The sequence below is a fragment of the Martes martes genome (assembly GCF_963455335.1).
Source record: "Martes martes genome assembly, chromosome: 4".
In the NCBI taxonomy this organism is placed as follows: domain Eukaryota; kingdom Metazoa; phylum Chordata; class Mammalia; order Carnivora; family Mustelidae; genus Martes; species Martes martes.
This window is the reverse complement of record NC_137891.1, coordinates 40863022-40934929: the sequence shown is the minus strand read 5'-3', so window position 1 is coordinate 40934929 and position 71908 is coordinate 40863022. Positions and strand designations below refer to the sequence as shown.

The 71908-nt window shown below is 44.2% G+C and overlaps 1 protein-coding gene across 2 annotated transcripts; it reads right to left on the bottom strand.

Moving 5' to 3' along the window:
* Positions 1-31368: 31368 nt before the first annotated feature.
* Positions 31369-64801, bottom strand: CFAP418 (cilia and flagella associated protein 418). Of its 2 annotated transcripts, XM_080801861.1 has the most exons (7): positions 64624-64801; positions 59501-59588; positions 56460-56524; positions 55847-55912; positions 47563-47658; positions 44169-44311; positions 31369-31707 (listed from the first exon to the last, which is right to left on the bottom strand). In XM_080801861.1, the coding sequence occupies exons 1-7, from the start codon at positions 64776-64778 to the stop codon at positions 31676-31678; spliced, it is 645 nt and encodes a 214-aa protein (XP_080657987.1). In that variant the 5' UTR covers positions 64779-64801; the 3' UTR covers positions 31369-31675. The 2 variants fall into 2 exon arrangements, with proteins under 2 accessions (XP_080657987.1, XP_080657988.1); XM_080801862.1 differs by lacking the exon at positions 31369-31707 and having other exon boundaries at positions 42062-44311.
* Positions 64802-71908: the final 7107 nt, after the last annotated feature.

Below are 71908 nucleotides of genomic sequence, written 5' to 3'. Positions count from 1 at the left end.
TGGCTTGTGGCTACGTTATTTCAGTTTCTGCCTCTGTGGTCACCTTGCCTTCTCTTCTGCGAGTGTCAAATGTCCCTCTGCCTCCTTCTTACAAGTATCCATGTGACGGTATTTGGGGTCTGCCAGGAAATCCAGGATAATCTGCCCATCGCAAGATCCTACCTCAGGCTGGCCAGCTAAATGGGGCGAGTTTTGCTTTATGTGCTCTTTGGGACTTATAGATGCTGCTGCCGGCTACCCTCTCTCCCCACACAGATTGCAAGAAAGACAGACTGGAAGAAACTAGAAAGGGGCTGGTTGCTGGAATTTAACAGGTTTGTCTATGCACCACCCCTCCACATCACCCTCCTACTGGATATCCCCGCCCCCCAGTGGTTCTGAATAAATCTCCAACCTATTGTTCTAGGGACCCTCATCACTGAGGTCTATTCTCCATTCTCCAGAGTTTCTCTAAAATTACCATTGTTTTGCCAGACCTCCCAGAGTGAATCTCCAAGTAAAGGTGGGAATGAGGCAGAGCATTACTCCAGGATCTCTCTGCTCGGGGCCCTTCCAACACCCAGCCAGAGGGAGCTGGAGGGAGGGATAAGGTGGGCAGAGATTCCCATTTTCCTTCCTGCAGGGCTCGGCTCTCCTCTGCTGAATGGGCCACCCTCTCTGGGAGTGTGGGAGCGTTGCCTCCCATGAGCCCCTGGCAAAGTCTCCACCCATCGTTACATGGCTGCCTTTCCTGATTTACCCCCTGTGGGCACCAAGAGCCACTGTGGGCTGCAGGCAGAGTGCTGAGTGGAGAATCAGGCGGACTCAAGGGGAATTCTGCTTTGGATGCTTGAGTTTTTCCAGACAGGCTCTTGGCCTCTTTCTGCTCTTCTAAACTGGGACAGAGTGACACAGGCTGATCACTGGGAGCTTCCCAGTGGTGCCACCCAGACTCTGTGGGGTTAGGATTGGCTCCAGGACTCAGCCTGAATCTTGGAGTCTAGGTTTTGCTCCATCTGTATCTGTAGCCTTCTTTGGAGAGGAGAGGGGGACACGCTTCATGGCCCAGGGCTCTGTGTCTGTCTGATTTTGTAGTCATGGTGTTTAATTCGTTCCAGGACAGGTGTACGTCTAGGCCTTGCAGGGGGACCAGGCTCTCTGGGTGCCCTCAGCAGGGATGGCCGGGCAGCGGAGATGAGGGAGAAGGGCTGGTGAGAAGCCGCCTGTGTCCTCCCTTTCTGCACAGCCTTGCTGTGTGGATCTGCCCGGGAGAAAAACCTGAAGGGGTAAGCCAAGAGGTAACAAGATCCCACAGAATGGGGGAGCTTAAACGAAAGAAATTGACTTCTCAGGGTTCTTGAGGCCTGCAGGTCTGAGACCACAGTGCCAGCACATGGTCAGGTCATGGTAAGGGCTGTCCTCCCAGCTCGCAGACCATCTCCTTTCCTCCGTGTCCTCGCATGGTGGAGAGAGAACATCTCTTTTGTCTCTTCCTAGAAGGGCGCTGATCCCATTAATGGGGGCTCCACCCTCATGACCTTATCTAAACGTAAGCACCTCCCACAGGCCCCACCTCCAAGCGGGGGCAGAGGATAGGAGGGCACATAGCAGTGTTCTTGAGGGATAGTGATGTTAGCATCACTCCTGTTGCCCACAGAGCCAGGTAGCTGCTGGCAAGTCTGAGTGTCCACGTGAGGGTGGGTATAAAGGGGGCTTCCACCCCCCAAGCCCTTCCCTGGGATTAGGCTTGCCTGGACAGAGAGTCTTCCATTTTACATATGACACACTCATTACATCCATTCTCTCTCCATGGGCCTGAAAACCCCTGAATGCTGTCTGTGTGTTGTGTCCTGCAGAAGTAAGAGGTGAAGGCCAGTCAGATGCGGAGCCTGCCCTCTCTGTGCTCCCCTCGGTAGGGAAGACCAGCCAGTGAGCCTGGTGTAGGGGGTCCAGCAAGAGAAGCCTCTACAAGACTTATACTTGACATCTCATATTCCTTCTTACCTCCAGGCCTTGACATGTTTCTTCTGCCTGAATTAACTCTTTCTCCTTCCCCTGTTGAGCTCCTATGACCCTTCAGGTGCCCACAAAAATCTTTCCTGAGGCCCTTTCCCTCATCTTTCCAATTCCTTTTGACATCTCAGAGCTTTGGCTCCTTTTCCTCTCTCTTCCTGCAGGGCTGTGACTGTGTCAGTTGTGTTCCTTGCTGTACCTCAGGGCCTGGTCCCTAGTTAAGTTCTCAGTAAATATTTATTGGACCATTGAAGAAAGGTGTTGCCTAGAAGAGGCACTGGTTAATTTTATTAGAAAGGAATCAGGGACAGCTTTCTGGAGACGGGGATGAGTAAGCAGGGGTTTAAGGAAGGAGTTTGCTGGGTTGCAGTGGGAACAGCATGTGCAAAGGTCCAGTAATATTGTATGGAAGGTCAATATTGTTGGGATGTAGAGTGAAGGGGGAACAGGTTAGATGATGGTGCAGCAGAGGCCTGGGTGTGGAAGGCCCAGAAGGTCTATTCAGGAGCTGGGGGACGTGGATAAGAAGGAGGATAATGGGATTGCTGGGTGAGGTAGATTGAAGGCTCTCAGACTGGAGCTAGGAAGTCGTATGGTGGTACAGAAGGAGAGACGCAATGAGGCCTGAACCCAAGCTGTAGTTGCGAGGACGGGGAAGATGAATGCATTTGAGATTTTAGGCCGGAGTGCCAGGGCTTGATGACTAATTTGATGTGATAGAAGTAGTGGAAAGTAGTTAGGTGAGCCCACTCACCCAAACCACAAACATGAGAAGAAGAACAACTTTGAAGAAGTTGAGGAGGGAAGATCTAGGTCAGTTCTCCTTTAAATACGTTCAGTTTGAGGATCCCTTGGGACTTCAGGGAGCAAAGAGTTTTCTATTTGGGTCTAGAGCTCAAAGGACAATTCAGAGCAGGAGGTACAGGTCTGGGTTCCTGGACATATGTGTGGCAGTTGAAATCATAAGGATGAGCAAGACTTCTGGAGAGAGGGTGTGGAGTAGAACCAGAAGAAGTCTGGGCATACAATACTCAGGGAAGTAAAAATTCAAGGGGCCTTCAGAAAAGGGGACCTGGGAGTGGACACCAAGAAAGAGCGGCAGAAGAGTGAGAGAAACAGCAAAGAGAGTGTCATGGAAACTGCTGCAGGGACTCTGGGTTGTCTAAGCAACACAAGTCCCTCCATCTCCCTTGATAAGCACGTGGGCCTTCCTGCTCCAGAGACTGGATCATGATGGTGGAAGCCAGCAGTGGTAAACCCATTCCCTTCATCAGTGATTAGCTTAGGAATAAACATGTTATCCATTCTGACCAATGAAACATGAGTGGAAGAGTTCTAAAGGGTTTTGGGAAAGACTTTTCTATACTTAAGACAGAAGCCAGGATGAGATTGTTCTCTTTAAACTTTGAACTTGGTCAAGTTGGCAGGTTCTAGAACAGTTGCAGTTCTCTTGTGACCACGTGGAAAAGCAGCCTAGCGATCAAGTCAACACACCAAAGCCGACAGAGAAGAGAAGTGAAAAGAATAGGGGTCTTTGATGACATTGGTCTACTGTAGCAACCATCCCCGGATTCTACTCCTTCACTGAGCCCTTTCCTATGTGATTATAATGAAATGTATTTTTGTTTTAGCCAGTTTGGACCAGGTTTTCTGTTACCTTCCATTAGAGTAACCAAGGAAATATTTCAGCAGAGTCACACTCCTCAGAAATTCAATTATGAAGATAATAGTGTTGATTGGATTTGGCAACATGGCGGTCATAGTGCATGTTCAGTAGAGAGATGGATGGGCTAGAAGACTGGCCGAAGAGACTGAGGGTGACTGTGATGTGCAGAAGTAAAGACCAGAAGTGCAGACAACTCTTGCAAGAAGCTTGGTTGAGGAAGGGTAATGGAAAAGCATCTTGTCAGAAGACCTCAATGTTTAGTCAGTTATGGTTAGGCTTTGCTGTGCTAACAAACAGACACCAAATCTCTGTAGTACAACATATACAAGTTTTATATTTGGTTTTTGTTTCTCACTTGGAGGCAGTCCTCTGAGGATCACACAGCTCCTTTCTAGCAATGACTCAGGGATCTAGGTTGTTTTGTGTTGTGGTTACGCCTTCTCAGTGTGAGAACTTCACAGTCACCATGGCAAGTGAAAGGGGAGCTAAGGAAACTTGCTGAGGTTCTTTTCTGCCTTATCCTCCTCATGACATTTGGCATTTTGGCTCTGAGTCCATTGACCAGACTGGTCACAGACGGGACCCTCAAATATGCCTACTTCTTGGGGGCACCTGGGTGGCTCAGTGGGTTAAAGCCTCTGCCTTCGGCTCAGGTCATGATCTCAGGGTCCTGAGATCGAGCCCCACATCGGGCTCTCTGCTCAGCAGGAAGCCTGCTTCCTCCTCTCTCTCTGCCTGCCTCTCTGCCTACTTGTGATCTCTGTCTGTCAAATAAATAAATAATTAAAAAAAAAATTTATTTTAAAAAATATGCCTACTTCTTAAATCCCTGGAACCTCTGATGGTCCCCTTGTATGGCAAAAAAAAAAAAAAAAAAGTTGCTATCATCCAGATGAGATTAAGTTAGATTTAATCCAGATGTGGGTAAGGCTCTCAAGATGGGAAGGTTATCCTGGATTATCCAAGTGGGTCCTGAATGCAATCACACGGTATTCTTGGAGAGGCAGAGGAAGATTGAATACAGGGAAAAGAAGAGATGCCTGACTGGTTTAGCTGGTAGAGCATGTAATGCTTGATCTCAGGGTCATGAGTTCAAGTCCCACTTTAGGTGTGGAGCCTACTTTAAAAAAATGAATTCAAAACAAAACAAAACAAAAGAGGAGAAAGCAATATGACCACGGGTACAGAGATGGAAGTGATGTGGCCACAAGTCAAAGAATGCCCATGGCCACCAGAAATTGGAAGAGGCAAGGAATGGATTTTTCCCTTCCCGAGAGCCTCTGGAGGGTGTGTGGTCTTCCCAATTCCTTAATTTCAGCCCGGAGATACTTATTTCAGACTTCTGGCTTCCAGAACTATGAGAGAATAAATTGTTGTCCTTTGTCGTGAGTTAATTTATGGTAATTTGTTATGGCAGCCACAGGATATGCCAGGTTTTGGGGGATGGCCCAGGAAGACCTCAGTCTTTGGTCCTCTGACTTTTCCCATCTGGGAGGTCAAGAAGGGTTCCTATGGGCCCTTGTGCCCGTGGCAGATGGGAGGAAGAGGCTGAGCTGCACTGTTGTTGGACTGAAGGAAGAGCTTCAGAAAATGGCCTTGAGACACACAGGAATCCTTTATGCACCTGCTATGTGGCAGACTCTTGGAATACAGATATGGTAACACTTGGAGGTGGGTGTGGATGGATTCCTGTTGTCCAGGCTGAGGCTGGTCTGTCCCCAGGCCCAGCTGTGGGCTGGAGTTGTTGGAGCACAGGACTTCCCAGGCCCATCCTGCTGGCCTTGCTAAGCAAGTCAGGTGCTGGGGCGGGAAGGGACTGGAATCTGGGATGTCCTCCACCCCGAAGTGGATGTTAGGAGGGTGCTGGTCCCAAGGGCACATGCTGGGTGAAGGTTTCTCCGGGAGGCAGGACCAGGGCAGTAGAGTCCTGCCAGACCTGTGAGGAAGTTCATGGGGTGAAGTGTGGAGCTGCCAGACCACGGGGGGGCCTGGGAGGTGTATAGCCCAGGAGTGGAGCTCCGGGGCTGGAAACAGCCATCCCGAGGGCTGCCAGCCACGAGAGCTTCCAGAGGCTCTCTCCAGGGCCAGAGGTAGGCCTCGACGGGAGCTGTGGTTTGTGTCACTTTTGTGCCTGCTTGGCCCGAAGGAAGGGATGGATGTCCCCGGAGGACGGAGGGGCCTTTGGCCTTTCTACCACTGGTGGGACTCTGGGCAACCCTGACCTTGGGCCCGAGGGTTTCTGGACCTCAGCTTCCTTCCGTGTGACACTCCACTGTGGCGAAGGGGATGTATGTGAAGCCATCCCTGGGCACACTGAACCAGGGAGCGGTACCTGCCTGACTTGCTGAGCTAGCTGATAGGGGTCATGGCATCTCATCTTCAACTTTATGGATGAAACAGAGTGCAGGGAAGAGGGAGTGGTCCTGTCAAATCAAGGACAGAAAGACTGAGGGAAGTTAGCCAGGAATGGGAGCTGGGGATGCCAGTCAGCCCTCAGCAACCAGAACATTCTGGCACTTCCTGAAAAGAGGATGTCCCCCTCAGAGGAGAGAACTAAGTACTCCATTCATGTTTTGAGGGGGCAGGGCACTTTGAGAATCTGACGTGATGAAGACAGTGGCAGCTTCTGTGGTGTTCTGTGGCTCCCTCTTCTCTCTCCATTTCTTGGTCTTCCCTTCCCATCTCCTCTTCTGGCTGCTCTTTTCTCTCTCCATCCCTCATTTTGTCTCTGTATGTCTCCTGACTCGTCCTGGATCTCTTTCTGTCTACTGCTGCTGTGACACACATCTGCACACACTCCCACCCACCCTGGCTTTATTCGGGTCACTTGGGCTCAGGGGCCAGAATGTGACAGGAAGCACCTGTGCCCTGACTCGGCCCAAGCACATTTTATTTTCCTCATTTATACTTCCTCATTCATCCTTTCCTTTACAAATACTTGGTCACAATGTCATTTGTGACTTTCTGGGTCCCATCACATATCTTCATCTGTTTTTATCACCAAACAGCCAAACTTCCTGGTGTCTTCCTGGTATCCCCCAACCCTCAACCCTTTGGCCTGGACCAGCCCAGCAGAGATGCCTCAGCTCCTTGGGGCCCAGGTTAGGTAAGGAGCCTGCTGCGGGGTGGGCCACAGGCAGGCATGTCCAGAGAGGTCTAACTCCTCACCTTGACTCCTGAGAAGCCGCTCAAATAAGAGGAGGGAAATACAGCCTCCCCTCAGCTCTTAGCCTCCTGGGGCTGCTCCCCCAGGAGAGCAGAAGAGCACCTAGGTGAAGGCTGCAGAGATTCCCATTAGCACATGACTTAGATATGGGACACCAGACCTTGGTGACCTCTGGCAAGTTCCATAATCCTTTGGAGCTTCAGTATTTTTTTTTTTTTTAAGATTTTATTTGACAGAGAGAGATCCCAAGTAGGCAGAGAGGCAAGCAGAGAGAGAGGGGAAAACAGGCTTCCTGCTGAGCAGAGAGCCTGACGCAGGGCTCGATCCCAGGACCCTGAGATCACGACTTGAGCCAAAGGCAGAGGCTTAACCCACTAAGCCACCCAGGTGCCCTGAGCCTTAGTATTTTTAATCTGGAAAATGGGTATTTTGTCATCACAGGTACCTTCATGTATAAAGTCACTTAATTCTACCACAATCTCATGAGAAGCTACTATCATTATCTTTGCTTCACAGGTGAGAAAATAGAAGTGCAGAGAGGTTAATTAAGTAACTTGTCTAAGGTTGCACAGCTGCTGAGCAGCTGAGCTGGGATTCAGACCCAGCAGTCTGGTCCCAACCTTGCACCCTGATGAGTACACATTTTTCTTTTGGCCGGGGAAATACTGTTCCTTTCCTATACTTCAGTAGCCTGGGGGAACACTGGTGGTGCCCCTCTCCCAGGGGCCCTGAGAAACTCTATATACAGGCCTGGCTCTGGGGACAAATGCCTGGGAAGGAGTGACCCAGTCTGCATAAGTGATGGTCCAGCACCTGAGGGCATGTGGCCATCTCCACTTTGGCCTTGTGAGGCATGTGCGGGGGGGAGGGGGGGTGTCACTGGGAGGAGGGGATTGCTCCCAGACTTCAGGAACCAGCTGTGTTTTTCAGCGAGGTTGCTTCAGGCTTTGTCACCACAATACGTTTATTTTTGGAGAATTACTATTCCCAGCTTGGCCCACCAGGCCTCTTATTCATCAGCCCCATTCCTTCTGGTTTCTGTGTAAGTGCATTGTGAATCAGCTTTGCTGCTGCTAACTTTGCTTCTCTTCTAAAAACGGTATTCGTGTGGGAAGCTCTGTGTATTTGCTCGCTTCAACAAACATGACTTCCGCCTACAGGACACCAGGATGGCTGCTCTGGGGACATCAAAGATGAGATCAGTGTGGCCTTTGCCCTCAAGAGTCTTACAGTCCACTCATAGCACTATAACACGCACAGAGGTCCCTGTCATGGAACGTGAGTAGCCTCCAAAGTCCCTCCAGGACATCAGACAGGGCTCTCAGGGAAGCTTCCACAGGGAAGACTGTACAAAAGTAATTCATGGTGCAGAGATTCCAAGACACTGTCACTCATACAAGGACAATCTTAAGATATAATTTTATTCCTCTCTCCTACAACAGTGCAGATGTTGTGGTGGGACAACCTCAGCTCCACGAGGTCATTCAGGGACCCAGTTCTGCTCTATCCCATTGCTTTGCTCCATTGCCCTGTTGGGTATCCTCTTCAACAATATGGTTAATGCTTGGTTGTTGCCACATGAATGTTCCAGCTTGTAGGAAGGGCAAAGAGAGGACGGAGGACAGACCCAGGAGGGGCTCACTTATCCTGGTGGCCATAACTTGGTCATTTGGTCACATCTAGTTACAAAGGATGCTGGGAAATACAGTCTCTAGTCAGGTAGACAGCTCAAAGTGTAATGTGGAAGAAAGGGACGGTAGGGGGATAAAGGTGTGGGCCTTGGCATATGGATAGGATACGTTGGGTGGAAATTAGAGGGGGAGGATATTCTAGACAGAGAAGATGGCAGAAGCGTGGGAAGGTGCAGGGTGGATTTGGGGCAAGTAAGTAGCAAGCATAACTGAGTGTGGGGTTTAGGTAGAAAAAAACTGGGGTTTAGGTAGAAGAGATTGTGGCCCACCTATGGGTGGAGCTGGGGCAGACTTCAACCCTTTAACAGGCTAATCAGTCTTCCCATAGAAGGTGACCCTTGTCACCTGCTAGCCAAAAACAAATCTTCTTTGATCAACCACACAGGATGTGCGCACTTTGGGCTCGACTCAGGAAATTTAATCTTTAACTGATAGTGATCTAGATCCTATTGATGGGGCACCTGGGTGGCTCTGTCAGTTAAGCGTCTGACTCTTGATTGCAGCTCAGGTCATGATCTAGGGGTCATGAAATGGAGCCCCACATGGGGCTCGGCACTTAGTGGAGTCTGCTTAAGACTGTCTCACCCTCTGCCCCTCCCCCCACCCATGTGAGCTTGTGCGCGTGCTCATGCTACGCCTCCCTCTAAATAAATAAATAAAGGCACCTGGTTAGCTCAGTCGGTTAAGTGTCTGCCTGCAGCTCAAGTCATGACCCTGGGGTCATGACCTTGGTTTTGGCATCATTGGAATACATGCATTTTAACCATGATGTTATTGTTTTAGCTCAAACCTTGTTTTTGTCTTGCTTTCCCAAAATGGCCATGCTGTCTTTCAGAGTTTTCATAATATCTGGATTTTTTGAGTGACTTACTAAACAAAGGAATTTTTTTCATGCATAGTTATCCCTCCTTCCGATATGAAATGCCAAAAGCAAACAAACAGAAATCATGAAGAAAAAAATCACCAACTAGTTATCTCTCTCAGTATCACGCTGTTCTGTCTTTGGCATTCGACACTTCAACAAATGCTTATCAAGGCGCTATTGGCAGGTACAGTGCCAGGTGCTGGAAATACAGAGAAGAGACACAGTCCCAAATATCAGGGAGCTCACAGTCTGGGACAGGGTGCAGGGCTGTGTGGCGTGTGGCATAGAAAGATAAATAATTATTTATGATTTAATCTGCATTTATGTATTTATTATTTATGATTCAATAAGTATTTATGATATAATCTACAAATGTTGCAAGAGACATAGGACAAGACAGTATGGGAACCCGAGAGAGAAGGCTGAAGGGGCCTCAGAAGGGGCCGATCTCGAAGATTGAATATGGGTTAATAATGTGAGGAATGAATAAAAGAATGTTCCCAGTGGAGGGAACAGCTTATGCAAAGGCTTGGAGAAATGAGAACGGGTGGGGCAGGGGTGGTTGGGGAACTTCTGGTAGCTCCACGGGGCTCTGGCTCAGGGGACCAGGGGCATTGGGCTGGGGAAGCAGCTGGGGCCGTCCACATGGGCTTTGCAGCCATGCCAAGCAGGTGGGTTTCAGGCCCAAAGGCTCTGTGCAGTCCTGCACATGATCGGATCTGTGTCCGAGAAACAGCAGCCTTGTCAGCACAAATTGGGAAAGGAAGAGACTGAGAAGGGAAGCTGTTGCATTATTTCAGGTGGGACATGCTGTGGCTTTCAGTGTGAGCAGACGAGGAGGCCAAGAGAGATCTGGAGGATATTAAGAAGCACCTCTTGCATTTGGTGACTGATTTGGAGAAAAGGAGTGGTACCTGTAGATGTTTGGACGGGTGGGTGGGGGCACTCCCACAGATGACATTACAGGAGGAGGAGCAGGTAGGAAGTGGACAGTGTGGAGTGTGACCTTGGCCACTTTGAGATAAGGGTAGGCAGTCTGAGACGCAGGAGGAAGTTGGAGGTAGAGGACGTAGCAGTGTGGTGATGCTGGTTGAAGACAGGACTGTGTTTAAACCTGGTGAACCCTGAAGGACGCACCTGCTGTGTTGTCAGCTACTTTCACTCAATTAAAAAAAAGCTTATGACATGTCCGCTGTGGTCTCAGAACCTCTGCATTGACTCTGTTAGCCCTCTGCAGAAGCCTGCAAGGAAGGATTTGTTTCCCGCTCCCGGGCCAAGCTGAAGAAAGGATGTAGGTACGGGGAGCAGTCCGATTTTACGGGGAGGTGCCGGGAAGAGCAACGAGCTTGCTCAAGGTCAGACAGCACAGAAGGTAGCAGAGGGGAGATTTGGAGCAGGGCTTTTGCAGCCTGGTCTTTATCACAACTGCTTTTCATGCTGTGGGTGAACTTGGAGCAGAAGGTGCTCATATTGGGGTAGGATGTGGTGCCCACAGGGGGTTGCACGAGTAGGTGGGATGAGGGCAACCTGACCACGGCCTTGACTCACGTTCAGGTATTGAATTCTGTGTTGGGCACGTCCTGGAGCAGACTCACTCAACCCAGTGATCTGGTAACCTTCGCAAAGGGTTTGGCTCTCCTTTTATTATCCTTGCTGGAGCAGGAGGTTTTCTGCCTCTCAGGCCTCCACATCTCCTGCCATCCAAGTGGCCGGAGGTGAGGTCTGCAATGAGCCAAAACGGACCCCAGGGCAGGCCTGTCTCTGGTGAGAGGAGACATTCCCTAACATGAGGTTTGAAAAGGTTTGCACAAAGGGGGTGAGGGGTGGGGGGCAAAGTGGGAGGAGGTACTTAGTCACCCACATTTATTTAGCACGAGGCTGAGGTAGTGGGTTGAATTGCATCCCCCATCCCCCATAAATATGGCCAAGTCCTAACCCCTGGTACCTGTAAATGTGTCCTTCTTTGGAAAAGGGGTCTTTGCAGATGTAATGACCTTACTGAGTGTGAGATGAGATCATCCTGGATTCGGGGTGAGTGCTAAATCCATGAATTGGTATCCTCATAAAAGAAAGGGGAGGGGGATCTAACACACGAGAAGAGGTCCCTGGGAAGCTAGAGGCAGAGAGTGGAGGTCTGCTGCAAGCTTGCGGCCAAGAGCATTTGGAAGGAGCGTGGCCCTAAGGACATCTCGATTCTGACCCAGGAAGACTAATTCAGATTTCTGGCTTCCAGAACTGTGAGAGAATAAATTCCTGTTGTTGTAAGCCACCCAGTTTGTGGTAATTTGTTGTCATAGCCCCAGGAAAGCAATTCAGCCTCAAACACGGGGCAGGCCAGAGCCTCCTATGCCCGAGGCAGGCATCAGTAATCACTCTCAGCATTCTTTCCCATGGAAGCCGGTGAAGCGGACCCTGCCCCATCCCGTCCAGCTGCAACCCCGTGAAACCCATCGGCATCCTTGGTTTGGTGCCTACTCCTGGGTGACGCCCTGGCAGTTCGGGAAAGGGTCTGGCGGGACCACTGTTCTCAAGGGGCTGGGTGTCTTTGCCTGTGTGGGTTGTGAGGGGCATGGAGATGTGGGGGTCTCGCCTCTGCAGCATTAACAGCTCTCGTCAGTGTTTGAACATCTGCTCAGGCCCACCTGGACTCTATTCAACAGCTGGGCCTCCTCCAGCTCGCTGGCTGCCCAGCTGTGGCCCTGCACACGGCAGCCCAGCAGTCATGGCTTACCCCCACGAGGTGAATAAGTCACCCACCGAGCATTCAGCAGTGAAAACCACCACCCGAGCCACGGTGATAAATAAAATGCACCAGTGCCTAGATTTAAGGGCTATGAAATTCCCAAGGAGGCCTCCTTAACTTGGAAAGGAGCCACGGAGAGAGCACAGAGGAGGTGTGACCTGGGAGCTGGGTCTTGAAGGAGGAGGAGAAATTTATCCAGGTATGGAGAAAGAGACAAGACCTCGTTAAGGATAGAGGCTTCCTTACCCATCATGGCGGGCATCTCTTACCCTTCTGTCAAGGGCGGATTGCTCACTCAGGGTACTTTCCTCCCTTCCTCCCTTCCTTCTCTCCCTCCTTCTTTCCTTTCTCTTCTTCCTCCTCCCTTTTTTCAGCATACTGATGAAGCATTACTTTCATCAGAGTCACTGACTATAGTTACAAAAATGCAGGTACCTGAGCTGTATCCCAGACATTAAGGGTTAGAATCTCTTAGAATAGGACTTAAAGATCTTCGGTATCTGCATTTTTAAAACATTTTATTTATTTATTTGAGAGAGAGAGAGAAAGCATGAGCCGGGGCGGGGGGAGAGGCAGAGGGAGAAGCAGGATCCCCCCTGAGCAGGGAGCCCAACACAGGATAGGGATCACGACCTGAGCCAAAGGCAGACGCTCAACCAACTGAGACACCCACATGCCCCTTAGGTATCTGCCTTTTTAACCCTCTTCCCAGATTACTCTGCTGCACCATCAGTGGAAATTATTGACCTAAAGGTACTTCCAATACAGCCCACAGTCGATGGACTGATACAAAGCAGGCGTGTGGGCCTTTGTCTGGAGTTCCATTCTCTCCTCCAGAAACTGGTTGTGGGATATGGAGGTTCCTTGGTTCAGAACAGCCCTGAACTGTGGGCCAATCTAGGCAGCCCCTGCACAGGCGCGTAGCACTTAGCGGCTAGCCTGGGATCCAGGGAGAAAGGCTTTTTGCTACTTATTACCTGGGTGGTCTTAAGCAAGTGGGTTCATTTCTATCTCAGTTTGCACATCTGTAAAGTGGGGCTATCAATAGAACAAACCTCAAAGGGCTGTTGAGAGGACTAATGAGGGCGTGTATGTAAAGTGTCTCACCCTGGTAACACTGTAGAGTTTAATAAAGCAGAGTTTTTGTTTGCGTTTGTTTTTAAATAGTGGTGATGAAGAAAAGTAACTCATATCTTATCTAGGAGAGAAAACTTGATTGAAATCGTCATTAAAGAGCCCAGTCGAAGCTTAGCTGTTTAGGAGCTACTGATCAAATTGCTGAAAATAATGTCAGTGATGCCTGAGAGTAAGCAATGATTCTCAATAGACCTCACATCAGATCCGCTGTGTTCAAGAACAGTCTAACCTTGACCCTGCCATGCCCACTCTGTTGAACTGTAATCTCTAGTAAGGAGGCATCTGCATTTGAAAAAAAAAGAAAAAGGGTGGCTCAGCTGGTTGGTTAACGGTCTGACTCTTGATCTCAGCTCAGGTCTTGATCTCAGGGTTGTGAGTTAGAGTTAGCCTTGAGTTGGGCTCCTCGCTGGGCATGGAGCCCAACTTAAAAAATAGATAGATAGATAGATAGATAGATAGATGATAGATAGATAAATAGAGCAAGCAAGCTTTCCTACAGTAAGTGTCAAGTGAAGGCACTTGTTGAAATTAATCTTTCCTGACTGCTTGACTGCTCCAGGAGATCTTGCTTCAAGGCATTGGGGATGGGTTCTGGAATTTGCATTTTTAAAGAGGGGCTTCTTTAGAGAAGTTAGGGAAGCTCTGGTCGAAAGCAAGTTTGACCTTCTGTATCAGAGAGAACTTTTGGTGTCATCTGACTAGTCAGAAGCCTCCTCCTTGACTAACCACACTTCTTTGTGATTGTCTTTCCCCCCCAACCAGGACTCCAGAAAGTGCTCATGGCAGGGAGAGGGAAGAGTTGTCTGGAGGTTACAAAGCAGAAAACCTTAGTGCATGTATGTGTTTGTGCAAACCCGTGCACACTCAAACACACTTGGGGAAACTAAGACGACGGTAGAAAAAAGAATTGGTTAAATCATTGAATTTGGGCACAGAGACTGTGCTCAGAGAAATATTACCTCTAATTTTCAAAACAAAAGGTTGAAGAAGGGATATTCTCATGGATAGTTGGGGAGAATTTGGGTCTCAGCCCTGAATGGAGCATCCCGTCCTGAAACCCAACAGTCTCCGCCTCTGTCACTTTCCAGGATGGTTATGGCTTCACTGACCGTTTCCTCCTGGGAATTCCGGGAGGGCTAACACCTGTGTGCTTTATGCCTAGAAAATGTTAGATCCTATTAATGACCTATTAATGGTGCAAGAGGGAAAGGGGCTCTTAGCCAACCTCAATGAGCCAGGAGTCAGGATAGGCAAAGGCTCTGGCTCCCTGCCTCCCCATTATAGAAGGCACTTTCAGGCAACAGGCTTGAGCATTAGAAACCAGAGCAGGACAAAAGGGACCACAGTGACCACTGAGCTGAATGCAAACAGTCTCACTGAGCAACGGACTTCAAAATAGCCATAGGCCCTAACTAACCGATGGGCCACTTATAACTGGTAATCCTAAGATTACCAAAAAAGGGAAAATTCCATAGGTCCCCATACTCCCTCAGTATGGACCCTCAGCACTGCTTCATGGCCAACAATCTCTCCTCTGCTGTCCTGCCCGCTGCTCCCTGGCCATGTATTCAGAAAACTTCTGGCTCTTTTGTTCTGCCTTGGGTGAATTCTTCCACAAACTGCGCTGCTGGCCCCCAACCCATCAGAGCACCCCACACCCACCTCTTTCTAAAGGAACACTCTCCCCAGTCTAGACTCTCCTGTTTGTCTCCTCCCCGAGGCGGGCTGCCAAGAGGATGGCTTTGCTTGCTGAACCCCATGCTGCTGGTATGGTAACTTTTCTATGTGACTTCTCTAACAGGAGCTTGGAAATAGTATTTTGAACATATCATGCTCAACTAGTCACATTTTGAGGGACTATCCTCAGCAGACATGTTGAAGTTTGGGATGAACCAGTGCTGGATTAATAGCCCAGACCAGGAACCACTGGACATGGCAGGGATTGAACAAGGCCCGGAAAATGGTTTATGAGAACAAAACAACAAACACGAGAATATGCGACTCTGAGTGTACCAAAAACCACCAAGTTGTCCTCTGTAAATGGGAGGATTATGTGGCACATGAATTATCCTTCAATAAAACTGCTGCCCTCTCACCGCCTCCCACCCCAACAAATAATTAAACACTGAAAAGTAGATGATTTCCTAGAAAGGTAGTTTCTCATTTTAAGACCTACAGACCAGCCTATGTGAGGCTTGGTTTTTCTCTCCCATCCTATCCTGTTTAGAAATACAGCCTGTGTTATCCACCAGCATCCCAGAACCGGACCCATGCCCACCCCCACAAACCATGCCACTATTTAAGAGAGTGAGATTTGAAAAATCCCGAAACAGCTAGAGAGGCTAACCATGGTTTTTCAGGTTTGGGTTTACAAGCTGAATCCTGACTCCTCCTGCTACTAGCAGCACTCAGTGAAGAATGACTACAGGCCAGGCTTTGAACCCTATAAGGTAGCAGGAGCTGCATTTCACGCCGGAGAAGACTGAAGCACGGGTTCCGGAAATTGCCCGGAGTCACTCAGCCGCTAAGTGGCTGGCCACAGCTCAACCTCAGGTTCTAACTTTGGTTGCACATGGGAAACATCTGGAGAGCTTTATAATCCACTGGTGCCTGGTTCCTGCCCCTGCAGCTTCTAATTTTATTGATTTGGGGTGTGGCCTGAGCATCAGGCTTTTTTTTTTTTTTTTTTTTGGTTTTGGTTAGAGCACACCAGGTGATTCTAATGAGAACCTATCTCCAGAGTCAGAGGACTACAAGATCAAGGCTGTTCACTCCTTGCAGGCGCCGCACCCATGACTTGAGTAGCTGTTACTGACACAGCGTGGCTAAATTCCTCCATCTGGGGTTAATTCAGGGAAGAAGAATATAAGTTTCAGGCCAGTGGCCGTGGCTCCAGAACCCCACAGGATTCCTTAGGCCGTGGCTGATCCTTGACCTTTGTTAGCCTCCCCTCCCCACAGCGGGAGACCAGGATCAAGTCCAGCCCCACCCCACTCCAAACCTTCTGCCCACGTCTCGCCCTGGGTGGGGCGGGGTGGGGGCCGGGAGCACTCTGGAGCACTCTTCAGCTCCAGAGTGCGTGTCAATGGCAAGAATTCTTGATTGTTAACCCACCTAACCCAGTGCCAAGTTCCTGTAACTGGCTTCTGGACTCGGTCCTGCGTCGGCCCTTGTATATCTGGCTAAGGTGATACTGCTTCTGCCAGCTTCTTGCAAAGTTCCCATCAGGAACACTGCTCCTGGTTGCATGTGCTGCCCTTGTTTCATTTAGCAAGGGTCTTGGGCCCAGAGCTGCCCCTTTGTAGTAACCGCCCCAAATCCCTATCCTGCCACCATTCCTGAGCGGCTCTCCCTCCATCTGGTTTTGTGCTGGCTTCCTTTCGAGTCCTGGCAGGCTGCTGCCTATTAAACGGTCCTCTTTAAAACCCCACACTTGCCCAGGACTTGTACTTTCAATGGTTTATCAGTTTGCCCTTCAAAAGTAGAGATGTAGAGTCCTCTGAAGTTAATATGGAAATTCGGTTGGAAATACGGAATTGAAATACTCAAGAAGACAAAGCGGGAAATGAGCCTGAGAAGATGATGGCCCACACTTAGGACTTCTCTGCTGGGGCCGGGTGGCGGGGGAGAGGCTCCTCTTCCCACCCTGTCCTCAAGGCTGGGCTGGCCCTGCCTGCAGCCGCCCTGCCCCGCCCTCCCAAACTCTGCCATCCCTGCCATCAGGAGGCAGCTGCTGCAGGGAATCTTTGTCTCCCCAAACCTCACAAGTTCAGCGGGACGTTGGCTAAACTTGATTGAACAATGTAAGACCCCTGATTCTCATCGTTGACCTCTGTCCTGAGTATGGACCCCTCCTGTGGTCTAGCACAGGGTGCTCTGACCTGCAGACTCCCAGCTTGTCTTCTCACGGCTGAGCTCCCCCTTCTCAAGGCTTTCAGGTCTGACTTTTAGAAACACTTCCGGTCCTGACACCCTCCCCCATGGCTTCGAGCTCTTTGCAGAACCTCCCTCCTCCTCCTCCCTTCAGCTGAGGAGCACAACTGCCTAGAGCCCATGTGAGTGGAGGCACTTTGTTCCTACACCTCCAATTTACCTTAGGCCTAGAAGCCACTGTTGATGTTCTTGTAGCTTCTTGCTGTTGACAGGCAAATACGTGCTCACCTTCCTTTGAAATCTGTGCCATCCTCCTACACCATCTGTAATGTGGAGGCTTAGTTCCTCTACTGACAGAAAACCTAAAGCAACCGTGTCTCAGCCACACAAATTTTTTATTTTTTAAGTCAAAGAAGTCTCAGAGGTAGACAGTCCAGGACAAGTGAGTTGGCTCTGTGAGGTCCTCAGGGACCCAGGCTTCCTTCTGCTCACTGGTCTGCCATTGCTAGGTTGGGACCCTCATCCTCATGGCCCAAGATGCAGCTTCTGTCATTCCACGAGATTTCCAGGTTGGCCGTAGCGCAAAGGAGACGAGAAGGCTTCCAGAAGTACCAGAGAGCAGTTCTATGGCTACCCCAAGATGCCAGTTAGGCTGGGAAATGTGTTTAAACAGTCTGGGTGACAGTGATTCCAGCTAAAAAATCAAACTCCTTATTGTTGAGGAAGAAAGGGTGGGTGTGTGTTTGACAGCAACTTTCTGTCCCTTCCAGGCCCTTCCCTGCCAGCCTTGCTGTGCCCTCCATCTACAGCTTGGCTCTTCTTCACAAGCTCTGAGGGCTTTAATGCTTGCATCATTTGGGGAGCCCTCAGCACCCCTGACCCACTCTGTGACCTTCCCAGGCCAACAATCGTGACCTCCCTCCAGCCTCTCATCCTGGCGGCCACAGTATGGGGCTCGTCGGTCTACCTTGGTGAAGGGTGCTGTGTCCTCTGACCACAACCCCTTATCCTTCCAGCTCCCTCCTCCCTCCCACCGGTTCTATTCTGGGACCTCCTCAGGATCTTGACTTCTCTGACTCTGCATTTAGCATCCTCAATTTACCTCCCAGGGTCACATGGTATCCTGCCTTTCTTCTGCCCACACTCCCAGCTCCCGCCCTCCCTGATGAACCCAGCTCTGTCTGCAGAGCCTGCCTCTATGGACACCACATAGTCCAGACTCGTGGTGTCCAACGGCAGCTGCCTCTGCACACTGCTTTCAAAGCCTCTTCCATGGGCTTTGAATTTCCTATGCAGAGATTTCAAACCCTAATGACTTCCTTAAGCCCAACCCACCCTGCCCCCCAGTAATGACCCTGCTTCTTCTCTTTTATTTTATTTTTTTTTTTAAGTTTTTATTTATTTGAGAGACTGGAGGGTTAGTAGGGGCAGAGGGAGAGGGAGAGAGAGAATCTGAAGCAGACTTCCAGCTGAGTGTGGAGCCCAACGCGGGGCTTGATCGCACAACCCTGAGATCATGACAAGTGCCAAAATCAAGAGTTGAATGCTTAACTGACTGAGCTATCCAGGTATGCTCCTGCTTCTGATCGTTCAGAAAAGGGGTCCTCAGGTATGGTCTCCTCCATTTCCTTCCCTCTCCCCACACCTGCAAGCTTCTTCAATCCAACCTTTTCCTTCTGCCCCCATCACCAAGGGGGAGGGGTCTCCTCACTGAGCCAAGGCCCAACCAGCTACAGGTAGCTCCACCTCTCATCTTCCTTTGAGTAGCGGCTCCATTTCCTGTACCTTCAATTTCTTTGTCTTCCTTGGCTTCTTCCTCCCCGTACAGAAATATGAGGCTCTCTTCCAAACTGAAAAAGCCCTCGTGTATCTCACTCTACTGATCTCTACAGAGCTCCTTCCACAGCCCGGTTTGTGGAAAAGTTGCCCACCCTCCGTTTCTCCACTTCCTCCCTTTTTGGACTTCTGCCCTTTCCTGTCTGACTCCTGCTCTTACTATTTTTCCTGGAAACTGGGCCAAGGTGCCCACTGATAAGGCTTATTCGGGCCTCTCCGTGGTGGCTGCCCTGGGGCGGGACTCACTATCAGCCACTCCCTCCCTCCTTGGAAGTTCTCTGTCCTCTTGGCCACCCTTTCTCTGGTCACCCCTCCATGGTCTCCTGTGCCAGCTCCTTTTCTCAGGGCCTTGATACCGGTAATTCATCCATCCCAGGAAATGGAGGCTGCCCCCGCGGCCTGGGCCACCTCACAGGTCTATATCTGCTGAACTGACAGAAACGCCTCCCTGTCAAGGAAATGTAACTTGCAAACTCAGCTTTCACTTACCTTTCCCTAGAAAACAGGACCTGCTGGCCTTATAAGGAAGGCCCTGACCTTCCAGCCAGCCCCGCCCTGTTCCCACCCCTCCCTGTTGTTGCTCTTAGAACACAAGCTCCCTCGGGAGAGTTCTCCAATGCCTGAGAGGCACCGTGTTCCCCAAGCCAGGGGTTGTTTTCCCTTGAACAAAGCACATCAAGCTCCTTACCGATTGTTTTTATTTTTGTCACTTGACAGCGTCTTGAGAACGTTGGATTTTCCCGGCGCTCCTCAGCCCCGCTGCTCTGCTCAGGGGCCGTATCCCTGTGGGAAAAAAGAGTTGGAAGAAAGGCAGGCAGGGACGAAGGGTCCCCACCCTGAGAAACCACCCTGAAAGGATTTTTATACCACCCTGGAAGGAGCCCTCTACCCTTCCCTGAGTGATAGGTGGATGACAAAAACCTCATCAGGTGACAGGCACATGGAGGGTTAATCAGATTAAAACAGCCCACCAGGGAGCCCATACAAACCCCTAGACTTAGAAACTCCCCTGGCAACCCTCTCAGGTCCCCTCCCTCGGGTTTCCTCCCTCCTCGGGGGCTTTGTACTGTCGCTCAATAAACTTTACTTTGCTGCCCACCGCTCTGCTGGTCTACCCCTTCATTCTTCCAAGCGCCGTGACCAAGAACTGAGGGCACCAAAAGGAAAAAAAAATCCTCTAACACCCAGCGATCTCTTTCATACCCAGGTTTCGACTACATTCCAGCAGGACTCTGGTTTCAACCGAACAAAGTTCCCCAGTTCTCAAGCATGTTTGGGCATGTCTGGGGGCCCACTGAATGGGATGGGCTCGGGTGTGTTTACCAGTGGACTAGATGTCTCCTGGGGGAGAACATGGCTATTGTTTCAGTTCCCTCCATCGCAGATCAACAGAGGGATCACAGAGTTAATCCAACACCCATCCACAAGTACTCTTCTAGCACTGGGAGGTGGGGGTCAGGAGGGAAGGAAAAAGACAAAATCCTGTCTTCATGGAGACAGGCATAAACAGCAAAATGAGGAAGATGCGTGTGAGAAATGATAAGGAGAAAAATTATACGGGTGAAGGGATAGGAAGTGTGTGTGTGTGCGTGTGTGCGTGTGTGCGTGCGCGCATGGCTGTTGACATTTGAGGAGGCATGATCACTGGGACGGTGTGGCGAGATTGAAGTGGGGATGCCCGGGCCGTGTGCAAGGGAGAGTGCTCCAGGTGGAGGGCACAGCAAGTGCAAAGGTCCTCAGAGGACAGAAAAGGTCCTTTACTTGAGGATTGAAGGGAGCCCAGTGATTAAGGAACAGCAGCCTAGAGATAAGGTCAGAGCATCCTGAGGGTGTGTGAGTGAGTGAGTGAGTGTGTGTGTGTGTGTGTGTGTGTGTGTGTGTGTGTGTTAAGGCTGAGAGCTCAGGGCTTGGTAAAGACTTGGGTTTTTTTCTGAGGTGGGAGGACAGGGGAGGGTTTTGAGCAGAGTAGTGACATGGTCTGGTAGATTGTAAAGGTTCGCTCAGGCTGTCGTGTTAAGAACAGGCTAAACGGCAGAAACAGGAAGACCAGGTAGGAGGCTGTTGCACGAATCCAGGCAAGATACAATGGTGGCTGGGTCTGGGCTGGGAACAATGGAGGTGGTAAGTGGTTAGAATTTGCCTGGATTTTGAGAGTAGTGCCAACAGAATTTGCTAATGGTGGACCCAGAGATGATATTATTTAAGAATGAACGATCCAGACTCTGGGTACTGATTACTGCCTATGCCTATGCTATGCCTTCAGACTGTACCACATGGATGGGGTTAGGTTCCCCCCTCCAAAGCAAATTGATGGTTCCACCATCAATTTGGTGGAAAGATGCTAATCCTGGCATAGGAAGAAAGGCAAGCTTGGACTAGGGTCAGGGTGTGGGGATGCTAGGAACATTTCTAGTCACGGTGGTGGTGGTCTTGGTGTGGGCAGCAGTGTAGGCTGAGGGGTTAGTCCTGACCTGTGCAGGGCTTGGCCTGCTAAGGGACTAGGATATAGCTGGTTTCTGTTGGTTTTCAGAGAAACTGCTTCTCATCGTGGTCAGACTTCATTTACTTGTTGCACATTTGTTCTTCTCAATGCAGACATGAGTGCCCTTGATGGCAGGCGCTGGCCCTGTGGGTCAGGGCTAGTGTCATGGCTATTGGAGGGCCCTAGGCATGTCTGAGCCCAGGGGGCCCACAGTAAGCAGAACAGGGAGGGGGAAAACCATGGGTACTATGTGGCAGCAGAGGCCTAGTTCATGAAGTAAGTTCATGTAAGGTACCCATCCCCCCGCACACACACAAACCCAGGGGCCCCCAGATTTCCCTGGGATGTGTGTGAAAGGCCCTGGAGTTTCCTAGGAGCAGGAGGAGATCCAGGCAGAGAAAGACCATCCTGGGTGACTCACTGTCATGCTATTTTCCACACCAGCCTCCTGTTGTCTGGGAAATGTGCCTTCTCCTCCTTGGCTGACTCCCGGTCTCTCCCTCCAAGCTAGTTTTCCCTCCCGATATCCGTACCTCCTAGGCACCTCCTGATATTCAAGACCCCAAGCCCAACATGTCCCACAGTGAGCTCTTCTTCCCCTGCCAATCCCCCTCCCTCTGCTCGGCCTCCAGAACAATACCATCACCCAGCCAGCTGCTGGCCAGAACCCTGGAGGAAAATTTGACTCCCTCTTTCCTTTTTTCTGTCACACCCACTTCATCATCTTGTCACCCACTTAATCAGCGTGTCACTTCCCAAACACCTCTTGATTCCCTCTTTTTTTCCATCTTTGCTGCTCCCTGCAGAGTTCTGGGGTGACCCCTTGCAGGTTACCCTCCCACCATCTTCACCCCCACAGCTCTTCCTGGTGACCTTCCTGGTCCTGTCACCATCCTGTTCACCATTCTTCATGGCTCGCCATCACCTTCAGGAGTAGAGCTCTCCCCATGGCACAGCATCGGGACCTTGCGTGTGCCTGTGTGTGGCCCCAGGCTACCTGTCCACCTGTTCAGCCTTGCGCACCACCCTCTGTAGCACTTTCGGTGACAGCCGCTCTGAACACTGGGGGTGGAGGGGTGGGCTGGGGTGGGGGGCTGTTATTCCCAAGGTCTTCTCTTTCTGTGGACTGGAAGGAATTTCAGACTCCCCAGAGGGAAGATTATAGAAGAAAAAGCTCCTCCCTCTGCCCTCCTGGAGCGGGGGTGGGCTATTTGTTGACCTGGGAGAAAAGACACAGCACTTTCAGCCAGATATCTTGCTTTTCCTGTCCTGCAGAGAGATGCATGTGGTCCTCTTTCCCAATGTTTGTTGACTGGGGTGGACTTTGCTCTGGGAAGGGGGAGGTCTGTGGTTTTGGGTGAGAGGAATTCAATTTATGGGGGATCCTTCGAAAGCCCACTCCCTCCAAGGGCTGTTTATTATGCCCCTAAGACTCTTGTGAAATGAGCTCTTTCAAATCCTCATGCTTCAGCTTTTGCTTTTTCTTCCCTGAAAGGTCCTTGCCATTGTACTGAATTTCTTTCTTGTGTCCGATCTCACTCAGGTTCTGCATGAGCTGTGGTGGTCACCCCTAACCCCTTTCTCCAGGCTGACTCCTGGGCACCCTCCTTGTGTCTCCACCATACTTTGTTAATCCGTCCATCCTTACAAGTCCCTAATTCTACTGCAATGTCTGTTTAATGTTTAATGCAGGGGTTTTTTGTTTGTTTGTTTCTTTGTTCTCTCCTTTTCATCTTTGTACATCTTGTTCTTGGCACCAGGTCTGGCACGTAGGATTTTGCTTGTATAAAGTTTGCTGAATAATTTAGTTCAGCCTAGTGTGTTTAGCATAGATGACGTTCTGGGCATGCTAAGCACTGGGATACACGCTGTGAATAAGATGGGGACCCCTGGAGGTGGATGGTCTAGTGGAAAAGGCACACACACTTGCAATTAATATATGCTAAGTTCCATAACTAAATGTACGTGAGATGCGGCTCTTAGGTGGTTAAATACTGGGTCTGGAGTTAGGACCCAGATTTAAATCCTAGCTCCACAACCCACTAGCCTCATTGTCACAGCTGTGGAAGGGGAGGAACAGTACCCGTCTCCACAGGTTAACGGTAAAAGGAGATGAAGTACGCCAAAGTATCCGGCGTGGTTGCTGGGCACAAGTTTGCAGAATTGTCTGTGCTGCCTCATATGGAAGCCTGGAGCCTTTGATTTTGCCTGGGGCAGTAGGACAGATTACACACGGAGGAGGGACATTGGCCCGGGGTTCAGAGACAGGGGCTCTAAATTGCATCTCTGGAGAGAAGTCTTTGGGGCGGGGCGGGGCGGGGTCTGTAACCCTGTGACCCTCAGGCATGGCAACGTCCAGAGGAGAAGTGAGCTCACGGAGCAGCAAGGAGATCTGGGGTAATGTGTCCCCAGCCTTCCTCTGAAGCTGCTGAGTCAGGCCCAGGCCCAGAGGGCTCTGTTTTGTTCTGAAGGAGCTTGTGGCCGAAGGACAGGCCCGAACAGGGCCTGGCTGCTGGGACTTAGTGCCCAGTTATTTCAAAGCTCTGCCCTGCTGGGGCCCCTCCCATGCCCCCCACCCCTGCAGGCTGGCCCCAGGGAGCCTCAGCCCAGATTCCTGAAGGGAGTTCCAGCCTGGATTTACAGAGGGAGTGTTTTTGGCTTGGGGCTTTGTTCTAGATGCAGCCCCCAAAGCAAAGAATTCCCGCTTCAAGAGGCAGGTTTCAGCCTGTGATGAGATCTCAGCTCTTGGAGTCTGTAGCCTTGAGCAAGTGGTTTCGGTTCCTTAATAGCTCCTTCCTCTGTCAAAGGGAGAGAGCATCACCAGCCTCCTGAGATCCTTACAGAATGAAGCGAGAAAAGGTGTGTTCTCTTACTTGTTTGCATCAAGACCTTCCTACCTCATGTTTATTATTCTCAGGGGTCCTGTGGGAGAGGGAAAGAAATGCACTAGAGACTCACTTCTGATTTGATCAATCTTGGAGTTGCCTGGAAATCAGGGCTTCTCGAACATTCGCATGGCCCAGGGATCTGCAGGATGGATTCTGACCCAGCAGTTCTGGGATGGGGGCTTCGAGTCCACATTCCTAATAGCCTCCCCATCCCCCTCCCCCAGCTGAGCTGACTCCTTATGTCCTGTCACCCCCGCACGTGGGCAGCTCAGGGCTCCTCCTCTTCACTTCCCTCAGGGTTCCCTGCCTCATTCTCCTAACCAGCCTGGCTGCCTCCAGCCTTCCCCGACTCCGTGCAGGCCGCTCACTGTCACTGGACAAGTCTTATTGAAGTGCAGGAGAAGATGTTTGATGTCCAGCCACGACGATGGCAGGAGCCACTGCTTTCTTCAGAGAGGGGGAAGGAGCGCATCTTTATCTCAGGAGTGGATGGGCTTTTATCCAGCAAAACACCTCGGAGGCTGCATGGGTGTGGGAGGTGAATGACCCAGGGCTAGTTTACAAGGAGACCTTAAGTGGTGTGAGGTAGAGCATGAAAGGGGGCTATTTCAAGTCCTGACCTTTCTCCACGTGGGAGGTGATGTTGTTGGGCTCTTTGCTGGGACTCAGTTTCTCTGTTGGGAAAAGGCTTAGCAGGTGCTGGTAATCGTGGGCCAGTCAGCAGGGAGGAGCACCTGCTCTGGGAAGGCGGCCAGATGAAAGGCCCAGAGCCCATCCTTTCTATCCCCTCTCTGCTCTGCTCCAGTGTCTGGGGGGAAAAAGAGAAGGCCTGGGTCAGTCCCTCAGCCTTTTAGGGACATGTGCATAGGCATTTGCATAGGATCAAGTCCTTCTTGAAAGAGCTGGTGTCCGTCTCCATAATGTGCTTGGAGATACTCTGGAGAAAAGGGGAAAATGGGCAGGCGGGTGCTGGGGAAGAGAGTAGGTGTCCCAGCTGGTGGCTCCCAGCATCGCCAGGGGCTGGACCCTACAGGAGCCTTCCCCGCAGCCGAGAGGACTTCCCTAGTTTTCTGACAGCCGTGGTGTCAGCCAACGAGAATCCCTGTGCTGCCTTCACATGGTTCTAATGTCAAGAAATAGAAAATTAAGATTTAGAAAATTGGACAAATCTGAAGGAGTCGCTGTGCACCTGGAGGAGTCTGAAGTTGTAGCCAAAGAATCTGCCACCGGGGGTTGGAGGGGCTGATCTATAAGGTCAGATTCTAAGAGCGGATCCGGAGGCGCGCAATTTTCTAGCTGACGAATGAGAAAACGCAGATGGCGATTACTGCACAGAAACCGCATTCGGGACATGGGGGCCCCCCGCAAGGCTTTATGCACGTTTTTGGTCTCCTTGCACAAAAGAGATGATTGGCATGAGTCTGGCGGGTCTGTTAGCTAAACACAGATGTGTGCTTGCAGCTGCAGCTGGACTTGTCTGGCGGCAGGAAGAAATTGTGTGCTGTGCAGGGGTGAGCAATGCACAGAGCAAGGGAAGCCAGCCACCCGCCCGTGGCGCCCCTGATTCTGCCTTGATGGCCTAGATGTAAGATAGGGAAACGCTTTACAACACAGGAGGCCCTAGAGTTAATCTAGCAAATTACTTTACACCTATGGTGGCTCTGTGGACTTAAAAAAAAAAAAACCCCAAAACCCCAAATCCACTTTCCCAATATCTTTCTTTCACTTATTTATTAATCTACTTCCAGAAAGTGATGGAGGCAATTTTTAATTAAAAACACGTATCTAAACTGGGTAGCTTAGACATAAGTCAGAAAGTTCAAAAGCCAGAGAGGAAGCAGGGAGAAAATTCTGTGCAGAACCTAAGGTAAGAGGTGTTAGGCACTAAATGCAATCCTGACCCTCACTTGTCTTGTTTTCTCCACGTTCCCATATTTGTGACCCTGAAGAGGTTGCCTTTCCCATGGCTCCCTCCTGAAAGAAGTTACGGAAAATTTCTCCAGGAGTTCAAAGCTGGAGTCTGGATCCGCTCTCAGCAGCTTTCAGAGCCCAGGGGTAGAGCTCAGGAATCCTCCTGAGGCCCTGAGGGAGCCTGTGGCCCCCTGCTGCGCTGCCCTCTCCTTGCCCTGAAAAGTCATTACTCACCCGCCATGTCTGTTCTTGACCCCAGACCCAGTGAAAGCCCCTGTCCTGGCCTCGGCTCACATGGTGAGTGTCCAGGGGCAAGGCAGCCGTGGCAAGTATGGGAGGCCAGGTGCTGCCTGGAGTGCCCGGCTTCTCCCCCTGCCTACCTCGACCTACTGCCAGCAGGTGCCAAGGACAGGTCTTTGGCTGGTGTCTGCACATGGACCCCTTCCCATCTCAGTGTTCATCTGAGATGGGGCTATGTGGCCAGAAGTGCAGGGAGAGGCCAAGGGTGGGAGAGGCAGGAGGCTGGAGAGTGGACAGGGCACTGAAGGCCATGTTGAACCGGCGATTTTGTGTTTTAAGCACGGAAGGGGCCTAGTCAGATTAGATCCTCCTGCCCACATAGCACTGGATCCCCAGCTACTGTGACAGCTGACATTCACCACTCTCTTGGTCTCTGCCATTCCTTAGGCCCGCTCTCAGAGCTCCGGTCACACTGCCGATCTTTAAGTTCCTCCAAAGGCTTGTTCTCTCCCGTCTCTGGGCTTTCCCATGAGTTTGCCCTTTTATGATTAAGAACCCACAACCTCCACTTGGCTGATGCCTGCTCCTTCCTTAGGGAACACGGGCCAGCTGCCTCACCCTGGGGCAGGTGACCCATGGCTCCTTGTAGTTCCCCTTTGAAATATTCTCCTCACTTGTAATTACATGGATAGAGTGGATAGTCCCTATTTTTGTGGCCCAGAAGCCTATTTTGTATGTATAGCTACTGTATCTTTCTTTTATTTTGGGGTACAACCCCTCCTTCGCTCTCAACCTCTGTGCCGTGGGTAAAGCTGACCCCTCCTCTGGGGGAGCAGTGACCTAGTCTACACTAAGCAATAGTTCATCCCCCTCGGCTTCAGTGATGGGCCCAGGAATGGGCAGGTGATCTAAATGAGCCAATCAGGGCTAAGGGCACTCGATCCCTGAATACTCGTTTGAGTTTTTGGGATCATTAACTCATTCACTTCTAATGGCCTAAGTTGGTAATGATTGAACCGCAGGTTGCCTGGGTCACCATGACTTGCCTGAGAATTGAACTAACCAAGAGGGAGCAAAGGCAAGAGACGGCTCCTCATGACAGCACTTAAATTTTGAATCAAGCTGTTCCTAAAGCCAACTCTATCCTTGCAGGCTGCACTTATAGGAACCGGTCAATTCTCTTTTTATTTTTTATTTATTTAGAGATTTTATTGACAGGGTGAGAGAGAGCGTGAGTGCATGCATAAGCAGGGGGAGCGGTAGGCAGGGGGAGAAGCCAGGAGCCCGATTTGGAGCTCAATTCCAGGAGCCTGGATCATTACCTGAGCCAAAGGTAGACGCTCAACCCACTGAGCCACCCAGGTGCCCTCAGTTCTCTTTTTTAAACACAGACTTGTTTAGGTTGGATTTGCTGTCAGTTGCAGTTAGAATAATATAAGTGATAACCTTGATCTGTGTTGTCTTCCTTTTTCCATGAGTGCAGGGACTACGTCTGTGTCCCCAGGGCCTAGTTCGGGGCCTGGTCCATAGGAATGTTTAACATAAATGAATCAAGACATGAAGAAAGGGGTCTCAGAGCTTCTCCAACCCCACCCCTTCGTCCTTTCAGACTTGAAAAGGAGGCAGTGGGTTGTGGTTCTTTCTGGGGGATGATCTTGTTACAGAATCCCATTGGAACTAATTTTCATTAGAACATGGATCTCAGACTACAGGAAAGCAGCCCCTTACAAGTCATTGCCAAAAGTGACTCTGGGAAAGACCTGTTGCCCAATGAGATTTTTAGAGTGCCTGAAGTTCTACTGTCAAGATTTCTTTGGCTTACAGTTAGGAGAACGCTTAAGAATTCTCTGTGGGGAAAAAAAAAAATATATATATATATATATATATATATATATATATGTATCTACCTATATGACTATAAAGAAACTCTGAAAAGATATGCAAGAAACTAATAAAAATGATTACCTGTGGAGTTGGGATGGGAATTGTTCAATGAAAAGCAGGTAGAGGAATGAGGACTTTTTTTTTTTTAAAGATTTTATTTATTTAACAGATGGAGATCACAAGTAGGCAGAAAGGCAGGCAGAAAGAGGAGGAAGCAGGCTCCCTGCTGAGCAGAGAGCCCGATGCGATGCGGGGCTTGATCCCAGGACCCTGGGATCATGACCTGAGCTGAAGGCAGAGGCTTTAACCCACTGAGCCACCAGGCGCCCTGGAATGAGGATTTTTGTATTGTTTGAATTTTGAGCCCTATAAATTGAGCCTTTTCAAAAATTAAGTTAAAAAAAAAAAGAGAATATACAGGAGTGCAGCACCACTAGGAGCCATTATCAGCTTTTAACAGCTGGGCCATTTATTTATCAGCTTGTTTTCAACTTGGGAAGCTGGTTTAGTGGGGGAGGCCATGATAGTGTGGGCAGGAGTGGTTTGTCTTGGTTGAGGGAGGGGGTGGTAGAAAGAGGGGAACATCCGGAGAGGTCCGGCCTGGGCAGGTCACACATCTGACAAGGTGAGAGTTAAGAGAATTAGGCCAAAGGGAGGGGTAGGGCATTGAAGATACTCTTTCCAAGAGGCCCACCTGCCTCTGGAGGGACTTGATAATTTCTGACTCCTAAAAAAGTTCCTGACACCATTATTTTTGTGTCTGTAGGCATGTCCTCTCAACTTTCCAAGCCCGTTGACTTATCTGTAAAATGAAGGGGCTGGATTCATGGTCTAGTCTGATGTTCTTTCCGGTTCAGATGTCCTCATTCTAAGATGCTGTCTTCTCTCCTTGCAACCTGAAAAGACACAGGTTACAATAATCAGGGAACAATACGTGTACCTTCAGGACATGCCAAGCTTAACCACCGAAGAGAGCTTGGGATTTGGAGTATCTGGCAAGGACAGTCACAGTGCCTTCCTGTAAGTGGCTGTTGCTCATGCAGGTTAAGCAGACAAGCCAGCACGTGACGATTTAGCTAACTGTGCTGTGACGAGCTTCCTGCCACGCTCACCCTGCACTTCTGAGGCTCCCTGGCGGACCCCCTCATGCCCTCCCGATGCAGTGGACTCCTTCATGGCCGGTGGACACCTGCAGAGCTGAAAACCTTACCCTAGGGAGGCTGCTGTCCCTCCCCCCTGAGAGAACAGGGAAGGCTCTCACCTTAGAAGCACAGTCATGGTAGTAGCTCTGGTTGTTTCCTGTGGCCAGAGGGTAGTGAAGGGGGCACAGGTAGCATTTGGGGATGACTGGAAGAACACAGACCTGAGGTGGGGTGATGGTGGAGCATCCGGGCTAGTGTGTGGGGCTGGATGCTGGACGTGGACCCTTGGGCACAGGGTCTGTTAAGGGATGGGATGCAGGAAGCCCAGGGGGAACATTCACCAAGGGCTCAGGTTTAGATTTTGATATGACAGCAATAACTATGGGCACAGAGATACAGGGACAGGACTGAAAGGCTTCCTGTCCCTTAAAACTGGCAGCTCCTGACTTTCAGCTCTTATGATGGGTCAAGCACAGCCGCTGCTCACAAGTAAGAGAATAGCGTGGGGTTAAAATTTATAGAACCTACAGTGCTTATAATACACTGGAAAAAATATACACATACACCCATACAATATATATATTCATATTACATACAATATATATGTCATTAAATCTGTACTCTTAACATGGCTTGTACTTTTGTGTTCGTATAGTAATTTGCTCAATTCGTTCATATAGTAATGATTTAGATGACGTCAGAAGTTTTGTGATCAGTGTCTGGAACATTCCTTTTCTGACTGGCTGTGAGGCGCAGCCCCTGGAGGCCTAGCTGGCCCTTCTTTGCCAGCAGGCCCTGTGGGGAGATGGCTGGTCCCTCTGAGCCTTCCTCTGCAGATGGTGGGCTTGAGGTTGCCCAGGCTGCCAACAGGGCGCCATCTTTTTTTTTGTTTAAAAAAAAAAAAAAATCAGTAAATGTCTCATCTGACCATTCAGAAAGATGGGCACCAAATGAACAGTGTTTACCTCTTGGGAGAGTGGAAGGATTTCTGCATTTTTACATATTGTGTGTTTCAGTGCACCAAAAAAGTGAGAGTTATGATTTTTTTCCTTTTGTGTTTTTCTGTACCTTTAAATAAATAAAATTAAAAATAAAGCCCAGTCACTGCATTCTGGGAATATTTGTGCTGAGTAGTCATGCTCTAAGGTCATGGAGATAGGGTTTCCCCGTGTCAGAAAGCCTGTCAGCACAAACGCACTGACCCCTGTGGCTTCCGCTATTGCCTCTGCCAAGCCCGGGACCCTGATTGCCCATCTTCTGTTGGAGGTGAGGAGTCCTTTCATGGTTCCTCTTGAACTTTAGGTCCACTTAGGTGCCCTGAAGTACTTAAGGAGTCCTTTTTTGGAAGGGAGTTATTGAAATTGTGCCGATTTTTTCCCAGAGGTGGACCCTAAGCTCCAGATGACAAGTGCTTCCGCGCGGAGAGGGTTGTTCCGAGCCCTAGGTGAAAGGGATCTGGAGTTTGGTGCCTCTCCTTTTCTCCTAAAAACAGACAGATGGTTCAGACGACGGAGGGTTTCTATTTTTGGCGGGAGAAGAAACACGGAACTCCACCACTGCGGGACATCCTTAACAACAGCAAGCCAACTGAGGGAAAATGGAAATGGATCATATTTTACAACAGTGTTATGGGTGTTGTTCCCAGACCACAGCCCAACAGGGACGTTTTATCTGGTCCTCAGTGCAGGTCTGCCCCCTATGGGCCATATTCTCAATGTATTAGTTTCATCAAGTCTGGTAGAGCTCAGAAGATGTGTCTTTTAAATTATTTTTTTATTTTTAAAATTATTTTGTTATTTTTAAAAGATTTTATTTATTTATTTGTCAGAGAGAGAGAGAGAGAGAGAAAGCGTACAAGCAGTGGGAGCAACAGAGGGAGAGGGAGAATCAGGCTCCCTGCTGAGCAGAGAGCCTGACTTGGAACTCCATTCCAGGACTCTGGGATCATGACCTGAGCCCCAGGCAGCTGCTTAATGGACTGAGCCACCCAGGTGTCCTTTTACTTATTTTTGACCACGGGTCTTTTTAAATCTCTGATCCCTCAGAGCAAAATTTGTGTCTTTCTTCTCCACTCTAAGTAGCTGTAGCTCTGTAAAGAATTCTTCAGGACCTCCTTCCTTTGCTGGGTCCTTCAGGCCTCAGGGACGGAAGAGTTGGACTCAGAATGTGACTGGATGACTCAACAGCTGACCTGAAAGTACAATAAGAATTTTTAAACCATAGAAGGGGAAGTTTAGGCAAAGTACTTTCCTTACTCTCTGTCTGGGAGAAGTGTATGTTTCTAGTGCAAGTACCGACACACAGATGAGCAGTTTCCATTTTGGTCATGTTATAACCCAAGATGAGCCAATGCGGGGCGTCCCGTGTTGAATTTCACTAGGCTGTGAAGAGCCTAATGTACAGATTCTGCCTGTAGATGTCTGTATTTTTTTTTTTTTTAAAGATTTTATTTATTTATTTGACAGACGGAGATCACAAGTAGTCAGAGGCAGGCAGAGAGAGAGGAGGAAGGAGGCTCCCTGCTGAGCAGAGAGCCCGATGCGGGGCTCGATCCTAGGACCCTGGGATCATGACCTGAGCCGAAGGCAGAGGCTTAACCCACTGAGCCACCCAGGCGCCCCATGTAGATGTCTGTATTTTTGATGTTTGGGATTCACCAGAGTCAGACACTTCATGTAAAGGACTGATTATTATAGTTCCTTAAGAAATAATCCACGTTTTTACCAACTCTGCTCCTGTGTGATGACCAGGAGCTCTGGGCCTGCTGGCCACACAGGGAGCACAGTGCAGGTGGGCGCTTTCATTTTGCGAAATACTCCCGCGATTTGACACTCCCTTGAAACGGGTCATTTTGGGTCTGCGTATGACATGAAACTTGGTGGTGGTGAAACACGTTTAAGGCAAAACAGAATGCCAAAGGAGAAAACCGATCTAGTTTTGTGGCAGGAAGTTGTCTTGAAGGTATGCACTTTTATATTGACAGAACTTAGCAGAGAATTCACACTTACTAAGCACTTACTATGTGCCAGGTGTCATGCTAAATGTTTTCCACGGATTATTTCACTGGCTTCCTCCCACCAGTTCTGTGAGGTTGGTGTTCTTACAATCTCTTTTCCACTGGTGGGGAAGAGGCGCAGGGAGGATAAGTGACATGCAGAACATCATGTGCCCTGAAGTTGTAGGGTCAGGACTCAGATCCAGGCAGTCTGACTCCAGGTCTGTGCTCAACCCTGCTGACCATCAGGGGCAAAGGCAATGAGGGGCATGGGGCTCCTTCACTGGGGACACAGTGCTGAGCTTCCCTAGCATACATACCCATGCCTTTCCAGGTGGGGTCATGCAAATCCCTTCCTTCTTAGTCCCTGGGTTTTTTCACTAGACTTGGGATATTTCAGAATAAATTTGTGCTGGTAATTAGATTAAATATCCAGTGTTCTTCCATAAAAGCTGAGTGCAGAGAAGCCCTGGTCGTCTCGAGTATACAGTAAGCAGTGGAAGGAAACCAAGGCCACAGAGAAGGGACTTGGAAGGCGTTTGCTGGTTCTTTCTTAGCATCAGATGTTGAGGTGGAAGATGATCGTAACATGCTATGCCTCAATCTACTGGGAAAAGTCTTGTTTAACCCCCATCTCTCAATAAAAAAATGTCAAAAAAAAAAAAAAAGCATTACATTCTTTGAGAGCAAATCTTTTATAATTTTCCCTACACGGCTTGTGGATGTCAATTAAAAACAATCTTTGGGGCGCCTGGGTGACTCATGGGTTGTCTGACTCTTGGTTTCGGCTCAGGTCAAGATCTCACGGGTTGTGAGATCGAGCGGGATGTCAGGCTTCCTACTCAGAGGCGCATCTGCTTGAAGATTCTTTCTCTCTGCTGCCCCCTCTTAAATAAATAAATCTTAAAAAAGAATCTTTAATATGAGAACTTACAATGGCTCCTAAGTTATGTATAATTTCTCTATTGACTTAAAATTGTTTTCAGTCAACTTTCTAGAGTCCTGATTTCTATTTGGTATTATTAGTTAAGTGCCACTCTTTGCAGTGGAAGACGATGCCCGTGACTGACTTTGGGGAGAGCCATGTGCTCTGAGATGCTTCTCCTAGTGGGAAGGATTTGCATCATTTCCATCTGGAGGTTGCAATTCTTTCCATGTAAGGCGAGGAGCTTATAACGGGACTCAAACTTTAATACCAACTTTGACACCAGGTTGTTTCCAGGAAAAACACTAATGATAATATATTCTGAACCCTAAATGAAATAATTATTTTAGAATGATTACATCATGAAAAAGACTCATAAAAGTGTTTAATCCTAGAAGGATTACCTACTGTAAGCTCATATTTTTATACCTGTAGTAAGAGCTTTTAAAAAATAACTTTTCTTTTTTTGTTTTTTTAAACAGACGAGGACAGTAAGCCCAAAGAGGAATGTGATGTGCCCAAGATCTACTGCTACTAGTAGATATTGGTCCCGACTGCACACTGGAATAACCGGTTTTTTAAAAATGCTGATGCTCGGGCCACATGGCAGATGGACTAATTAGAATTTCTGGGCCTTGGGCCTGGGTACTAGCACTTTTTAAAGCTGCCATGTGACTCACTCTGAAGCCAGAGTTGAGAACCACTGAGCTAGACAAAAACCTAGGGTCATCACATCCATTGTAGTCTCTCATTCCTCATCCCTGGGACCATGGCAGACTTGACTAGTGGATTATGGAATGCTTTGCTGTTGTGCCTAACCTGGCCTCCTCCTCATATTGTTCCTGGAAGCTACCCCACCTGTCCATCAGCACTGGGTGACAACTTGAAACCTAGCTACAACTGGGCACTCACTGTGCCTTACTTCCTCTAAACAAAATTATAGAAAATATCTGAAAGTATTATTCTGGTAAAACTGATAGTCTGGGGTATTCATCTCTTAGTCCATTAGGGCTCTATTGGGGAAGACCAGGGGTGAAAAGCCCTGGATTACTCAACGAGGTTCTGCTCTAGTTCATTCTGCGGAGAACAGCTTCTCCTTTCCCTGTACACACAGATGCAGTTGGGCTGATCTAGGTTTGCATCCTAATCTGCTATTGACAACCCATGTGACTTTGGGCAAGTTCTCTATGTCTCAGTTTCCTCAACCGTAAGTAAGAATAATGAAACTATCTCATGGGTTCATTCTTCTTGTCTTTCTTTTGGTATTGATCTCTAGTAAACTGAAACCTTATCTGTCTGAATCCTCTTGGCTCCCTGATAACAACTTGTTCTAATGAACAAATTTTTTTTTGAAACGATTTTATTTATTTGACAGAGCGAGAGAGGGAGGGAGGGGGAGAGAGCATGTGTTCAAGTAGGGGGAAAAGCAGACAGAAGGAGAGGGAGAAGCAGGCTCCCCTCTGAGCAGGGAGCCCTGTGTGAGGCTTGATCCCAGGACCCTGGGATCATGACCTGAGTTGAAGACAGACACCCAACCCATGGAGCCACCCAGGTGCCCTAATGAGCAAATTCTTGATAGAAATGGTTGGTCCTTAGGCCTTACTAGTATTGAGTGCCTATAATGGCCTTCTGAAGACAATGACTACGTTTCAACACATTTTTTTCTTGGGTGCTTTGTACTTCCCTAGCCAGAGATAAGCTTTGAAGTTTCCTAACAATCTGGATTTTATTAGAATCAATTCTATTCAAAACTGAGAGCAAAGTGTGTAGACTGCTGACCTGGATGCAGCAAAGAGTCCGGCGGCCTGGGTCATCACCGAGGGCCATGAGACTGTGTCATACATGGAAACCGCCTGGTTTCTAGTTGGAACCAGAGTTTCAGTTAGATCCAATCCCCCAGAGCTCTGATCCCTATTGTTTTTTGGTTGAAATATAAGTTCCTTCCAGGCTCTCATCTCAATACTGCTCCATTCTTCTTACCCATCTCTGGCCATCCCCTGATCCCCCATCTTCTGTCTTGGCCAAGTTTGTTCACCATGCCTGTTCTGTGGCGAACTCCACAAGCCCTCCCTCCTCCGCCTTAACTGAACATGGCTTTCTTGGGAATGCCTCCTTGAAGTCCTTTCATTCTCAGAGTGTGGGATGCCATTCTTCACCCCCTGAGTTCAACAGGTGAGGATGTGTGGTCCTCCTGGAGGGAGGAGAAAGTAATTGTGAAGAGTAGCACTACACACATTCTTGTCACTCAGCCTTCTCTCTCAGCTGCTTCTTCCTGTTAGCTCAATTTCTATTCTAAGGGATACAGGGGACAGGTTTCCTAATTCAATCCTACTTGCCTGGGCAGCTCCAGATCTTACCACTCCATTCTTCCACATTCACTACAGAAAAGCCAAATCAATTTACTTGTCATTCTTCTAAAACATTGAGACAGCTTAAGAATCATCTTCTACAAGGAGGAAGAACCTTCTCTCCCAACCTGATTTAGATGCCTGTTCCCTGTAAGGACCCTGTTTATGGTTCACTTCTTTACCCCACTGACTGAAAGCTCTAAGAGGATGCAGGTGTTGTCTTTTTGAAACCCCGTCTCTCTAACCCCCAAATCTGGGTGCTTCCCCACAAGCACCTTACCTCTCAGTGTATGGATGGTACAATACTGGGCCCACAAGTTCTTTTAAGAGGAACAGTATTCAATGCCATTTTCTAGTTAGAAGGAAACGTGATTAAATCCAACTCTCATGTTACGCATGGGCCCAAAGACACAGTGGCTTACCCATAGCACCCCAGGAAGTTAGTGGCACAGCTGTCCCAGACAGTTCCCCCTAAACCACTGAGAGATCATTTAAGACTTTAGAGCTCGAAATCTAAGCTTCAAGATGAATATGCTAACCACACAAATAATTGTAACACGAGGTATTATATGAGAAGTAGAAAGTTTGAAAGCAGATGAAAGGGGGAAGAATCACATCTTCAGGTCAGATGGCATGTATAACAGTTCTCAACCTTTTTGGTCTCAAGACCATTTTACACTCTTAAAAATTATGTGAACCCCAAAGAGCTTGTTTTTTTTGCAGTTCTATTGATATTTACCATATTAGAAATTAAAACAGAGAACATTATTAAAGACTATTAAAAATACTAAACACATTACATGTTGTCACATTTTTATGAAAATGCTTATTTTCCAAAACAAAGGTAGTGAGAAGAGTGGCATTTTACGTTTCTGTCAATCTTTTTAATCTATGACTTAATAGAAGACATCTGGATTCTCATATTACTGATGCATTCGCTCTTGGAGTCTTGTTTTGGGTGAAGCCTTAGAAGAAAATTCAGCCTCATGCAGACATATAGTTGGAAAAGGGAAGAGTATTTTAATAGTCTTTTCAGAGAACTGTGGATCTTCTTCAATCCTACATCAAAACTTGAAAAGTGCTAGTTCCTTAAAAGTTAATTGCACTGTGGAAATTGAAATCGTACCAATGAACATTTTGTACTCTGTTACATTAAAATCCATTGGTCTATTTTGCATTTTAAATGCATAGTTTCGTAATATCATGTATTGGTTGTTTGGCAATGCTGATTTGCTGAATTATACAGATCTTCCAAATATTTTCACACTGCATTATATAATAGGATAGAAAAAAAAATAACTTGTTCATATCACCACTAGTCTTGTCAGGAAAGTCTTAAGTATTGGGGAGGATGTCACACTCACAGTGGTTGATACATTTTCCCAAATCCTTATTTTTGTTTGAAGACTTGGATTTTATCACTGGCAAAAACACTGCCAGTTATTTTCCTGGATGTGACTCACTCAGTTAATTTTTGCAAAAATGTATGGCAAATATTCAAGTCTGAATACGTAGTTTGTTGTTCTTTCACGTAAAAATGAATTCCATAAAAAAAGTGGTTTGGCTCGCAACTCAATTGCACGAGTGCTTTTTGCATACTCCCCATTTAGTCACACAGCATACGAGAAAGATCTGTTCGTAAAAGCCCCGATCAATCAAGTTCGTAATTTTTACTGTCTTTTTCAAGGATATTCTTAAGTAAAACTGGTTTTCATACTGCCACACGCCCATGCCATTACTTTGAATCATGTTCAGTAAGGTGCCAGCAGGTTGACCCACATTAGCACTGTAGTACGAATGTCAACACAGTGAAAAAGGAAGTTGATGTCTTAGCGTTATGCAAATAGGTTTGACCATGTGGACTCTCTTTTGTGGGGACTCCCCTGAGAGTGGACAACACTCTGACAATTATACAAGGTACAGGCTTTGACAAATGAGTCAAGATTTTGATTGGCTAAGATGAGGGAGATTAGGAACATCAAGAAGGTGGTAAAATGTGAGGCATATCTAAGGAACAAGGGGTAGGATATACATCTGGTTGAAAGAGGAGGGAAGCAGAGGCAGATAAGCTGAAATGCTGGGAAAGGCCCAGATGCTGTCATGACCATCAGTTAGGTTTAAACCGCACAGGAAGAGGAGACTAGGGTGAGTGGTTTTTTGGTTTTGTTTTGTTTTTGAAAGCTTTAGTTTTCAAGTTATATAAAAATAAAACTGGCCATGTTTACATTTACTAGTTATAAAATGAAAGTCAGAACATAGCTGCTTTTCTTATAAGTAATGTTTAGGGAATGAAAAAATAAACACGTGGTCAAATGCTTTGTTGTACCAAACATGCTGCACAATTTGATTTAGACAGCATTATTTTCAGAAGGAAGAATGAGAACTTTTTTTTTTTTTAAAGATTTTATTTATTTATTTATTTGACAGACAGAGATCATAAGTAGGCAGAGACGCAGGCAGAGAGAGACAGGGAAGCAGGCTCCCTGCGAGCAGAGAGCCCGATGCGGGGCTCGATCCTAGGACCCTGGGATCGTGACCTGAGCCGAAGGCAGAGGCTTTAACCCACTGAGCCACCCAGGTGCCCCAAATGAGAACATTTATTAAGCATTTATTGTGAACTAAACACTATGCTAGTCACTTTTCATATAATGTAATCCTTACACAAGCTTATAAAAGAGATATTACCATTTACACAAATGAGGCAAATGAAGCCCCAAAAGTTAAGTAACTTTGAAGGGACATGACTGAACTCTTATTTGGTAACATTTCATATTGTCATCTATTGTCTTGTGGCATTTGGGGAAAGTCTGAAAACAAATCTAATTACCAACCATATATCCAAGCAAACTTTTAAAACAGGGCACAAAATATTGCTACAAACCCAAATAAATATATTAAATCTCTAAAAAGAGATCACATATTGTGATTTTTTTGTTCCCTTCAAGGACAATTTTAAACAATATGTGAAGCTGCTTACTAGTAGTGTGTTGACTGACAGAATTTTGCTAGACATAAAAAATGAAGGGTGCCTGCCTGGCTCAGCTGGTAGAGTATGTGACTCTTGATTTCTGGGTTGCCAGTTTGAGCCCCATGTTGGATGCAGAGATTACTTAAAAATAAAATCTTAAAAAAATAAAAAAGTAACAGCTGAGAAAAGTCAGCATTTGAGAGTTACTTCTAAGCTCATTGCAGTACTTATTGGATATAAACACCTTTTTACTCCATATTTTAAAATATCAGATCATGAAGAAAAGGAGGGAAAGCAATTCAAAATCATAGTCTGATGCCATCTTCTTTGACCCAAGAGAATAAAGGTGCCAACTTTACTAACATCAACATACAGGGTCTGGCTGTACACCACCGTATCCACATGGCTCGTTCTTTCGGCACTTGGACCTGCTCCTTTGAATACCAATGCTCCAGAAACTCCCTGAACAGTGTGCTTGTGTCTGTGACCTGCATGAGGAGGCACTTTGGAACTAGTCCCCTGGTAAGTAGCACATAGAAACCTGGAACCGGTGGAGATTACTCATAACCTGGAGCCCAGAAGAACATGAAGACAGTACCATTTCCTCTGTGGCAGACAGCTGCCTAAGAATATCTTTCCTCCCTCCTTTGAATCACCCTCCTCTGGGAATCCCAGCACTCCCATGAGGGATCTGACCCCCATGGTTTCCTGACTCTCCACCTGTACTTCCAGGGATCACAGTGATTCCTATACCAATGGGCATTATGGCAGCTGCTCCAACTGGCTTAGTATCCACTGTGTCTATGGTTGGAAAGCATTTGGGAATAAGAAAGAATCATCCAGCCTTAAAGACTAAGGAAACTGATGAGAACTGTGGTCCTCCTACTACAACTTTTGTTGGTAACATTTCTGAGAAAGCTTCAGACATGCCTTACAAGATAACCCCTTGCTAAATGTGGTTTGGTTTTGAGCTGGAGGAATACAAGGTGCATCTGGAGAACTTCAAGCCTTATAAGGAGCCTGAACCTACCCCTGTGCACTCAGGTTATGGTACAACCTGCAGATTGGAGAGCAGAAGCTATTTGTGAAAGTTAATGCAAGGACAAAGGCACAACTGGGTAAATGGAAAGCAAAGAAGAAAGCGTCTTATGGGAATGCCAGGCTAGGAACTGTCTGTCACTAATGATAAGAAGCCTCAGATGAAGAAACAAAAGAGATCAGATGATCAAAGGGGATTTTGAAGTTTCAATACACTCCAGTGAACTCAATGCCCCCTCACAAAAATCTGACTGACCCCAGGAAGAAAAAGAAAAGAGGAGGACAGTTTCCACACACTTCTAGCGCTCCACTGATCGATTATTTACTTACCACTAAGGAGGAAGGGGGATATAATCCCTATAAAAATGGAAGAACACAAAAGAGACCTGATATCCTGAGAAAGCAGCATATTCAGAGAAACACACACAAGAAACTGGGAGAAAGGCAACAAGGAAATGGAAAAAGACAGACAGGAAATTGAGACAGAGAGAAAACAGAACAGATGCAAATGGGAACAAGAAAGGTGAGAATGGGAATGAGAAAGGGAGAGAGTATGAACGAAAGAAGGAATGGGATCAGGAAGGACAATGGGACAGGGATCGTGACTGTGATTAGGAAAGGAGCTCAGATAGGAATAAGGACGGCAGTTGACTGAGAGGAAAGAGCAGAGATCATGGAGGGGAATGAGGATGAGAAAGAATGTGAATGGGGGGAGTGCAGAGAAGACAAGGAGCAGGACTATGAAGAGGGGGAAAAAGATGCAGATGAACAAACAAAATCTGAATGAAAACTCAGAGAGAAAGAAGCTTCTTACCAAGAGTGCTTTCAGAACTAGAAAAGCAGAGACCGGAAGAAAACCTGGGAGTACGAGAAAGAGACTGAAAGAGAAGAGAGAAGAGAAATGGCAAAAGAGGCTAAATGACTAAAATAATTCTTAGAAGTTATGACAATATAGATGATCCCAAATCTCACAGAGGATGTGTTCTTCAGAAAAGCGTGCATGATAGGGAAAAGGAAATGGAAGCAGATGAATGGGACCGAGGAGAGAGAAGGAAGAATTAGAGATCAATTAGCACCTGCTGGATCCAGATGTAGAGGTTGGGACAAAAAGCTGAGAGGACATGGAAAAGTACATGTAAAGCAAGAACCAGAACCAAAGGATGAGGAAGAAGAAAAGCAAGAAAAAGAAGAAAAATGAGAGGAACCCAAGAAAGAGGAAGAGGCAGAGCAAAGGCCTATCTCAAAGCAACTGAGGCCATCAGCTCTGTCCCATCTGTCTCCTCGGCCAGTGGCAATGCGGCCCTCAACACTCTTGGGGAGGAGTCTCCCTGTGGTATCATTATTCCTCATGAAAACTCTCCAGACCAACAACAGCCTGAAGAGCACAGACCAAAAACAGCAGTAAGTCTTAAGTGGGGTGCCTGCAATAGTCCTGGTCAGCCTCATTCTGTGAAGGGAAAGAACTTCCGGTAGACAGTGTTTTTAACTAATCTGAGGATGAAGACCGGATGATATACCAGGAAAAAGGAAAATGGTTCCCCTGGATCATTGTGAGGGTGAGAAAAATGCTACCAAAGGCCCTGCAAACACTGAAGAGAAGCATAAACACATTAAGAGTCTCATTATCTCTTCAGCCAAACCCGAGTTCTTTGGTTATCTCCTGGATTGGTCTACTGTGGATTCTCTACTGGCAGAATGACGGATTAGACCATGGATTAATAAGAAGATCACAGAATACACGGGTGAAAAGGAGCGATATTAGTTGATTTCATTTGTTCTAAGGTTATCGCTTATAGATCACTTCAAATTATTTTAGATGATATTGCCATGGTACTGATAAAGCAGCAGAAGTTCTTATAGTCAAAATGTGGAGATTATTGACATATGAAACAGAAGAAAATTGGTCCTGTGAAATAAAACTCCTTATACATTTGGAAGAAAAATACCAATGCTCTTTTATACATGCATATACACACACACTTACACTTATGGCATGTTTCTCCTTTCCAATGTAAATAAATAAATTCTCTGTTCAACTGGATGGTCTGAAACTCTTTCGTTGACATTTTAAAAGAAATCACCAAAATTATTTCAAACTAATCCCCATATGAATATTTTACTCAAAAATAAAAAACTAAATACAGAATAAAGCTATTTATTATTTATTCATTTCTAGGCAGAATAAGGGTCTGAGAGTATAATACAGTTCAAAGAAAGTAGCTACCTAGTTGACAAAAAATAGATAATTGCTAATGTAGAAAATTATTATAAATATTAAAAACAAATAGGCAAAACATCTAGGAAGTGTTATAGACTTTGCATTTAAAAATTATAGTTCATCAGAAACTATGTTGTTCTTCTGCATTGTTATTAAAATGGTTGTGTTTTGGCTTAAATTTCAACTGGTAATTTATCCATTGGTATTTTTATTATTTTTAAAAAATATTTTATTTATTTATTTGACAGAGAGAGAGCACAAGTAGGCAGAGAGGCAGGCAGAGGGAGAGGGAGAAGCAGGCTCCCCACTGAGCAGGGAGCCCAACATGGGATTTGATCCCAGAACCCTGGGATCATGACCCAAGCCGAAGGCAGTTGCCCAACCAACTGAGCCACCCTGGCGCCCTCCATTGGTATTTCAACATAATATTCTTTCTACATTTTGGATTAAAAATTATACAATATTAAAAAGCTTATAAAGTAAATTGCCAACAAAAATGTGAACTCATATGTACATTTCCGACATTGGGGAATTATATTACAGAATGCCAAACACGAGCAATGTAACCAAGATATAGGACAGTAATGAAATAATAAAAGAGAAAAAATATTTTCAAATTAATGATTTAGTAAATTTGCTCATTTGAATAAAAATAAAACATCATTGTTGTGACTAATGATATCTCAATCAAATCCCCTTGTTTTTCATACAATTACACAGAGATAAGATTTTAGGGAGTAAAAAATGTTTATTCAAAGATAAAATCTGTAAACATTGTCAATACAAAAATGTAAGCATCTGCCACTGCTGAGTTCACTATGGGTTTTGCTGCAATGCTAGACTTACTAGCACATGTGTCACGGCTAGGAAAAGGATTTTAATGGCCGATCTTTCTTCTTACTTGAGTAAGGTGACTGGAATGGATTCAGCATAAGACTAAGCAATCACAACTCTGCTTCAGTTACTCCCTTTCAGCACGCCTTATGTCGTGCATTTGGGATGGTGGTACATCTCCTACTCAGATACTCACTTACAGCACACTCTATGCAATAAAGCGCTTATGGCGGATTGGAAAGCCCCCAGAATTTCTTCGTGGTGCTGGGAACTAGTAATTTTGAGGTAACTGATTTCCTGAATGTGCTGCTATTATAGGGTTCCTCCAGTCTCAGAGATGTCAAGGAGGAGCACAACAGATTACCTGTTGGTTCCACTATGATTTATTTCTTTTCTCATGCTCTCATCTGACAAACAATATGTCAGCCTGATCCCACCAGAAAATCAACAGGCTGCCTGAGCGAATATCTCAGTGGCTGTTCACTTGGTGGAATTTTAGGCACTAGAGGCTAGAGAAGTACTTGGAAAAAATCCAATAATGATCTATCCGTATCAGAATTTTTCCTTGTGATTATAGGTACATCAAAAAAAATTTTATATATAAATGAATATTTACTAAAATAGCAAACTACCCTTTGATTATCTAAATGAACAAAAGGAGAAGAAATAAGCTAAAATAAGAATATATACTTATCATTACTGTGTGTAATATCACTTGGAGTTACTGAGGTAAGGTCAATATAGGCAGTCTTTTCATTTACAATGAACCTGTGCTCCCCCAAATCCTTCAGTTAGCCACTGATCACATGGTTTCTGCCACATCTAAATTCTGATCTTTGGCAACAGCAGATCTGACCAGAGGAGATGATGCCTACACCACCCCCCCTCCCACCCTCAGGGACCTCTCTGCACTGGCTGGCTTTATCCTCTTTAAATGCTGTAAATGAGGAATATTTAGCTACGTGTATTAGCAGTGACTAATTTTGCAGTTGCTAATGAATGCCTATATATTTGTATGAAACTCCATAATTAAACTTCCATTTAACAGGAGAGTGGCTAGCAAAGAATTTGGATAACTTGCTACCTTACTAAGTGAAATGCCCATACAGCAAAAAGAAATAGTTCCAAAATGTTAAAGCACATTATCTTCTCAAGTCCCTTAGGTCTTTGAAAATCTATACTATATAGTCATTGAATGAAATTTCCTGTCTTTTTCCAAAGGGCATGGTACTGCTTTGTACCTTCGCTAAAAATGTTGATTACTGGAGACTGCTCTCATTGTAGGTATTAGTCTGAATGTGAAAAGTCTGCATTCTTAATGTTTACCACAAACCCAACGAAGCTGTTGATCGGTCTGAAGGTCAGTCAGATCTTCAATACTTCTCCAGCTACACTGGCAGGCATATGCTCGTGTTCCTTTCTTTTTTACCAACTTTGTTCTTAATTTGTGGAATTCTGGCATGTTGTTTCTATTAATAAAAAGATGAAGATTTTAGCACAGTGGCTTTGCTTGAGCTGGATGACTTAAAAAAAAAAAAGTTGTCATTACTTTATTTTCCTATTTTTACCACATCTGAACACTAAACAACCTTGGCCCTCTCACCTAAACAACAGAAGACAGGCTTCTGTGTTCGTTCTGATGGTATTTCCTTGGTATCCAGTGCTTTTGAATGGCAGTCCTCTAGGTCTGTTTATTAAAGCTGTCGTAATAGAACATGAGAAATAAAAGGCTGAATGAAGAATTATTGATTTGTCCTATCAGAGATGACATGATATGAGAAGAGAGTGGGAGGGATGGTGGTACATCTCCTACTCAGATACTCACTTATACCATACTCTAAAAGCCCATCATATGGCCAATGGAGGGCATATAAGAGGCATAACTAGGGTTCTGATGGGTTAACTAAAGCGTTTTTCATTAAATAGACATAAAGTTCCTGTTATTTCTATTTGTTGAACTAATATTGTATCTTTCAATTGTTTCAATGATATACTGATCAGCAAGATAAATTATTAGCGACAGAATAAATGTCTATCCTGTATTAAATGTCAATAATGTTAACATAATTAAATCAATGGGCAGGACCATCATAAAGAATGATAACTGTCTGACTTGATGCTACTATAGAAAGACTAGAGAAGTTAATTTAAATTTAATGAACTGAAAATCAATTATGATTTTCATGACAATCCATGTACTGAATTTATGCAACTACTCTGTAACAGGAAAACAAGGGAAAAATTCAAAAACGAAATGATGAAAAAATACAAAGTAAAATGATACAATACAAAGTAAAATGATGAAATACAGTAAATATTAAGAAAAGAGACAAAGTGCTGTCACTGCAACAGAAGGCAGGCTACAAAGTGCCCTCTGGTGGCCAGTGGGCACCACACAGTACTGTATTGTACAAAATACAGGCATAATTCAGGTTGAACCTAACAAAACCTAGATTTTCCAGGCCAACTGTTTGCTTTCAGTAAACTACGGGAAGAGATGGATCATCTAAGTTTTATTAGAAAGAAAAAAATGGAAAACTAAATGTTCTTTATTCAATCTGCAATATATCGTGACAAATTTAACGTTTGATACTTGACTGAATCCTTAATTAGAGATTTTATGAGTAGGATTCATGAATAGCCAGGACACTAATTAATGCATTTCGAGTTGTTTTTAGGATGCACATATCTTAAAAGTTTAGAAAAATAATTTCCCATAAAGAAAATGATTTAGTAGGAAAATAAAAGCATCTTATATAGCTACTATGGCAGGATGATCAAGTATAGCTTATATCTCTTTTTGAAAACTCTAGAACTTGTCAGAGCTAAGATACACATTTCCCTTATTTATAAAATAAGGACAATAAAATAAGCCAATGTGCAGACTGATACCACTAAAAAGAAATGGCTCCCCAGGCAATGTCAGGCAATCAATGGCACCCTGCAAGCCTTTTAACTTGCCTTCTTTGGTGACCACCTACTTGTGCTTTCCTTTGGCTCTTTTCCCCGCTCCTTTACTTTCAGCAGCTCACATCCTCATTCACACAGCCATGCCATCAGATGTGAAAATCTTCCATTCCCTAGCTTTCCTCTGACTATATCACTAGTTTACTTCCTTCTACCAGTTACACAGAGCTCACCACAGCACTGACATTACATGCATTCTGTCATTCTATACTAGTTTTCTCAAGATTGATGGTTCACAGTGGTGACATAGGGGGATTACTGACCACTCATTATATTAACCAGAGCAGAGGACTGAGAAAAGTCAGAAATGGCAAAACAGACCTGAATTAAAAGTTAACTTTTCCAACTCTGGGATTAAAAGTGGGCTAACCTGACCTGGGATTTGGGGACTGTACTAGGCTTTATTTGGGTTGGGAAATATGAAACCTCTCAAACTGTAATTTTTCCATGAATTTGTATATTTGAATTTTTGTGTATGCTTAGAGAGGATTCAAAGTTTTCATAAGACTGAATTTCAAAATGGTTTGATGTGAAAGAGTTTAAAAAAACAATTCAAGTAGAAGAGAATCCCATGGATTTACAGGAGAATGGCTGCCAGAAGAGGTGTGGAAGAAACACTCTCACCTTTTTGTTTATCTATTAGAGAGAGATGCAATATATTCTGATTACTTGTATCAGAAAATACAATTCTTGTTTAGGCTCAGGTTTGGGGTGGGGGATAAAAATGCATGGTGTGTGTACTTCATTAATTTTTAGGTCTTAATTTTTATTTGAAAATGTGATATATAATTCACAGCCTAATTTTATTTATTTATTTATTTATTTATTTATTTATTTAAGCAGGCTCCACGTCCAGCAGAGCCCAATGTGGGGCTTGAACTCATGACCCTGAGATCAAGACCTGAGCTGAAATCAAGGGTCAAATGCTTAACCAACTGAGCCACCCATCCCATGGGATGTATAATTCAGATACATTTTTATGACTTACAATATCTTAAAAACATTAGGTATGGAGTAAGTGTATAACAATGTATAAACTGCAAAAACATGAGAAAGACACTATCCTGACCCCAATGAGGGAGGCAGACCTATACTGACCTAAAATTTTCAATCTTCTTCTCCAGTGAGTGCTAGACTAGGTACACAGTGCTGTGGACACACAGGAAAGGATGAATTTACTTCCAAGTTGACAGAGAGGTAAGGGAATCATGAAGGATGTGCAGTGAATTGTACCCTGAGGGACAGATCAGGTTTAGGTAAATAAATGCTGGGATGGTGGAAGGGAAGAGCTTGCACTGTCACAGGGAACAGCAGTACTGAGGACTCTGATGCAGCTGCAATCTTGTGAAGGTGAAAAGCTAACTGTGGAAGGACACGCCGGGTGACAGACAGATGGGGTCTTGAATGCTGTACTAAGGAACTTGGACATGATTCCAGAAGCAGAAGAGTTTGGGGCACGTCAAGGCACACTCAGAGTTATGCATTAATTCTCAGAAGAGGAAGGGGGGCCTGAAAGAAGTGACTGTAGGCGGAGAAATCAGTGAGAAGGCTTTTACTATACTCCTGTCCGGAAGTAACATATCCTCACATAGGCTGACTGCAGACAGATGGAGAGGAGGAGATGACAGAAATATGCAAGAGGTGGAGGCCACATGATCTTGCCAAGTCCACCAAGCGACGTTACAGCAAAATAAGAAATAAAAAGTTATTGCTTGGTACGTTTTTCACAGAGTGAAGTTCTTTGGAAACATACCTGAAAAACAGATAATCGCATGATTTGTCCCACATGTAGTCATCGTAGCTTACTACCCAGAAATCACATGCTATACAACGTAGATGATCACATGCTCTGTTCAGAGAAAAACAACAGTACGTTAAAGATTCCTGGTACGTTTAAATATGGAAATCTGGTGATTTATTCATAGGATACACTACATATTACAGATTACTGAGTAAACAACAGAAAAGTAAAGATTAATGTGACTAACCATTTTTGTATGGAAGGATGGATTACATATCTTTAGGTAAAACTTCCCAGGTTAAGTTTCTGTACAAACGTACATGTTAAATTTCTGTATAAAGCTACTTATTTTTCTAAGCTCTTACACACTGATATATATACGTATATATATATGCATACACACATATGCATACTGTATAGATATAAAACAAAAGGGATGTGCAGATCTTTTAGTGCAATGGTTTTCAAATTGGATCTGAGGGAGATCTTAAGATAAACTTCTTTAAGTTGTTTCCCTCCCTACTGAAAATTTCAGGGGTGCCTCTATCACAGAATTTGCCACATTATAGGAAATGAATCTGTCCCCCCATAAGTTACTTAATACTGGGACAGTATCTTATTTGCTTCTGCTTCCCTAGTACGTGGCATTAATACATTCATTCACTCACTTAGAAAGTGAAAGCATATTATGTATGCTGGTGAGTTTCTGTCCTCATGGAGCTTATATTCTAATGAGAGAAGAAATGATACTTATAATAACTAAATTACATAGTTTGTTAGAAGGTGAAAAGTGGGGCACCTGGGTGGCTCACTCGGTTAAGCAGCTGCCTGTGGCTCAGGTCCTGGGATCAAGTCCCACACTGGGCTCCTTGCTCAGAAGGGGGTTTGCTTCCCTGTCCCTCTGCCTGCCGCTCCCTCTGCTTGTGCTTGCTCTCTCTCTCTCAAAGACATAAAATCTTAAAAAAAAAAAAAAGGAAAAGTGCTTCCAATTTTTGAAATGATAAGTAGAGTAAATAAAATTGGGAGTATCAAGAAGGAGTGGATTGCAATTTTAAGTACACAGAAGTCTGCACAGGCCTCACTGAGAAGGTACGTACATCTGAGCAGGTTCTTTAAATGGAGTGAGAAGGTGGTTAAGAACAGGGGTTAAGAGAAGGTTATATAAGAAGGGAGGGAAAAAAAGATTATTTTTATGTTGATGGCAAAGCTGCAGTGAAAAGCAAAACACTGATGATACAGGAGAAAGGGGCAAAGTGCTGGCATGACACTTAGCATGTAACAGGTCCTTACTGAAAATGTGACAGAATGAAATGCCACACAATTCTCAAAATGCATAAGCTACATAGTAAGTTTAGGAGTAAAATAACAAAGAAATACTTTGAAAATAAGGAAATACTTATGAACTGCTGTTGTTAACAATTTGATTTATGTAATAACTGTGATTTACTTTAAAAAGATGAAACTTTTTCCATTATTTGAAGTATTTAAGAACTAAAATCAATATAGATATACACTGGATTATCTAAAAATTAAAAGGAAGAAGAGGCTTTTCTTTTTTTTTTTTTTTTAGATTTATTTATTATAGAGAGAGTGTGTGCCTGTGCATGTGCGCATGTAGGGGTAGGGGCAGAAAACCTTCAAGCAGACTCCCCACTGAGTGCAGAGCCCGATGTGGGGCTCAATTTCATGACTCATGAAATCATGACTGGAGCTGAAAGGCAGAGTCAGATGCTTAACTGACTGAGCCACCCAGGCACCCCAATAAAAGATTTAAAGATACCAAAAACAAAGTGAAAATACTAGTCAGTGACAGAGTGGAAGTAAATGTTTTCAACACAGTCAAATACTTACACTATACAAAGAGTGCTTACAAATTACAACAAAACTTAAAACTTAAAAATATATTTAATCTCTCTCATATGGGTATCACAGAATAGCAGTTAAGAGCACAGACTGTGAAGACAGACTGCCTACGTTCAAATGTATTCCACTATTTACCAGCTGTGTAACTATAGTCAAATGGTTACACTGTGACTCAGTTTTCCCATCTGTAAAATGCGGGTAATAATAATACTTACATACCTTACAGAATTGTTAACGGACCTAATCGTTTAACATTGGTAAAGTGCTTATAACAGTGCCCAGCACAGGGTTTGTTAGTTAAAATATAATGTAATTAAAATATAAAGCAACCAAGAAATAAATGTTTTAGCCAATTAAGTTAGCAAAAATTAGGACTCCCAGACATTCCTGGTGGGTATGTGAATTTCTATAATATTCTGGGAAAAATCTTAGCACTATTTTAAAATTAAAATTATGCCTAGCTGTTGCTCTAGCAACCCCATTTTTGGGAACCAAAAATTACATATAAATAAAAACATCAGTCTATAAGTCATTTAGCTCAAGAATTTTTACTGCACTGCTGAATTGCTGAAGTGGCAAAAAACAGGATACCACTTGGATACCTATGAAAAAGGGAAAAGGCTGAATAATATGCAATATATATAGACTGTCAGGTAGCCAATAAAGAGAATTAGATTTATCTATTGACCTAGAGGGATGTCCAAAGCAAGGTACACAGTTAACATACATAGCATGAGCCTATTTTTGTAAAAACAACCAAAAAAATGTCCTGTAATAGGTATTTGTAAGTTTGTAAGAACATGGAGAAAAATGTGGAAGGTTATATACTGTACAGCTAACACTGGCTGTCTCAGGGGGAGTGGGAATGGAGGAGAGAGAAGATTATTAGCTTTTTCTTTACACATTTTTAAACTGCTTTATTTTTTAAATAAGCAATCAATACTTCTGAAATAAAAAAAATAATTAAAAAACCCCATCATTAGATTTTTTTTCACTTATTTCCCTCTAAAATTCAGATATGGTAACTTCAAAATTGCAAATATTTTTGGCCTGAAAATTTCTTTGAAAATAAATGTTTATTTTAAAAATTATTATTAATCATAAAAATAACTACTCAAAATCTATAGAAGTTTCATAAACAATTCCATATTTTCTTTTAAACTGAGTTGCATTTGTACATGTGGAAATTCGACACAATTAAATTTGTACACATCTGAACCTGGATTTTTAATGTACAAGTAAGGAAATGCAAAATGATGGTTCCCAAAGCTGCCATAACTTGCTTTCTTATGCATATGTAGTTTATTACATGATTGCACAGAGTGTTAACTTTAATGCTTTAATACATATGTGCAATCTGGCTAAATTATTGCTGTTTTGGGAACGATAATTTAGAATTTCCTGACGTTTTGTATGTGTAAAATCTCAACCATAATGTTAAATACAGCTTTTTAATTTAATTTAAAATTTAGTAGTTTATTCAAATCTATTCACACTACTACATTTTCCTACAAACACTGCCCTGTGAGAAAAATAAAATTAACTTGCAGCTAAGAAATCATTCTGCTGCTACGATTCACTCTATTAGATCATAATTAGTAGGTGTCTGTGGAATAATATAGCCTTACAAGTAGTTTAAAAAATAGGAATGTAAAATTCGATTTGGCTTGAAAATAATGCCTTGATTTTATCTATACCTTATTAATGCCACCATGCTTCCTGCTACCACTCTTTCTCCTTTCCACCAAGTGAGTAAAAGACTCACATCTTTATACTATAAAATCATTCAGCAGTACTCCCAAACCAGAGCTTTATCTGGAAATCAAACAAATAAAACACATAGAAAGTAGGCAGAATACACTCAATTTCCTTTATGCCCTGGGCATGTTAATCAGTGCTTATTTTCAGGGTTTAAATATATTTCTCTTCCATAACTATATGCATATAAGATGATATCTTTAAAAAAAGGCATGATTCTAGTGAAAGATAAATTGTCAGGATTCTTCTTCTAAAATGTGGAGGGAAATGGGGGCACCTGGGTGGCTCAGTGGGTTAAAGCCTCTGCCTTCAGCTCAGGTCATGATCCCAGGGTCCTAGGATCAAGCCCCGAATTGGGCTCTCTGCTCAGCAGGGAGCCTGCTCCCCATGTCCCCCACCCCCGCCTACTTGTGATCTCTCTCTGTCAAATAAATAAATACAATCTTAAAAAAAAAAAAAAGAAAGAAAAGGAAAATGTGGAGGGAATATAAATATAAAGGTGTCACCAACAGCTTTGTCCTTCTGTCCAGCTAATACATACAATTTTTACTATTTTTAAGGTGTTCATGATGGGAATGTCCAAAATACAGCCCAATATAGTCTTCTGCCCAGACTCTGGTTCTCAGTTAAACTCTGCCAGATCTACACAGCAGTCTAGGAAGCCTTATCGTTTGGACAGTGGGAAAATAACAGTAGCCTCAATAGCAAAAACAGCTAAGTTTCCTCCCTCTCACACACATTACATGGTCTCCATAAATTGGTATACTAGAAAGGATAATGGACAGGAACAAGTTACATATTCGAGTCCTTGGTTTGTAATAACTTTTCTGATCTTGGCAAGACACATTACTTGGAAGTCCTCCTTGAGAACATTCTTTTACTTCCCATAGCCATTTAAACACCAAGTTCTGTCAATTCTAGATTCTAAATGGTGCAAATATGACACCTTTTCCCTACAGCTACTTTCACTATTCAGGTCACAGCTACCATCCCCGTCTCTTTCCTGGACCACTGTAACCACTACATGCTGACTGTTCTCCCTGTCTTCTCTTGTCTTGCCCCTTCAACTTCCAAACCATTTTCCATTCAGCAGCCAAAATGACTTTCTTTAGAAACACAAATATGATTGTCACCCCATCTGCCAAAAATAAAAACCAAAAAAACCCCCAAAACAACTAAAGCCTTCAATTGCATATGACACAGTTTTCCTAAAATCTGCCAGAGGACTCCAGGACCCCAAACCAAATGTCCCTTGACTACCTCTCCAGCCTCATCAAGAGCGATTCTTTCCCCACTCACAGCTACTCCAGCTCAGGGATCATCTAACACTCTGTGCCCTCTGGCTCTAATGGTCTCCTCTCTTTGCCAACTCATTTCTCATACTGTAGTCTGATTAAATGTTACTTGCTTGGGAAAACATTCTCTAACCCTTCATATTAGCTGGTGTGCTGATTATCTAAGCTTATCGTACCCTGCACTTTCCCTTCACATTATGTATTACGTAGGAGCTAGCAAGCAGGTGGTTCATTAGTGTGTGTTCAATGAATTTAACACCAGTGTCTCAATTTCCTCATTTATAAAATGGGGTTAAAAAGTCTTGCTCTATTTGCACCTTGCTTTTTTTTCCTGTGGAGCTGAACCAATAAGCATATATTAAAAAAGTGCTCTGGACAGGATAAAGTACTTCACACATAAAATGTTTTAGGTGCACATTGAACAAGTATAGGCTTATCTTTCTGTGGGTGCAGATCTGTGTTATGAAGAGGTTGTCCATAAGGGTATCTTTGTAATAGTGAGCAAGACAAGACTGTGAATGTACACATTTACCTGTGCATATATATGTAAACAGTATGTGTTTTTTCTTCTTGTAGCTGTGCAGAAAGTAGGAAGGAGTTTGATGAATATTATCATGCTCATGGATCAATATTGTGTGACTGGATCCTCAAGCTATAAAAACAGGCCATTCTTTGGTCTACTTAAATTCTTAGACTCTTCTGTGCTAGAACCAAATCAATGTACCTGTAAAAAATACTATATAAAAGAAAATCCTCATGAAATATTTACTCCTTAAAAGTACACCAGAATGGATCATCTTAGAGACCATTTTTATTTATTATTTTTAATTTTTTGAGAGACAGAGAGTGTGAAAGGGAGAGATCTTAAGCAGGCTCCTTGCCCAGCATGGAGCCCAGTGCAGGGCTCAATCTCATGACCCTGACATCACGACCTGAGCAGAAATCAAGAGTTGGACGCTTAACTGACTGAGCCACCCAGGCGACCTAGGACCATTTTAAAAATTAGAAGACCCGTGTAGGTAAACACTGATACATATTTCCTGAGATAAAATGGGAACGCAGCAGAAGAATACAGGATTCCTGGCACAGAACTAGAACACAATGAGAAGGCAGCACTAACAGATGAGAAAGACACATGAATGACTGCAAACTATTACTTAAACTATTCTTTGGTGTCTTTCGCACCACAGGCAGAATATAACATATGATTCCATCTAATCCTCACAGGATCTCCGTGGAGTGTGTTCAGTTTTTAACGGGTGAGGAAACCAGTTTTAGCAGATACATCCCTCCTCTCAAGGCTTCATATCTCTTAAGTGGCACAGTGAGATTTGAACTCAGGCATTCTGCCATCAGAGCTCTTTCTCTTTGTGCTTTAAGTATTATCATTTGCTTCTTACCAGTTCCTTTCCTGGAGAGGGTTTCTTTCTTTCTTTTCTTTTTTTTTAATTGATTGATGATTGATTGATTATTTATTTATTTATTTTTGGTATCTAGTGTTTAGCACAGGGCCTAGGACAAGCCGGGCATTCAGTGAATACTATAAAAAGAAAAGAAAAGAAAAAAGAATCTCAAACAGAATGACAAAATAAATTTGAAGATAAGCAGATAAGATAGAAAGGAGGGTCATTCCAGACAGGGAATAAATGCAAAAATATTCAGAAGCAGAAAGATGTAGTGGAAAGTAGAGGGTAACAAATGTTTCAGTGGAAGTGGACTATTTGATTTGGGCTCTCACTGGATGTGAAGGGACCAAGAAGAGAAAGAACACAATTTGGTAAAGCAAGTAACCTTAGAGTTAAAGTGGGACAAAGGGCAACACTCATCTTCCCTCTGAACAGGGGAGATGTGCTCAGAAGAGTAAGTTAGGGGTATCACCCTTCCTGCTGTATGTGGGTGAAGCAAGAGAAGGAAGTGGAAGGTAACAGGGAATCTGGTGCAGTTCCTAGGTGACTGGAAAGAGCCTGTGATTGGAGGGGGTGTGGTCTGGAAACTCAGAGACAAGTCCCAGTGACTCTACACAGGTAAGTCAGGATTGACAGCAACCCAACTATATTCTTCTCTAAGGGCTAGCTTGTGTCTCTAATCCTTTGTATAGGCAGCCCTCAACACACAGTGATTTAACTGCTATTAATTGTTATTTACAGCCCTTACAGCAGGCAGCACCCCAGTGGGCTTGTGTTAGCCTTGATGTTTGCGATACAGGCTTCCCCAGACTCCTCAACTTTCCTTTGGTCCCATAGCCTTTCTTTCTAGGCTTCATAGGGTCTAGGCCAGCACCACTACAATCCTCCAACAATGTCTTTTTAGATCCCACTTCTATTATTCAATATAACTGTTATTCCTCCTAAAACATGGTCAACATGCAATCATATATCTCATTCTTCTCTTCCTTAAAAAATTAACAGAAAGTAAAAGAAGTGTTTTAGGAATAACTAGACAAAATATAATAATCTGGGCAAATAGGCCTCTGCAAAAATAGAATCAACAGTATCAGGACAACAGAAAGATATGCTTAAAACCAATTTGTTTCTCCACATTATGACGATGATAATGGAATATGCTAGCAGTATGGGGTAGGTGGTATCATGACCACGAGACCTCTCTGAAAGGTAGTGAGTAGATAGTGGGTGTAAGGGATGGGGAAGAGACAAAGAATGGAGGGTTTCTGCATTTTAAATGTGTAAAATCAAGCGACTATGTTTGAGAGCTCTTTGATACCAAAACCTAGCCTTCTTATGCTGTGTGTTTGGTCAAGATGGTGGGTAACACATCATGTGGCTGCATGGCCACACTGCTTCACCAGTCTCACCCACTGGCTTCTGCTGCCCAGAAGGCAAACATGGCAAGGCAGAAGCTCACTCTCTTGGCATCCTGTGGAAAGCAGGCTGGCACTGGAGTGACCCAAGCACTTCAAGTGGGGCTTAGAAATGGGCATCAACACAAAGAACAACACATACCCAATATCACAGCTTTTAAAAGCTATTGCCCAGAGTAACAAACATTTCAGTACAGTGTTCTCAGACTGGCTAATAAAATACACCTCTGATTTTGACATAGACAGATGCCAAGAACTATATCTTAACAACAGGGTATCAACTGCAAAAAACCTAATAAGAAAGATAATCTGTTTCTTTTCTTTTTAAAAAAGATTTATTTGAGAGAGAGAGAGAGTGTGTGTACATGCAGACACACAAGCAGGGGGAGGGGCAGAGAGGGGAGAGAGAGAAACTCCCAAGCGGACTCCCTGCTGAGAGAGGAAACCGACATGAGGCTCGGATCTCACAACCCCGAGATCATGACCTGAGCCGAAAATCAAGTTGGACCCTGAACTGATTGAGCCACCCAGGCGCCCCAAGAAAATCTATCTGACATCCTACCTCTGTGAAGAATTTGTTCCAATTCCACACGGAGCAGTGGTTCCACCAAGGTACACTGGGCTGCAACTAGACGTGTTTGATAGATGGAAGAAAAAAATTACAACAAAAAAAAATACGAGAAGTTAATTTGGTCTCATTGACTCTATATTCTTGTAATCAAATTGTAGATTTTCCTGAGAAGGCCAATTATTTCAAAGAAGAGGCATTTATTCCAAGATCACTGCATTATTGGATATAACCCGTACATTCGGGAACACTCAAGGAGTTAAAATGAGTCACAGAAAAATGTGTTTGCCAAATAATATAAGGGACAAAGTAAACATCGAAGAATGTAACAGAACATTAATTCTGAGAAACTGTTCACACTTATTTTTTTTTCATGTGGCAGAAAATTATTTACAATAGCAATAATCTTCCATTCAAGTTCTTTTACACCAAGAGGTCACAGACCATGAGAACACTGAAGATACTGCTATTGGTCTTTCTCCTGAAAGCCAACCAGTGCTTTGTTGTTCAATGTCACTGTTGTTTAAATGGTAACAAAATATACTAGACTTTGCTCACAGTGTTTGCTCACTAGTGTGTGTAATTCACTAAATCCATCTCAACTTACCTTTTACCGAGGCCTTGAATGGAAGCTCTGACAGATGTGTTACCTGAAGATTTAGATTTTAATTTCTGTTTAAAAAACAAAAACAATAAAAGGCCAAGGGTAATTTAGAGAATTCTAGCATAAAAACTAATATTCTTTATTTTATAACAACAATATTTTTTAAATGACTTAAATAAAAATTTTGTATCATTTTAAAGTTTCTGAAATAAAAACAATGATTAAAACCTTTTAAAGGCAAAAGGGAAGTAGACCTCCCTGAGGAATTTGTGAATTACTCAGCTAATTTTTAGTCTAGGAAATTGATATACTGCCATTATTAGCATGCTAAGATTTAGAGTCACTTTATAACTCTTCAGTTAATAGCACATTCAGTGATTTAATATGAAGGATCTGCTATTTAAAACTTCATCCTGGAAAAATTCAATTGAGGAGGAAAAAACCTCAGACTCATTTTTAAAGGCTGTGAATGGTACTCACCTGAACTAAAAATAAAACTAGCCAAACTCCTGGGTAACTTTAGGAATATTAATTTTGATCAAACGAAACAGTATCAACCAACAGACATGCAAGGAAATTGTAGAACTACCTAGTCACAACCATACAGTAGTTCCTGTATGGTTACATAACATGATCATCATTAGTAAGCATTTATTAAGTGTTAACTGGTATATGGTACCAAACAGCATCAACCAACCACATACTAGGACCACCACCAAGGAAAGGAAGTTGGAGAAAAGGCAATTTAAACTACGCAAAGATATGCCTTCATTTTACCTTGTAGGTGACGAAATTTAATGGAAGCAAAAATATTTCACTTTAAAATTTCCCTGAACTTTCTTATTTGATGTTAAACAGAACTGGAAAAATTTTTGGTGCATGTCTGGAAAAATAATAATGTACATGTATTTTTTTTTTTTTTTGGGAGAAAAATGTTTCATGTACCATCCACTTATGGCTTGAAGTTAGGACACTGTGGCATTTGTTGTCATTCTTGGGCTTTCCTGCGTGGGTCTGAGAGCAGTTCAGAAACCAAACAGAATGGGTGAGCGATTGGGGAGGAAGCAGTACTCTCAGGATCACAGTCTGGTCTGGAAAAGGTGGGCATGCACCCCTCTTCACAGACACCTCTTTTCCTCATCGAATCCATGTTTGACACAGATCTGCTCTCCTCCAGGGGCTTATTTAGGTTGTTTTTTCCCTTGCCGTCTGGAGAACTGGATATGGTAACTAAAAAAAGGGAGCATACAGAAGAAGCACATAGAGGTAAACACCTCTTCATGATTGTAGGAGTTATTCTTATTTCAAATTAGTGTATCTTAAAGCCAAAGTAGAAAAATATCCCCGTTCCTTCTGAAATGTCTTGAAGTAAAGAGACAGTACCTCACATATAGATACCCAACATATAATACTTAATAACGAATTATTCAGATGATCCATGAATAACAAGATCATGTTATCCTCCCCACTATTAATTAAACTAGCATTGCTATTTGGCATTTATGATGCATTGTTGTTTGCAGAGTATTTAACACCATTGTTATTATGTTGATAAGTTAATCAACTAGGCCATCAGCTTATTAATCTACCATCTGCTTATGAACTGAAAATGTTAAATTTAGAGAAGTAAAGATCTTAAGCTCTCTATCAGTCATTTGATTTTTAGTTTGGCTGACAAAAATAAAAGTGGCTCATATCCATATCCTTACCACCACCACTGCCTAGTGATTTTCAGTCTATCTGGCTTTAATCTTCCCCCTTTGGAAAAAACCCTCTTTGGTATTATATTTATTCTTAGATTTTTGTTCTTTGTGGCCTCTGTAATTTAGACTTCCATTTGGTCTCCTCTTAAATCTCACAAATATATTTTATATCCACCACAGTGGTAAAAATTAAAGTATACACATTTTCATCTACTGCTTATGAGAAGAAGAGAAATGACAGTCACTCTGGAAAACACTTGGGTAATGGGTAGAAAAGTTGAAGATAAGTACACCTAATGACCAAGCAATTCCTCCCCTAGGTTTGCACATTCTAGAGAAACTCCTGTATGTAGGTAAAAGAAGACACGTGAAAATATCCGATGAAACAGTTTTTAAAAGCAACAACTGGGGGGTTACTGGGGAGGCTCAGTCCTTAAGCATTTGTCTTCAGCTCAGTTCATGATCTCAGGGTCCTGGGATTGAGCCTGGCATTGGGCTCCCTGCTTGGAGAGAGGCCTGCTTCTCCCTCTCCTACTCCCCCTGCTTGTGTTTCCTCCCTCGCCGTCTCTGTCAAAAAAAAAAAAAAAAAAAAAAAAAAAAGGCAACAACTGGGTACACTCTAAATGTCTATCATCAGGGAAGTGGATAAACTGTGGCAGAATTACATAATGGGCTACTATACATCAGTTAAAATGGTTTATGATTATATAAGTATAATTAAAACATACAAGTATGGATGGAAAAGACAGGTTACCTCTGGGAAGAAAGGTAGTAGAGTAGGAGTTGGAGAGTTCTTAAACCATAATTTTAATTTCTTTAAAAGAAAAATCCAGAGAAGCAAATATGACAAAACATTAAGATATGTTCACTATGGGTGGTAACTACAGAGCTGGCTGTTAGACTGTTTTATGAGCTTTTTATAAAGTTGACAAATACAAAAGCATTTAAACATTAAAATACTAACAATTTACTCATTGGTTCATGGGATAACAGCAACGGCACTGCACCTGAGCACATTCCTATAATAAAAGCTATTTTTGGTCTCTAAGAAAAGTATTCTTCGAATATGCAAATAAAGTAACCTACTTCATCTGTGAGCTGACTTCTGCTCTAACAGCTTTTCTAATTTTTCATTCTCACTGAGAAATGAACAGCAAACACATGAGAGTTTCTAATATTTTATTTCTTCTACAACTCTAAGTGGAATAATTCCCTTAAAACAATTGTATTTTTCAGAATTCAAAGGACTAGATACTTGTGCATTCTATACATTTTCAGACTCTTCTAAACATGTTTTGAAATAATGAAAGAATTACTGTACATTTATAATACTTAACTTACAAAGGGTTTTTTGTCAAAGTTGGGTTCTTCAAATATTTCATTAATAAGACTGTCAAGATCATCTTCTTTCTCAAATGTTTCTGCTGATCTGAAAACAAAACAGCTGAAGCTTAAGTACAGATAAAGTCAGTATCAGGAGAATTTTGCTTGAATAGTCTATTATTAGAGTTGATAAGAGGACAAATGTGATGTTAATTAATTTTTTCCCTCTGTGGACATAGTTGAAGATGTTGAGCCAAAGATGTAGTTTATCAGGTAAAAATTCACATATGTACATTACTATTTCACACTTGAAATGAGTCATTTAAAGCTACAAGTTATATTCAAGAGAAAGCTAGGCATGCACTTTTCTAAATTATGGACTTATTTAAAGAACACAAACTATGTACAATTACAAGTAGAACCTGAGAATTATAAACAAGGATAATTTTAATGAGTCTTTCTAATTTTTTACCTAAGGGTTCCACTATAAGTCAAATAAGCGTATCTTTTTACTACAGGAACTGAAGGTTATATAATCAAATGATCAATATAAAAAAAAAAGAGCAACATTCACTTGACAGAATATTTCAACTACCTTTCTACTTTGTGCAGGGAAAGCCATCACAGAATTATTGATACAAACTGTTACTGCACAAAAACCTCTATTTAATAGCTAACATTTACTGAATACTTACAATATAGATGAAGAAACAGGGACTGAGAGATTCAGAAACTCGCCCAAGGTCATACAGCTAGTGGGAGGAGAGGCTTGGAATTGAATCTAGGGCAGTCTGGACACCTAACACTAAACCAGATGAGTTCTTGACAGTTTATATGTTATAGATGCTTCACATCAACTATATAACTACATTAGAACATTAAAATATTTGTTTTAGAAGACAAGTTTTTAGTCAGACTCTAACTTTAGAAATGTTTTTACTCTGAAAATTCTTAACTTTAGGATTATACTCCTTTGTTATTGCTTGGAGTAATTAACCCAATGTAAGAAAAACCAGATAGTGCTGGTTGATACTGAATGTCTGATTCCATGTACCTCCAGGCTCTGCCTCTTCAGTTGCGCGCTCTCTCTCTCTCTCTAACTTCTATCCTTGAAGTCCTCCACCCAGTACTGGCTTGTTCTCTTGACCTACAAGTATGCACAAGACTTACTCTCCAGAGAAACAAGCCCAAAGGCTCTACTGAGTTGCCACCCTCTTACTACTTAAGTCGATCTACTTCCTTACAAGTATATTGGATGGTGATCAGGGTAAGGGTTTCTCAACCATGGAACTACCGACATTTGGGGCCACATCACTGCTTGGTGTGTATGTAGTGGGAGAAGTAGGGTTGTTGTGCATTGTACGATGTTTTCCGGTATCCCTAACTTCTACCCACTAGATGCCAGTAGCATGCATACATACCATTCCCCGATTGTGACAATTAAAAATGCCAAGACACTGTCAAATGCCCCTTGAGTGGTAAATCCTCACTGGTTGAGAACTCCCGACCTACTTTAAACTACTTAAGCTCTCTGAACCTCAGATATTTTGTATGTAAATAGGATACCTAGACAACTACTTGTAACATCTTCCAGGTGTAATATTCTATCTCTAGCCTCTATAGCCCTCAACTACAGTGTAACTCTTCTCTCAGAAGTCAATATTGCCCACATCACTAAATTCAATGGCCCTTTTCAGTTCCAATCCTTTTTAATCTTTCAGAAATACCTGACCCTGTTAGGTACCAATTCCTTCAATTTCTTTTATGACAGCAGGTTACTAAGTTGTCCTCTTGAACAAGTCTTCTTTAGTTTTCACAACGTACTTTTTGGGTTCTTGCCCCTCATGCAGTTTCACAATTTCAAGAATCAGGTACACTCAAACTTTACCAAACCAATGAATACTATTAGGGATCCAAACTTAAGATAAGATTCTGGTCTGATATACAATTTCATGATGGCAGGGATGCCTGGGTGGCTCAGTTGGTTAAGTGGCTGCCTTCAGCTCAGGTCATGATCCCAGAGTCCTGGGATTGAATCCTACATCGAGCTCCTTGCTCAGCGGGGAGCCTGCTTCTCCATCTGCCTCTGCCTGCCACTCTGTCTGACAAATAATTAAATAAAATCTTTAAAAAAAAATTTCATGATGCATACAACTGCCTATCCTTTACTGTAGCAATGCTATTATTTCAATGAGAACTCATAACAATTTTAAAGGACTGCATAATACTTTTAGTTTTTTGATGCTATAATACAATAATCTTTTTTAAAAAGTTTATTTTTTTTTTTAGTAATCTCTACACCAATCGTGGGGCTTAAAGTCATGATCTTGAGATCAAGAGTCACATGCTTTTCCAAGTGAGCTAGCCAAGTGTCCTTATAATACAATAACCTTAATCAAAGGTTAACAAATACTTATTGGTCCCCCCCCTTTACTTATATTATAATCTTGATTAAAAATATAGTTTTTGTCAAAAATAAAATGTATTCTCTAAATAAAAAAAAAGTTGAAACCTACAATTAAATGTGAGAGGTACATATAAAAGCTTAAATCTAGGTCTATAATATCCTGGTAGACTTGGAAATACGACCTTGGGCAAGTTAACTCTTTTACTAAGTCTTAGTTTGGTCAGTGAAAGGGGGATAATAATATTACTCATGTCATAGGGTTGGGGAGAGTAAATGAAATAACACATACAAAGCACTTAGCATACAGAAAGGACTCAATAAATGTTGGTTATTATTATAACTGTTATCTAGGAGGTTATGATATTATCTGTAAATATTCCCATCTGTATCATCCTGAACCACTTTAGTCCTATTGAAATTCAACTCACAGCAGTTTTTTTTTTAACTAATTATTTACTTCTCTTTATTATTTTGAACACTTTAACAACTTGTATATGTTTTGATCTCTTACATTAGCAGTTGTTTCTGGCATCCAGATGTTGCATGGTCATTTATTTTATTGTTTGCAGACCTATCATTTTAAAAGACAACTTCAGTATTTTAACTCTTATAAGGGAAAGAGATAACAGTTGCATCACTATACAATTGGCAGATAGTCTCCTGTTAATAAATTCATAATATAAATTGGTTCTCAATTTTTAAATATCAACTTTGGCTCATGATAAAATTTTTTATATTTGACATTATATACCAGGTAGGGATTGTATTTGGGTATTAGGTTTAGGGCCCTTGCTGCTGTTTTTTTTTTTTTTTTTTTTTGCATAATTTACCTTTACAGCTACATTACCAAATGAAAAGTTTTAACACATGAATAACAACAGTGCTGGTTTGCTACAGCTTTTATAAATGTATTACTGAAAAATCTGAGGTAGTGAGGTGGGGCGAGATGCTATAAACATTAAGGATGGATTTCAGTAGTGCAATAACAGGCTATGGAGAGAGGCATAAAAGGACCTGTTCTTGAGAAGGATCCAACTTTTCAACCCTTTCCATTTTGAGCAGCCTGCTCCAAGACATTCTAGCCCTCTGCACACTAGTTCTCCTAACATGAACAGGCTCTGGACAGCTCTTTGATAAATTCTCTCCATCCCCCAATGAATGAATAAAAAGAACAAAAGAAATTGCAAAGTAACACTGATGTGGGATAGGGACAGTGGATGTCCTGGGAATGAGTACCTAAGGACCTCCAGCATGCAAGACAATAACACACAAATTAATGAGTGATATTTGCATAATCATTGTCAAGAAATCCTTAGCCCCTTCAAAGTGGTCATTTTAGTTGGCTCTTTAGTTGATTTTTAGAATGCTGCCCACTACTCAACTAATTTTTAGAACTCCTGTTTCTGAACTTTAGAATCTTCTCAATATTTTATCTTCCAAAGGTTAATTTTTTTTTTTTAAATTTTTTAATTTATTTATTTGACAGACAGAGATCACAAGCAGGCAGAGAGGCAGGCAGAGAGAGAGGAAGGGAAGCAGGCTTCCCGCCGAGCGGAGAGCCCGATGCGGGGCTCAACCCCAGGACCCTGGGACCATGACCTGAGCTGAAGGCAGAGGCCTTAACCCACTGAGCCACCCAGGTGCCCCGCAAAGGTTAATTTTTATAAACAAATGCCATTACAGGTTAAGTCTGATAAACTGGGTACTAATGTTGTTGGGTAAATACTTCTGGAAAATCATGCACATGAACACCAAGACCAAACAAAACCCAGCAAAACCACAGAGGCAGGCATAAAATGACAAGAATGACTTTTTGGGGCTTTTCCAAATCTGCCTTTGTGTAATTTCACAAACATGTCCAACAGAGTTACTGCAGAGGCTCACAAGTCATCACTTGGAAGGACAATATTCATTCTGATGAAACAATTTTGACTTTTTGGGATTGAGGAGAAAAATGAGAGGAAAAATAAAGTCCTATTATTTATACGGAATCAAAGAGATTAACAAATTTGAAAGGTAGTTCTTTGGATCAAAACCCAGAATACTTAAAAAATCTCCTCAAATTTCAATTTGGATGCTTGAGATTCCTTGGAACTTCACCTGGGGGCCACGGGGAGAAGGTAGGTGGTTGGATTAATACAGTGTTTACAATAATTAACCATTTATCATAAATGTAATCTCATTCAATTCTCTGAGTTAAAAAACAAACAAACGGCTAATGATGACAAAGAATTGTACGGAATCGTTTTCTCCAAAAACCGGCCCAAGGATTATACTGCCTGGGAAACTGGGCCAGAGGCGAAAGGCTGAGGTTCTCTGTGGGAACGAACACCTCCCGGGGCGGGCGGGGTGCGGGTGGGGGATAAGAACCGCTCAGGCTGGCAGAGCTGGTCAGAGAGGCCCTCTCGGGGCTCAGGGGAGAGCCCCCAAGCTGCACCTCTCTCTCCCCACCTCCATTAGGTCCCCACGGACTCAGTCTGGGTGAAAGACATCGGGCGAGGGCTCTCACGGGCGGGGCTAGCCCCCTGGGGCTTGCCCGGGTTGCCGAATTGGGCCTTAGGTAAGAGATGCCCAAATCCTCCTGGACAGGGAGTTGAGGTGTGCGCTGTCCCGGGGGTGGGGAGCTCAGGATTTAGGCCCGAGTAGGGACGGCAGCTGGAGATCGTGGACAGAGGGCGGCTTCAGGGCGTGCAGCAGGCTTTAACAGGACAGCTCACCCCTCCCGCCTGTTAACCTGAGATTCTCTTTCGCCGCGGCTCGGTTCCCGTCATTGCTGAGAATGCCGCCGCCGCAGCCTCTGGGCCGCTCGACCATGCCCAGTCTCGGTGGGTCTGGTCTGCAAAATTTGGACTCGACTTCATCCAACAGCTCGTCCAGGTCCTTCGCCATCTTGAAACGTTACGTCTTTCCCCGTTCCCGTCGCGGCAGCGCCGTGTGGTTTCCAGGGCAACGCGGGGACCCGCCGAGCGCGCCCGCGCCTGCGCATGCGCTCGTCGTCCCAAGGCGGCCCGGGCGTCGCCGGGCTTTGGGGCTAACGCGCTCGAGCGAAAGGACGCCGTGGGTCCGCGACTTCTGGTGGCGCTGGGCTATCCCTGGGGCCAGGGGTCGGAATTGTCCCTTGCTGCATGACCTCGCGACGGGTTGCTTTTCGTTCAGGATTGGCGTGTTTTGGCCCATCTCCCCCTCCTGGGCCCGGGTTGTAACCACAATCACACGACACCGTAGCTCCCTTGTGCGCTCCTTTTACGGCGCAGTTGGGGTCCCCATTGTATTCCAATCGTTCATAAAGCCCTTAAACAATCTGCGGAAAAAACTGGGGAGAACTCACCAAAATGAAAGCAAGTACCAGCAAAAGCTGACTTTCCCGTAGTCGGCAGGATTCGAACCTGCGCGGGGAGACCCCAATGGATTTCTAGTCCATCGCCTTAACCACTCGGCCACGACTACTGCTGATGTTAATTTTGGCAGTAAGATCTATGTAGACTCTGCACACAAGTGTCTACGCTGTAACAGGTATGTGTTGATGGGGAGAAAAACATTACAAAGCTGTTTGGTGAGATAAGATCGTATTTGAATGTTACGGCTCTAATAATTTTAGCTTTTTGAGATGCTCTTGGAGCATATCCCGTGCGACCCAACCCTTTTCTATCAGGAAGAACTGAGTTCTAGTCAGTTTTCTAGTTAGAGTCAGAAAACAGGAGGGAGGGAGGAAAGTCTGGTACTACCGTCCACTTGCTTTCTCAGCAACGGAGCCATTTCCAGGACGCAATCTGGAACCTAGGGGCGTCTGGACAGCTCTGGGCTTCCTTGCTTGGCTCTCAGTTCCATCCCTCCACCTCTCTCTTGGACCAACAGCTCCCGGGACTCTCTTTTCTTGGATAAGGCATTAAAATGCTATTATTACCCACCAATTTAAACTCACTACGCAGGATCAGACTGTCCCATCGTGCTCTAAAGCTCTACTTTGAAAAGTGTAAAGCGTGTTACGAATGCAAGTTGTTATTTAATGATATTCCTGTAAGTACTACAAACAGTGTAACCTGAACTTTGAGTATTTTTAAAGTGGGGTAGCAAAGAGGTGGGCACCTCTTTTTGCAGAAACCCTGAAAGTAGTCTGATCCAAGTGATTTAGTAGCTTCATTTATTTGGTTTGATGTGTGTTCAAAATGTCTTTAATGTCCCTGAAGAGCGAAGTGCAGGCAGTACTGTGCCTGAGCCAAAGGTACTTGCTCACTAGAGCCCACCTTTACATTTTTATGCATTTTGAAAGCCAGTTGTTAAATGCAACCATTAATTAAAAGTAAATTATATAAACTTACAATTAAACTAATGGCATTAAAAACAGAAGTAATACTCGAAATTCACCATAGTCTAGTTATTTCTGCACATTTTATTATAATTTATACTGTTGGGGTTAGTTATATTTATTGTGTCGGAAATACTGTAGAATGGGTTGTTACTGTGAATCTCTCCTTAACTTCCCATTCAAGGATGTCACTTGGGTAGTTTGAAATCAGCCTTCCTGGGTGTATTTACATCAGGGACATTGCAAATGCTACAATGTTTTTTGTACAAATGCTACATGGTTTTTTCTCCCTATGAGCTGGTTGTCAATCATCTACCAGCAACCACTAATGTTACTGTCAGACCAACTTTGACTATTCTCAGGAAGGCAATACTCCTCTTATTTGTAGGGCTGCTCTGTTGTAGCCTGCAGCTGTGTTTTAGCCATAAGAATCCTGCCAAACTGATTTCCTACTCAACTTTTTAAAGTTATTATTATTATTTTTCCCCTCCACGTTGCTTTGCTGGGTGATTGTACTTGGAACTGGCCTCTAGCAGAAAGACAGGACTAAGCCATTTGATACTGAAGTTGCCCTTGCAACATGGGTTTCAGGGGGAGTAATGCATAGTTACCATCCAGTTTAACAGGCTTAATTTGGTTTTTCTCTAGAAATGGTGAAATCTGAGGTGGTATGGCTAGTAGTTGAGAAAATCTATTAGCGTGTAGAGGATTTGCATGAAGGACTGTGAAAAGCTAAAAGTGGAAATGCTTGTAGTTGTATTTTGTTTGTGTGAATATAAGAAAACATTGGAGCTTGTTTCCTTCTTCCATTCCCATCATCTTCATTTGAGTAAAATACCATGTACAGATAGATCATCCAGGGGTTGCTGCTTTGAGAATTTTGCTTACAGCTCATTTGACTCTTCATTGGGCCTCTCGAGTGGTATTGTCTTTCTGGTTTGCCTTCGAGAGAGAAAACAAGTTCAGTGTCTACAAGGAGAAGTGTCACATATCACATAGGTGTGTGGCTATGTGATAAGCTGTAAAATGATAGATAGTGGAGTATTAAAAATCTCTAGATATCAGATATCTAGATGCCAGGTGTGCTTTAGTGGACTGTAAACAATGGTGGTGGATATACTTGATGACTGTATCCATAGCTTTAGAAAATTCTGCATTCCTGCAAATCACATTAGAAGATAAAAAAAATACTATTATATATTCCTTTGATATTTTATTTTCCAAAGTGAGGGAGCTTATTTATTTTCTCTATAGTTTCTAATATGTGTAGACAGTGAAGTAAATTCCTTGTCCTGCTAAGTCTTGCACAGTTTTGGAAAGCATGCCTAGTGTCAGATGTTTCATAAAGGAGCATAGCCAAGTGTTTTCAGATGAGACAATTATTAAACATGCTAAAAGGAGCATGCTGTGTATTATTACGTTGCTTAGTAGTCTAAGAAAGTATTTTAGGAAAAAGTTGTCCAGAATAAGAAAATAAAGCTCTGCTGGCTTTTCCAAGTGACTGCAGAGAGCTCCGAGCCTGCCTTCTTGCTAGCACCATTCTAAATGAGTTAGGGGTGGTGATACAGCTGGTTCTGTTGTCCCACGCAGCTCCAGGCCAACCCCTTCAGTTACAAGGTGTTTTATAATCCTCCTGGCTATTCACATAATGAATTGCAAGGCCTCTTTAAATTCCCATGTACTTGGGTTTAATTTTCCCAGCCCTGCTTTACTCCCACACATCCCAGACCTTCTAAAATGAACATCCACTGCTGGGCAGTGATGATGGTGTGAGGGGAGGCATCCTCCCAGAACAATTGCCAGCTCCCCAGCAGCTGACGCTGTGGAAGAAACAGAATAGCACTGAGGCAGCTCCGGTCCTTTTATGTGGCCCCTCAGTTAGGCCTCGATGTCGTGTAGGTAAATTCAGTCCAGAGCCTGCGGAATCTTTATTGGAATTTGTGCACTCATCTCTCACAGCTGTGGAGAGTTTAGACTAATCACAACCCTCACTGGGATACTATCATCTTCGTAATTTGAAAAAGGATCAGGAGCCTGCAGGCTTGGAACGTCTTGAGAAAACTCTGGCCCCGAAATACATCATCACACGTGGGGGACACCACTTGCAGCATCATCGCAGAGAGCTTAAGAATGCTGAAATCAAGTATTTCTCTGGCGTGATTTCAAATGGCCTGAGAAATCTGAGAACTGCTTTTTTAAAAGAAATCTCTTTTTTACTGCAAAACAGATTCTTTCCTCTTCCATCAACCCCATTGCTGTCAATGTGTCCGATGTCAGGTGCCAGAAATGAGCATAGCCTTTTAATGATAAGAATGCCAAGGTTAACATGGCCGCCAGGGGCTCTCTCAAGAATCTGTTAGGGTGTATTTTGATCCACAGACACGTTCTGAAGGCGTGCACCTTCTTAGTGTTTCCAGTCTCAGTACATTTCTCTTCAGCAGCCTGGATAAAACCTGTCACTTTTTGCCAGGCCTTCTCATGCTTGGGGCCCCCTCGGACACTATTTTTCATTGACCCCATATGTCCATATGGCAGAGCTAGGTTCAAAGTTGGGATTTGGGAAGCAGCCTCTGACAGCACAGAAGCCTCGTGAACTATGGTCATTTGTTCGAGAGGCTGGTATTCACAGATGTGCTCTAAGAGTGTAATACAATTTTTGGCCCCACCCAACTAGGTATTTTATTACCATCTATATAGCAACCAACCAAAAAATCAGCCTGAGGAGGCAAGTGCTAATTTACGTGGCTCAAACCTGTCATCCCTCCAAGGAGGCAGTAGGCTAGCCTTTCTTTTGAGGCTTGAGCATTAAAATATGCCTTTCAGTTCTACAGTTCCCTCTTCCCTCCTCCTCGTTTCATATTAGTTTTTGCTTTATGATTTTCAACCTTCAGAAAATTAATCCTGATTCAAGAGAAAGAAAAAAGGATCGATAGGAGAACTGTGTGGGATGGGGAGTAGGAATTATGGCTAGGCGTTAGAATGAAAGCAAAGGGAGAACCAAACTGACAGAGGCGATCAGAAGTGCCTTTCAGCCTGGGCTTAGGTTTCCTGCCCATCAGTCTTTTGTCCCCCAATTGGCCATATTGCCTTTTAGGGAGGAGCCAGGGTTTTAAGCAGACCAGTCCGCCCTCTTTTCTCAGTCACGTTTCCACATGTCAACCAATCTATGGCTTTAAAAAAAGATGCCTGTAGGTTTCTGAAAGTCTAAAAGCTCTCCACATCCACAGAAAACTCACGGATATCTCTAAGGATAAAGCCAACAGAGCTATCTCCCTTACAGTGAACCGCCCAAGGAATATTTGGAGGCTGGAAAGGACTTTAGTGATTTTTGTATAAAACTCTTCCATTTTTTAAAAGGAGGAATCAAGGCAAGAATTGAAACAATTTAGAAATTCTTTGATTATTAAGAGAGTTTCGCTGCAACCATTACTTTGTCTTATTTCATCATCATCCTGGTTATTCTAGATAAGACCCTTTCTAGTGGCCATGGCATTGGTGATATAAGTTTAATATGAAATTCCCACATTTTGGAACACTTTCATGCCTGCATTGACATATCAATAAAAACAACTCTTATCCCTTCATGTTCTTGATCTCTGATCATCTGTGGCACTCTAATGTTCTCACCCCTTTATAGTTTAGTGTTTATGTTAGATCTCATATTACATCTGAGGACACAGGCTCTTTGAAGGACAGGGACTATAACTGATGTACACCTGTTTCTCCTGTAGTGCCTAGGAAGGGACGGAGTAGTGTGGCTTTTGAGAACATCTAAGCCAAAATCCTGTTATAACAGTACTTTTGGGGGTCAGGGAAGCCCCACTGTATTCTAACAGTAAGGCTGATTCTCTGACCTGTGACTTAGAAGCATGTAGAAATGGTGAGTTCTTTCTTTCCCTGATTCTCCCTTCCTACTAATATGGGCACAAAATGGTCTTTTCAAGCCATAGAAGCTCTTGGCTGAAGGAGAATGTGTCTTGTTGAGCGTTCTGGGAGGTCTTACTCTGAGACTGTGGGGGCTACAGTGGAGGGCCGGAGCAGATCTAGAGCTCTGGGAGGGCAAGGCCTGGCTTCACCTCTGCACCCCTAGTGCGGGCATGTGAATGAGAGGACAGATTCCTTCTGTAGTAGGAGGAGCATATTTTCTGACTTCCCTCCCTCTCCGCCCTAAACCAACTCAGAGTACATGTGACCAGGTTCTGTAAGATATTTATCATTTATCCACTGAACGGTACCAGTCGTTCTCTCAGTTTCTGTTTGCCTGCTTGGCTGTAGGTACTGAAATATTTCACCTGCAAGATGAGCCCCAGCAGCCTCTGACCCAGCCCAGAACTTGCTCACTCTTCTCCGTCAGGGTTCTATATAGAATTGCTCTGGATGGCCACAGCGCTCTCTGCCCCGTGAAGCTCCGTGTGATGGATTTCCAGTCCACCTTTAGATTGAATTCTGTTTCTGGTCTCAAGCTGAAACTTCGCCCAAACCCCAAACCCTTGTCCAGGGCTGCAGTAGTTTGCTAAAGCTGCCAACAACAAATTGCCACAAACTCAGTGGCTTAAAACAACAGAAATTATTCTCGCAGTTCCGGAGGCCAGAGGCTGAAACTAAGTTGTGGCAGGATCATACTCCCTCTGAGGCAATCTGTTCCTTGCCTCTTCCCACTTCTCGTGGCACTTTTTGGCTTGTGGCCTTATCACTCCAGTCTCTGCCTGTGTCTTCACGTGGCCTTCTCCTCTGTGTGTCAATTTTTGTTTTTTAGAGAGGGGAGCATGGGAGGGACAGAGAGAGAGAGAATTTTTTTTTAAAGATTTTATTTATTTATTTGACACAGAGAGAGAGATCACAAGTAGGCAGAGTCAGGCAGAGAGAGAGGGGGAACAGCCTCCCCGCTGAGCAGAGAGCCTGATGTGGGGCTCAATCCCAGGACCCTGAGATCATGACCTGAGCCGAAGGCAGTGGCTTAATCCACTGAGCCACCCCGGCGCCCCGAGAGAGAGAATCTTAAGCAGGCTCCACACTGGTGAGGAGCCCGATGTGGGGCTCGATCTCACGAGCCTGAGATTATGACCTGAGCCGAAATCAAGAGTCATATGCTTAACCGACTGGGCCACACAGGTGCTCCATTGTGTGTCAGTTTTAAAGAAGACTTTAAAATTGCCTTTAGGGCCCTCCCAGATAATCCAGGATGAGCTTCTCTTTTCAAGATCCTTACCTTAGTTACATCTGCAAAGACTCTTTTCCGAATAAGGTAACATTCATAGATAGATTCCAGGGATTTGACATGGATATCTTTTTTAGGGGTATTTCTTAGCTTACCACAAGGACCCTGACAAATTCTTGGCCCATGCTGGCTCCTTGCCTCTTTTGGTTATGGCTAAGGTTATGCTTCAACATGAATTAGTCTGTCTGGAATCAAATTCTGTCACCCACTTGACTATGAGTATCTCCACAGCTCACACATTCTTACTGCCTTTCCAGGCCTCCACTTCCAACCCCTTGGGTATAAGTGTCAGGCTGGATCAGCTCCAAGCCTGCCTTTGAATACTGTGAGTTTTGCCTGGTAGACTCCTTTTGTATAAATAAGCCCAGGTCAGGTCAGTTCTCTTAGCCTGAGCTACACTGCAGTGGTTTCTTTCCTCTTGTGAACCGGGCATTGAGGGGTCAGCATGCCTAAGGGCAATGATCATATTGGGTATAGTAGTCTCACACCTATAAC

Excerpts from the sequence above, each read along its gene's own strand:
- CFAP418 (XM_080801861.1), bottom strand. The coding sequence starts at position 64,778 with ATGGCGAAGGACCTGGACGAGCTGTTGGATGAAGTCGAGTCCAAATTT. Across the intron at positions 55,913-56,459 it reads ATTCAAGGCCTCGGTAAAAG|TTGCAGCCCAGTGTACCTTG; the intron begins GTAAGTTGAGAT and ends AAACACGTCTAG. Across the intron at positions 31,708-44,168 it reads ACAGCTTCGTTGGGTTTGTG|GTCAGCTGTTGAGTCATCCA; the intron begins GTAAACATTAAG and ends TTGTACTTTCAG.